Source organism: Phocoena phocoena, chromosome 16 (assembly GCF_963924675.1).
Source record: "Phocoena phocoena chromosome 16, mPhoPho1.1, whole genome shotgun sequence".
NCBI classification, from domain to species: domain Eukaryota; kingdom Metazoa; phylum Chordata; class Mammalia; order Artiodactyla; family Phocoenidae; genus Phocoena; species Phocoena phocoena.
The window spans coordinates 4,293,386-4,354,333 of record NC_089234.1 but is presented as its reverse complement, the minus strand read 5'-3'; the positions used below and the strand labels follow the sequence as shown (position 1 = coordinate 4,354,333).

The 60,948-nt window shown below is 46.1% G+C and overlaps 1 protein-coding gene across 1 annotated transcript; it reads right to left on the bottom strand.

Moving 5' to 3' along the window:
• Positions 1-1,220: 1,220 nt before the first annotated feature.
• On the bottom strand, positions 1,221-27,677 carry MKI67 (marker of proliferation Ki-67). Its single transcript, XM_065894791.1, has 14 exons — positions 27,586-27,677; positions 24,520-24,598; positions 24,314-24,429; positions 21,151-21,217; positions 19,207-19,252; positions 17,693-18,763; positions 16,214-16,389; positions 12,984-13,305; positions 12,773-12,894; positions 12,494-12,665; positions 10,490-10,645; positions 3,863-9,483; positions 2,533-2,976; positions 1,221-1,325 (listed from the first exon to the last, which is right to left on the bottom strand). Exons 1-14 carry the CDS (start codon positions 27,675-27,677, stop codon positions 1,221-1,223), a joined length of 8,589 nt encoding a protein of 2,862 aa, XP_065750863.1.
• Positions 27,678-60,948: the final 33,271 nt, after the last annotated feature.

Below are 60,948 nucleotides of genomic sequence, written 5' to 3'. Positions count from 1 at the left end.
CCACCTGGCAAGGTAGGTGAATGGGGAGGACTCCATACGGGTGACTGGAGGGAAGGTGTGCTCATTTCTGATTTAGGGAACACAAAGGGACAGGAGGACAAAGCAGAACAGCAGTGTGACGGAGGCTCTGAAACTGAGGAAAGACGGAAGTCCAGGCTTGAAACGAGTTGTAGGAGCCATGGGCTCCCACGTTAAGTGACTCAGAAATGGTGGGGGAAGAGCCTCATGCTCTGTGGCTGTCAAATGGCCGCTCTCTTGGGGGAAACTTTCGGGTTTGTGTTGCTCCGTCCAAGGTGACCTGCTGGGGACTAAGACAGGCCAACAGGTGTGGTCAGAGAAAACAGGTGAGAGCAGATTTGCAGAAAGCTCAGAATATGCAGATGACATGAAAGCTCAGAGGGGTGCTACAGTTTGGAATTGAGGGGCACCCTGGCCGATGGCCCTAAGATTGAGTGGGGCGATGACTTCTCAGATGAAAGCAGTCCTAGTTTAGACAAAGATGCTCAACGTGGAAAAGACAAGCTACCCGTCATTCCTCAAAGTCTCGTTACCCTGAAAATGGCATCGCAAACTGTCCTCCACGTCACACATTTACTCCCTTAAGTGGTCAGGACACCAAGGAGAGGACAGTCCTGTGCAGATGACCCACAGCCCTAGTGCCTGGACTCGAGGTCTCCCCAGTGTAAAGGTACACCTTGTAACTTTCATTTTTCTCTTCCTATACCCACTCATTCATATTTCCAGAATGCCTGCCTGGTGTTGGGGGTGCAGGACAGAAGCCCCGCCGTTCACATTTGGATGGAGGAGGTATGTACATGAAGGACACAGACACACACGGAAACATTTACAACACAGCATGGCAAGTGCCTGAGCCCACGGCCAACGGGGGCTGACCGTGGAAGTCACAAACTCCAGGGCTTCATCTTGCCAAGTTGAAGGCCACACCTTGGCAAACCCTCCCCCGCCCCTGCCCCCCACCCACCCAAGCTTTAAATTTTTTTCAGTTTAGGAGACCCAGCAGTCTCCTTCATAACCTCCACATGGAGGTTTTGAATAAACTATTCAGAGTCAGAAAATTCCAAGCTTTCTTCCCTTAAGCCTGCCCTCCCCTCCAGATAGCACTATTTACAGAATTCACTATAAAATGTACGGCAAATATTGTACTACAACTTATCGCTAAACTAAATTCATTACATGTTTTTCCCTTTTAAGCTTCTTGGCTACTTATCTTCACTGTCTCGATGACTTCTGGTTCTTATTTTCTTGACACCCACATTGTCATTTTCCTGTTTGGGAACAAAAGTATAACTCTTAAGTAACCGACTCTGCAAAAACCCCGATCCTTTCTAGGTGTGATGCAGGCCTTTAGTTCTAGAAAATTAATCTTGAGGTTGGAAATAAACTTTAAGATAGAGCCTGTGAAAGTTGCCTTAAACTGTTTTTACTATTTAATTTTTTAAAGTTAAATACTGTGTCCTTTGATAGAAAGGTTTGTAAGCTATTTTTAAGTTCATACATCATAAAAGGAGAAAGAAAATTTCCACACAAATACATACATTTTCACTAATTTTCATAAATACCATTCAGAAAAAGTGAATTCAAAGGTATAATCAGGCTGAAATATTTTTTTTCTTTTATACACAAAGACAATTATTTAAGACCTTTATTAACAGGTGCTTGCAGTTGGTTGACTGTTTTGAAAAAAATCAAGCTGTAAACTTTTATTACAAATAAAAAATGAGGTTCTTAAAAATCTCAACTTGACCAGATGTGAAACAGATTAAAAACCAGAAGACCCAAAAGGTTTCGGCCTGGTTTTTTTCTCAGACCAAAATCTTTTGGGTCTTCTAAACAACTGAGGTGTTTGAAGGGGACCACCCCTCAATGCTACGTGAGTGTCAGCGGACAGCACATTTGGGACGGGACAAAGGACACCAGACTGCCTCCCGGGTGGGAGCTCTGAACAGTGCTACCCACCTAAACACACCTCCACCTGCTCTTCATCCCAGCTTTCCAAAGAGACGCCTTCGAAATCAGGCGTTACCCCTCTGGAAGTTTCATTCAATCTCTAACCAGGGACTGAAGACAGCTGCCTGGAATCTTACTACAGGGTATGCAACGAGCAGTCAGAAAATACTAACTGGATAAATCCCTTTTCCTTCCTTTTTTTAAAAATTTTTGGCCACGGCAAGCAGGATCTTAGTTCCCTGACCAGCGATTGAACCCGAGCCCCCAGCAGTGGAAGCTCGGAGTCTTAACCCCTGGACCGCCAGGGAAGTCCCATCCCTTGTTTTTCCTGAATGATGACTTTATAATGTGAATTTACTATTCAAAGTGGAATTCCCAAGCCAGATACACTTGAATATAGAGACACAAGATGTGGCTTAGATTCATGCCTCTTACATTAGTCTAACCGCGAGCTGGTGGCATGTTATTACATATCATGTGTTGTGTCTGCTCTAGCAATATGGGGCAAAAATCATATTGAAACATTCTATGCACTTAAAAAAAGAGAAACAGGAAATTACTTGCCTTTTGGAGGCTGTTGACACATCTCCTGGCACCCCGGGTTACTCTCTGCTCGGATTCACTCTCCGAAGGGTTTCCTCGAGGGTGGAGAGAAATCTTCCTGGATCTCAAACCCTTGAAGTCTGAATATTCCATTGCTTCTTTCTCTTCCTGCTTCTTCAAGGGGATTTCCACTCTTTCCTGCCTTGCTGTCTCCTCTGTTGCATCAGGCAAAGGCTTCTGATTCTGCTTCCCAGATCTCAAGGGCCTCCTTCTGTCTTGAACTTTGCCCCCAGCGGTAGGATTCTCGGCTGCTTCTTCTGGGCTTTGTAGCTTCATCTCTTGGGAGGTCTCCGTGGACTTCTTTTCACTTCTCTTTATTTTTATCTTTCCTGCTGATATAAGAGACCCAGGTCTTTGCTCCTCTATATTCGTTTTAGTGGGGCGCCTGGTACGCAGGGACATTCCCTAAAAAAATTCAAAAGACATCCACAAAACGTCAAGAATGAGGAATACAAATTTTAAAACTCCACATGGAGAAAATCATTCGAAAGTGAACTCAAAGGGGGATTAATTGGAAAATTTTCCATTGGTTCATTTTCTAAGATGCCAGTAATCTAATCGAGTCAAGGGAGTGCCTGTCACTTTGTTCCAATGGAGGAATCACCATTTCTACTGATAAACCATAAGTAAGGAATTCAGTATAAATTCCAATCACAACGTCTGAATGTCATATACGTCAGTCTGATTACAACAAGCGTTAAAAGGGTATTCCAGGAGAATGCCCCATTATTCAGGTAGTAAATGGATTCCTAATCCTTTAACAATCATTGATAGAGCAGGACAGGAAAATCTCAATTTCTGGAATCGAATTTACGAGCTTCCCTATCTGACAACCCTGACAGTTAAGGTCTCCCAAGACACACGCCCCGTGAAAATTGTTCTAATTGTTTCAATACTGATGCAGATACTACTTCTACCCAGCGCTCCAGGTCTCGGCGTCTGAAACAAGGCAGGACTGAATTGCCCACTTTTTCTCGGCACAAAGTTCCACACCTTTGAAGATGAACACAACTCAGTCACTTCCCGAGAAGTTCTTGGCAAAATGTGTAATAATAATTTTGACCAGTTATTTTCCCAAATTAGCCTATTCTCTCTAGAAATCCCCGAAGGATGCTTTACAAAGGTCTGCAGTTACTCACTGTGTTGAACGCAGACCCCACGGGGAAAGGGTACCCACACATACATTCGGGTTATGTACAACTTACAGCAAACGTTATACCAGAATGGAGAGCATCCACCCAAGATGACATGGTACGATTACGTCACACGATTACATCACACCACCCATCACCTTATTTGGAGCGTGCGCGTCTTCTCCTTGTGGATCCGTAGGTTTAGTTTTCATGTCGTTGTTGGGCAGGTTTCCCACAGGTTTAGTCCTTTGTGCCAAAATCCTCAGACTTCTCTTCTTCACTCCCGAGGGTTTGGGGGGCTCCCGTCTCTCCCTGGGGGCTGTCCTCTGCTTCTTCTGGAGGGGCTTCTCTTCCTCAGGGTCCTGTGCAGCCATCGTGGGGCATAGCCTCTTCCTGCCCACAACCCTTGCATCTTCTCCCAGTTTCCTCTTGGGGGACGGGGAGATGCAGCTTTCACCTGGTGATTTTACAGGGTCTCTGCTGCCCACAAGGTCTCCCATGAACCTTACTTTAGGGGCCCTGAGGACTCTTCGGGATATTTCTACAGGTCTTCTTCTGTCTGCTGTTTGCTTTGGGGCTCTCTTAACTCCAGAAGCATCGTTTCCCAGTTCACTGGCCTGACCTGGCTTTTGGAAGAGCTCTTTGAAACCGGCCGGATCTTCCGGGGGTTGGGATTTTTCCTTAAATGTTCTTCGCCGACTCTTGACACAAATTACATCTTCTGCTGAGTCCAGGTTCTGCCTTGAAGTTTCCTTAAACACTTTGATATTGTTCTCATCACCTACTGGTTCTCTGTGCATGGTTTCCCCTGCTGTTTGGATGGGCTCTCTGAGTACTGAGAGCTCTTCTAGGTCTACCTTTCCCAGTGGTGACTTGAGCCGCCTCCTTCTACTTGCTGGCCTGGTGACTGGTCCGGCTGGTGGAGACTGGCAGGGCACTGCAGTGATTTTAACATCACTCACCGGTTCTTTGGCCTGACCTGGCTTTTGGAAGAGCTCTTTGAAACTGCATGAGTCTTCCACGGGTTGGGTCTTTTCCTTAAATGTTCTTAGCCGACTCTTGATGCCAATTACATTTTCTGCAGGGTTGAGTCTCTGCCTTGAAGTTTCCTTAATCACTTTGCTGTCTTTTTCATCACATACAGGCTCTCTCTGCGTATCCCCTGGTATCTGTGTGGGCTTCTTGGGAGCTGAGGGCTCTTCTACACCCACTTTCTCTGGCGGTGACTTGACTTGCCTCTTTCTACTTGCTGGCCTGGTGACTGGTCCGGCTGGTGGAGATCGGCAGGGCGCTGGAGCGATTTTACCATCGCTCACCGGTTCTTTGGCCTGACCTGGCTTTTGGAAGGGCTCGTTGAAACTGCACAAGGCTTCCACAGGTTGAGCCTTTTCCTTCAATGTTCTTAGCCGAGTCTTGATGCCAATTACATTTTCTGCCAGGACCAATTTCTGCCTTGAATTTTCCTTAATCGCTTTGCTGTCTTTTCCATCACATACAGGCTCTCTCTGCGTATCCCCTGGTGTCTGTGTGGGCTTCCTGGGCGCTGAGGGCTCTTCTGCATCCACTTTCCCTGGTGGTGACTCAAACCGTCTCTTTCTACCTGTTCGCCTGGTGACTGGTTCTACTGCTGGAGATTTACAGGGTATTGTGGTGGTTTCCTCATTAGTCATTTGTTCCTCTGCATGATGTGGGGTTTGGAAGAGCTCTTGGAAGCCAGCCAGGTCTTCCAGGGGTGGGGCCTTTTCCTTGGGTGTCCTTGGCCTCCCCTTGCTTCCAGTTACATTTTCTGCAGGGTCCAGCTTTTCTCCTGGAGCTTCCTGAGACACTGCAATGCCTCTGTCACCACCGTCTGGTTCTCTGTGTGAGTGTGTGGACTTCCTGAGTGCTGAGAGGTCTTCCTGCACAGCCACTTTCTGGGAAGGTGTCTTGAGACGTCTGGTCATGCTGGTTGATGTAACAACTGGTTCTGGTGGTGGAGATCGGCAGAGCATTTTGGGGGTTCTGTCCTCAGTCATTGGTTCCTTGGCATGATGTGGGGTTTGGAAGAGCTCTTTGAGGCCAGCCAGGTCTTCCAGGGGTGGGGCCTTTTCCTTGGGTGTCCTTGGCCTCCCCTTGCTTCCAGTTACATTTTCTGCAGGGTCCAGCTTTTCTCCTGGAGCTTCCTGAGACACTGCAATGCCTCTGTCACCACCATCTGGTTCTCTGTGTGAGTGTGTGGACTTCCTGAGTGCTGAGAGGTCTTCCTGCACAGCCACTTTCTGGGAAGGTGTCTTGAGACGTCTGGTCATGCTGGTTGATGTAACAACTGGTTCTGGTGGTGGAGATCGGCAGAGCATTTTGGGGGTTCTGTCCTCAGTCATTGGTTCCTTGGCATGATGTGGGGTTTGGAAGAGCTCTTTGAGGCCAGCCAGGTCTTCCAGGGGTGGGGCCTTTTCCTTGGGTGTCCTTGGCTGCCTCTTGCTTCCAGCTACATTTTCTGCAGGGTCCAGTTTTTCTTCTGGAGCTTCCCGAGACACTGCAATGCCTCTGGCAGCACCCTCTGGTTCTCTGTGTGAGTGTGTGGTTTCCCCTGGCGTTTGTTCAGGCTTCCTGAGGGCTGAGACATCTTCCTGCACAGCCACTTTCTGGGAAGGTGTTTTGAGACGTCCCTTTCTACTTGGTGTGTTGGCTGGTTCTGGTTGTGGAGATTGACGAGGTATGTTGGTGGGTCTGTCATCAGTTGTTGGTTCCTTGGCACGATCTGGGGTTTGGAAGAGCTCTTTGAGGCCAGCCAGGTCTTCCAGGGGTGGGGCCTTTTTCTTGGGTGTCCTTGGCCGCCTCTTACTTCCAGCTACATTTTCTGATGAGTCCAGTTTCTGATGTGGAGTTTCCTGAAACAATTTGATGCTTTTATCATCACCTACTGGTTCTCCCACTGAGTGCCTAGTTTCCCCTGGTGTCTGTGTCATTCTGCATGCTGAGAGCTCTGTCTCTACATCTGCTTTCCCCAGAGGTGTCTTGAGCCATCTCTTCCTATTGGTTGGTGTGACAATTAGCTGTGGTTGGGAGGACATGTGGAGCGTTTTGGGAGTTTTGACAACAGCCCTTAGTTCCTTGGCACGATCTGGGGTTTGGAAGAGCTCTTTGAAACCTGCCAGGTCTTCTAGACGTTGGACCTTTTCCTTGGGTGTCCTTGGCGGCCTCTTGCTTCCATTTATATTTTCTGCTGAATCTAGTTTCTGCTTTGGAGTTTCCTTAGATAATTTGATGCTTTTATCACCATCCGCTCGTTCTCTGTCTGAATGCCTGGCTCCCCCTGGTGTCTGTGTGGGCTTCCTGGGCGCTGAGGGCTCTTCTGCATCCACTTTCCCTGGTGGTGACTCAAACCGTCTCTTTCTACCTGTTCGCCTGGTGACTGGTTCTACTGCTGGAGATTTACAGGGTGTTGTGGTGGTTTCCTCATTAGTCATTTGTTCCTCTGCATGATGTGGGGTTTGGAAGAGCTCTTGGAAGCCAGCCAGGTCTTCCAGGGGTGGGGCCTTTTCCTTGGGTGTCCTTGGCCTCCCCTTGCTTCCAGTTACATTTTCTGCAGGGTCCAGCTTTTCTCCTGGAGCTTCCTGAGACACTGCAATGCCTCTGTCACCACCATCTGGTTCTCTGTGTGAGTGTGTGGACTTCCTGAGTGCTGAGAGGTCTTCCTGCACAGCCACTTTCTGGGAAGGTGTCTTGAGACGTCTGGTCATGCTGGTTGATGTAACAACTGGTTCTGGTGGTGGAGATCGGCAGAGCATTTTGGGGGTTCTGTCCTCAGTCATTGGTTCCTTGGCATGATGTGGGGTTTGGAGGAGCTCTTTGAGGCCAGCCAGGTCTTCCAGGGGTGGGGCCTTTTCCTTGGGTGTCCTTGGCCTCCCCTTGCTTCCAGTTACATTTTCTGCAGGGTCCAGCTTTTCTCCTGGAGCTTCCTGAGACACTGCAATGCCTCTGTCACCACCATCTGGTTCTCTGTGTGAGTGTGTGGACTTCCTGAGTGCTGAGAGGTCTTCCTGCACAGCCACTTTCTGGGAAGGTGTCTTGAGACGTCTGGTCATGCTGGTTGATGTAACAACTGGTTCTGGTGGTGGAGATCGGCAGAGCATTTTGGGGGTTCTGTCCTCAGTCATTGGTTCCTTGGCTTGATGTGGGGTTTGGAAGAGCTCTTTGAGGCCAGCCAGGTCTTCCAGGGGTGGGGCCTTTTCCTTGGGTGTCCTTGGCCTCCCCTTGCTTCCAGTTACATTTTCTGCAGGGTCCAGCTTTTCTCCTGGAGCTTCCTGAGACACTGCAATGCCTCTGTCACCACCGTCTGGTTCTCTGTGTGAGTGTGTGGACTTCCTGAGTGCTGAGAGGTCTTCCTGCACAGCCACTTTCTGGGAAGGTGTCTTGAGACGTCTGGTCATGCTGGTTGATGTAACAACTGGTTCTGGTGGTGGAGATCGGCAGAGCATTTTGGGGGTTCTGTCCTCAGTCATTGGTTCCTTGGCATGATGTGGGGTTTGGAAGAGCTCTTTGAGGCCAGCCAGGTCTTCCAGGGGTGGGGCCTTTTCCTTGGGTGTCCTTGGCTGCCTCTTGCTTCCAGCTACATTTTCTGCAGGGTCCAGTTTTTCTTCTGGAGCTTCCCGAGACACTGCAATGCCTCTGGCAGCACCCTCTGGTTCTCTGTGTGAGTGTGTGGTTTCCCCTGGCGTTTGTTGAGGCTTCCTGAGAGCTGAGACATCTCCCTGTACATCCACTTTCTGGGAAGGTGTCTTGAGACGTCCCTTTCTACTTGGTGTGTTGACTGGTTCTAGTTGTGGAGATTGGCAGAGCATTTTGGCGGTTTTGTCATCAATCATGGGTTCTTTGGCATGATGTGGGGTTTGGAAGAGCTCTTTGAAGCCAGCCAGGTCTTCCAGGGGTGGGGCCTTTCCCTTGGGTGTCCTTGGCCGCCTCTTACTTCCAGCTACATTTTCTGCAGGGTCCAGTGTCTGCTTTGGGGTTTCCTTAAACAATTTGATGCTTTTATCACCACCTGGTTCTCTGTGCATGGGCATAGTCTTCCCAGGTGTCTGTGTGAGTTTTCCGAGGGCTGAGGCATCTTCTACATCCGCCTTCCAGGAAGGTGTCTTGAGCTGTGTGTTTGTCCTGGTGGGCGTGCCGACTGTTCCTGATCTGGGAGATTTACAGAGCATTTTTGTGGCTTTGTTCTCTGCATCCACTGCTTCCTTGGCATGAGCTGGGGTCTGTAGGGGACTTGGGATGTCCAGCTGGTCTTCCTCAGGCTGTATCTCCTGCAAGCTCTCGAGGGCGGTCAGGTCTGCTGCTAGCTCACACCTCAGCTCTGAGGCTTTCCTTGGTCCCCTCACGGCTATCGTGTGTTTGGAATTCCCTTTTGACCCCATGTGCTCTGTCCGCGCTTCGCTCTCCTTCGCGTCTCCCTCCAGCTTCTGCTCTGGCTGTGGTGCTTTCCTCAGACATCTTCCCAAGACGTTCTCAAGAGCGTCAGGTTTTGGGCCTTCGTTTTTACACTCTACACCTGGTGCCTGTGAGCTTCTGAGCTCCATGGACCTTCTCAACTTCTTTGCACTTGATGTTGTCTTTGGTGTCATTGCCTCAGACACCGGAGTTTCCATCTCAGCACCTGCTGTTTTATACACGTTCCTGGGAGTTTTCGTAATACTTTCATTTATTTTAATTTTCATACTCTGGCGTCTTAAGGCAGGGCTTGCAGAACTTTGATCAGACAGCTCTTTTGGTGCATCTTGAGTCCCGGCGGACACATTCTGTCCTATAAGAAATTAAGACATGCACGATGAGTATATTCTGTGCACCGTGCGCCAACGTGGTGTTTTAGCCTCACGAGGTATTTAAGAGCCAATAAACCAGCCTCCCATCCATCTCAGGATAGGAGGCTGCCTATGTGGCCATAAATCTGCCTGACATGAACCACACACCATTAAGAACAGTGTTTTTGGGTGACACAGAGTGGGGTCATGCATAGGCAGTGGTAAGGGTCTATGGGGATCGGATAAAAGAAAAACATTCCTTAGGCTGCCAGCCAGGTCTCAGTGAGCTGGACACACGCATTTTTTTCATCGAACGTGAGAAACAGCTGTTTCATCTGCTGGACCACCAATGCAATAATATGGATTATACCTAGTGCGCTAAGGGTCCATGTTACACAGGAAACATCACTTCTTTAGCAACAGGAAGCATCTTGAGTGTAGCACACTGTCCCCTCTATGACAGAAACTCGGTGACCAGTGTAAATGAGAGAGAAACAGACTCACATCTCACTCTCACCCTGTGGCAGGTGCCCAACCAGAGATTAACGGGAGTACCTGCGTGGTGCACACCTGCTGCCTTTCTCTTTGGTAATTGACAGCACTCTCACATCTGAGTAATTTACATATAAGTATGATGAGAGATCATTACACTTTCCTGCTTGTCAGCCTCTTTACTTATGCTAGATGAAGGCCACGTATACACCCGTAGTTTACGGTTAGTAAACAGGCATATGCTTTACTTATGCTAGATGAAGGCCACGTGTACACCCGTAGTTTACGGTTAGTAAACAGGCATATGCCTTTCCATGCAAGTCTCTGAAAGCCAGTGCTACTTCAGCTGCTGATAGAAACCTCCCCTAAGAACAATGGGACAGGGAAGCTGGACATGGTACTTTATCAGGAATATCTGTCGTAGCGAAATAATACAGTAGCTGTTGTGAAAAAAGAAGACCATCTACAGTTTCCACTGAAAAGATCAAAGTGCCAGGGGAAAAAAAGGAAACCCACCAGAATTTTCTGAAGCACACAGCAGAGGTTTTCCTCCTGAATGAGGTACTGGAAGCTCTTCTCCAAGCAAATCCTCTGAATTTGAAAAAATGGAGGGACACAGGCTCATCCTTTGTGGTTTCTCTTTCACTGGAGTCTTGAACATTTCAGGCAGCCCTGTTACATGAAAATAGTGGAACAGTTAACAGACTGCTCATACCTGCAAATCAGCATGCCTGTCCTCACGTACAACAGAGGAAATGTCGGAAGGCAAACAACAGATCACTCCCTAGAACTTCTGGGAGACAGGGTCTCACAGGAGAGGTTGATGCATCAGCTGTGAACCCATATTTTGAAGAGGGCAGTGGCGAGTTAGACTCATATATGGCCTCTTCTCTGGCCTTCCTCTTGGAAAGAATGTAATGAAGGAAGTTGATGTCCACCCTCTTCTAGAGTGAACTCCTGCTGTGAGTATTGGCCAGAGGACAGAGGCTGCCCTCCAGGGTCCCTCTCCATGCATCCCCAAATCCAGGGCCCTCAGGCTCCTTCGATAAGTCCTAGGTTATGCACTACAAGAGTTTATGTACAAATAAAATGTTCAAATGTTAAAAGTGAGATAGGACTGCCCATTTTTAGTATTGTCAAGTACTAATATCACCATCTTTTCATTTTAACGCCAAAAGGTAGTACTAACATAATCTCAGAAAACAAACAAGCAAACCCATCCAGTTCTCTAAAGGGAAGATTTAAGTTTCTCAAACTCTCATTCTCCTCCTGTTCTCCTTACTTTTCTCATTCTGACATCAATGGACCAAAACAGACCAGCAGCCGACTCTCTCGGTCTGGCAGCCGTCTGCAAACTGTGTTTGGGAAGCCTGTTCTGAAGGCACCCAAGCCAGGCAACTCACTTAAAAAGCTCATTCCTCCGCCACTGTTCAGGCCTTACTTAAAATATCCAAGATTTAATATTTCATCACATATTAATGTTTTGTCATAAAAGTACTCACACCAAGGGGTGGCCTTTGTTGAGTGTCTAGAAAAATGTTTTGAAGGAAGGCTGAAAAAATTGACCATCCCAGGTACTATTTAAACTTCTACTTATCTTATAAATATCTTTGAGGGTTTGTCTTCAATGCTTCGTGACATATACAGTGTACACTCACACGTGTGCATAATTTACAAGCACACACAGATATCTGTGTATCTGTGTATAAGCTCAAATGGTTTTTTACTCATGGAGCGTGCTATCAGAACTCTGGCTGTCACTGTTCTACATTTTTATAGTTTGCTTTTAAAAAGCTAATAAATATGTTGATCCAAATGGGATTCTGATTGGAGGGTATTTTGCATAGGTTTTATAAGTGGTGCAACAATTCATCTTAAAATCCGCCAGGAAATAAAATCCGCCAGGAAATAAAAACTAGGTTCCACCTTAATGGATTCAAGTGTCACCTCCCTCCATAGGTGCTCAGAATGGAAACCACTGGTCAAACGACGTAGCAGAAAATCCCAAACCCAGGGTCCTGCCGTGGTTCTAATCCAGTACAAGTGTCAGCAGTTCACATCACACTTTTACTGAAAATAGCAATACTGGCTCAACTATGAATGGCTCAGAGAAGCCTTTGTTTCATGAACCGGCTAAGCTACACGGAAGGAAAAGAAATCTCGAAGCAAAACATCACTCAAACCAATTGCTCCGACTCTGGCAATTATAAGAGCAAGGCTGCTTTTTCACCATAAAGCCGCTGCCAACGTCGTATACCCGCGCTGCTCTCCCAGGTAAAGATGTGCATTTCCTGCCATACCTGCTTCCTACAGGCCACGTGACTCCAAATCGTCAGGGACCTGGCCTTGTTCTCCAGTCCAGCACCCTGTTCCTTGAATACCATGACCCCCCGAGTTGACTAGATGGTTTATCCTCCTGTCCCACGCACAGCAGATAAACAAACGTGATACCCACCCATGTGGACCCACACAGGAGGATGAACGCGTTCTGGTTCCTAAGAGCCATGGCTATGCTTTTACCTGAAAGATCTTCACTAAAGTCCATTGGTTTGTTGACCACGAAGTTGTTCAGCATCCTGTGAGGCCGAGCTGGCCCGCTCACCTGCTCGACGTGAGCTTTCCCTATTATTATGGTGCAGGGGGAGTTGGCGTGGCCTGTGCTGAATTGATTGTGAACGATCCCAGTCAGCTTCTGGAAGACAATCAGGAAGTCAATAAAGCGTCAAAGCCTCAATCCACACTCAATGTATCCCTTAATCATATTATGTATCAAAGAGCAATTCACATTGGAACACCTACCTTCGGAGTAGTATTGGTTCTTCTTTGCCTTTTGCTCAGGGGTCTTGGAGGTCCACGTTTAACAGCTTTGGTCTGGGTCTGCTTGGTACCAAGTTTTACCACGTCTGCCCACGATTTTGCCACTGTCACAGGGAAAAGATGTTGAGACTTTTCAAAACCGGCACTAACGAGAAAATCAACCTTGAAACCTATCTGCTGATACAACACTAACCAACTAAATTGGCCTCAGAAGCGCCACTCCTTCTCTTGGAATAAATCATCTGTAAGATGCCATGCTGGCTTCGATCCACGGAAGCTCTCTTGGAGGGCTGGTGGCTACTTTTTCTCCGTCCTCTCTTGGGAATATCTGTCTGATGTGGAGATTTGCTGTCGCTGGAGATGGAAGACGCCTTGGATAAGCTACGGCAGCGGTCGGGCGCATCTGGAGAAGCGGCAGCAGCATTAGGAGCTGGAGGCCTCACAAACGCATCCTGCACAGTCGCCTCCAGACAGGCTTCTGGAGAACCTTCTTCCCCTGATGGCTGAGGCTGCTCCTGACAAGATTTAAATGTGCGTAAGAAACCTTACCACAAACATAACTTCTCTGTAGGTTCAAGATGACGGAGTAGGACGTGTGCTCAATCCCTCTTGCGCGAGCACCGGAATCACAACTAACTGCTGAACAATCATCGACAGGAAGACGCTGGAACTGACCAAAAAAGATGCCCCACGTCCAAAGACAAAGGGGAAGCCACAGTGAGACGGTAGGAGGGGCGCAATCACAATAACATCAAATCCCATAACCGCTGGGTGGGTGACTCACAGACTGGAGAACACTTATACCACAGAAGTCCACCCACTGGAGTGAAGGTTCTGAGCCCCACGTCAGGCTTCCCAACCTGGGGGTCTGGCAACAGGAGGAGGAATTTCTAGAGAGTCAGACTTTGAAGGCTAGCAGGAGTTGATTGCAGGACTTCGACAGGACTGGGGGAAACAGAGACTCCACTCTTAGAGGGCACACACAAAGTACTGTGTGCATCGGGACCCGGGGGAGGAGCAGTGACCCCATAGGAGACTGAACCAGACCTACCTGCTGGTGTTGGAGGGTCTCCTGCAGAGGGGGGTGGGGGGGTGGCTGTGGTTCACCAAGGGACAAGGACACTGGGAGCAGAAGTTCTGCGAAGTACTCCTTGGTGTGAGCCCTCCCAGAGTCCCCTATTAGCCGCACCAAAGAGCCTGGGTAGGCTCCAGTGTTGGGTCGCCTCAGGCCAAACAACCAGCTGGGAGGGAACCCAGCCCCACCCATCAGCAGACAATCGGATTAAAGTTTTACTGAGCTCTGCCCACCAGAGCAACAGTCAGATCTACCCACCACCAGTCCCTTCCATCAGGAAGCTTGCACAAGCCTCTTAGATAGCCTCATCCACCAGAGGGCAGACAGCAGAAGCAAGAAGAACTACCATCCTGCAGCCTGTGGAACTAAAACCACATTCACAGAAAGAGAGACAAGATGAAAAGGCAGAGGGCTACGTACCAGATGAAGGAACAAGGTAGAACCCCAGAAAAACAACTAAATTAAGCAGAGATAGGCAACCTTCCAGAAAAGGAATTCAGAATAATGACAGTGAAGATGATCCAGGACCTCGGAAAAAGAATGGAGGCAAAGATTGAGAAGATGCAAGAAATGTTTAACAAAGACCTAGAAGAATGAAAGAACAAACAGAGATGAACAATACAATAACAGAAGTGAAAACTACACTTGAAGGAAGCAATAGCAGAATAACTGAGGCAGAAGAACGGATAAGTGACCTGGAAGACAGAATGGTGTAATTCACTGCCACGGAACAGAATAAAGAAAAAAGAATGAAAACAAATGAAGACAGCCTAAGAGACCTCTGGGACAACATTAAACACTACAACATTCGCACTATAGGGGTCCCAGAAGGAGAAGAGAGAGAGAAAATATTTGAAGAGATTATAGTCGAAAACTTCCCTAACATGGGAAAGGAAATAGCCACCCAAGTCCAGGAAGCACAGAGAGTCCCGTACAGGATAAACCCAAGGAGAAACACGCAGAGACACATAGTAATCAAACTGGCAAAAATTAAAGACAAAGAAAAATTACTGAAAGCAACAAGGGAAAAATGACAAATAACATACAAGGGAACTCCCTTAAGGTTAACAGCTGATTTCTCAGCAGAAACTCTACAAGCCAGAAGGGAGTGGCTTGATATACTTAAAGTGATGAAAGGGAAGAACCTACAACCAAGATCACTCTACTTGGCAAGGATCTCATCCGGATTCGACAGAGAAATCAAAAGCTTTAAAGACAAGCAAAAGCTAAGAGAATCCAGCACCACCAGGCTTTCTATTTATTTTATATTGGAGTATAGGTGATTAACAATGTTGTATTAGTGTCAGGTGTACAGCAAAGTGATGCAGTTATACATATACATGTATCTATTCTTTTTCAAATTCTTTTCCCATTTAGGTTATTACAGAATATTGAGCAGAGTTCCCTGTGCTATACAGCAGGTCCTTGTTGGTTATCTATTTTAAATATAGCCATGTGTACGTGTCAATCCCAAACTGTTTAAATCTGGAAGCACCAAACGTTTCAACCAGTGTCTGTCAAGTATATGGTAGAGATGGGAGTCTACGTCTCTCACTTAAAAAAAAAAAAAAAAAAGTGGCGGGGGGGAAAGAAAGCACCGAACAAATCTTAAATCTTAATTGGGGTATTTCAGGTGGAAAGATGAAAGGAACTTCCTCATGAGTGAGGCTCTTATCTAAGTCTAAGGAAACACCGTCCGTGGGAATTTAACCACCTTTGATCTGCATGGAAAGACAGCCACTCACTTCCGGGAGCCCATATAAAAGGGAAGGAAAGGAGACATACCTCACACGCCCGTTAGTGTGAAAGGAAAATAAAGACTTCCCAGGCCCTCTGATGAAGGCGAGCTGTGGGCCACCACCTTTCTAGAGATCTAAGGTCACAGCCTAGGGTAGGTGATGAAAAATTGTAAAGAGCTGATGATGAAAATCATGGGTGTGCTGCCACCCAAGATTTTTCTTTTCACCTTGTAATTCTAAAAGGGAAAAACACCAAAACCTTACGGTTCTGTGTCGTGATCCTCCAGATTCTTTCCAAATGTACTTACTATAACCCTAGCATGACCACCTGGCCCTGCAAGTGTGGTCAGCAGGAGGCCTCTGCAGAGAAGGAAAGTCCTGAGGACCCACATGTGCTCAGTCACCCTCGGGCCGTGGTTAGGAACCCAGGTGCTCATTTCCCAATGCCCACATGAATGAGCTCTCACAGAGACTTTTATATTTTTACTTTGTTATTAGAAGGAAAAAGGTGTTCATTGTCATTCTACTAGTGTGAGGGGTTGGGAAGAATATGGACCGAGGATGTATGCTATCATCAGACCCGAAGGGGGGACCAGTGGGTAAACTCACCTTGATGATTTTCTTCAGGACGGTTGGCGTGTGGGTGACCAGAGACCGTCTTTGCTTTGGTGTCTCTCCTCTTTTGAGAGGTGTATTGGGAGGTAAGTTTTCATCGAATAATTCAGGTCTCAGGCGACCACCAAAGGAGACCCGCCTCCTCTTCAGGGACACCTCATCCATCTTATCTAGAGGAATGGGTACAGACGTGGAGAAGGCAAAGGAGAACAGTACCATAGGTGTGACTTGTTTCCATTTACCATTGAAGACAAACTTACTGTAAATTCACTGAAACCTGGCACCTCACACACCTTTACTCTCTCGTGATGTTGACGAAGGTGATGCTGCTTCAAGAGCTCAGGAAAGATCCAGGACAAACCACTAAATGCCAAGTCCCAACCTGACAGGACAAGGACTTTCTTTAAACATTGACAAGTCCTGTGCGGACACAGCTTAATAAAGGGAGTGGCCTGGAGCAGTGGCTCCCACTTCGGAGCAGGGGCATGAAGGGGATGAGGCCTCAGCAGTGGCCTGAGAAAGCTTTTCCAAGAGACTCACCCTTGGGTCTCACTCAGACCTAGCCAGTGAGTAGAATTCGAGCTGGAAACCTCTCCTGGTGGTATTGACAGATGGGCAATTCACGAGTCCCAAGCCCCACTATCCAACTTTGTGAACCACTTGTCAACATAAACCCTTGCCTGAGTGAGGCGCCCCATTCGTAAGACTTGTGGGGACTCCGTGACTGAAGTGCGTGGGTCTGCTTTCAGAGCCGCACACCCCTGCCCTGGGGGCTCCCTGCAGAAGCAGAGCTGACGGCAGGGCACAGCATCAGAACACCTGGGGGCCCCCCGAGGAGCGTGGGAGGCCCTGGGGCTACCACGCCTGCTCCACGGGTCACATCTCTGCCACCCATGGGGTGCCATTAGGTTACTGGTTTCCCCATTTGCAAAAGGAAGATAACAAAACTCCTGTCCCATGGGTCCTCCTGCTGCCAGAACAGAGGATGGGAAATGAGTGTCTGAAAGGCACGTAAAAGAACACCTGGCACGTAAACCCATGGGGATGGGGCAGGTGTGTTCTAAGAGCCACCCCACATGAAAAGATTTCCAAGGGATTTCCACTGACTTATTCTAGAGGATCAAACTCATAGGATAAAAAAGCTTTTAGTTCAGAATTAAACTCCTGTGAAAAGCAATTATGCTTATGCTATTCTCCTTTGTTTTGTGGTAGACGGAAGAATCAAATATGCTTTTGGACCACCTTATCTCCTTAGGCCCCCTGCTTATTCTTCCCGAATAACCAGCACTTCTTCTGGTTGGTTGGTTATCTGGGTCTTCACGCAAATCTATGAGTAGAGGATGGATACGTGCCTTTATGTGCCTCACAGCTAATCATTCGTGAAGGAAGGAAGGTCCCACTAATTCATACCTAGACATAAGGTAGGAGTAAACTTGGGGGGGGGGGAATAAATTTACAGTTAAATAAACTTACTCGTGGAATCGCCGAAGCTGCTGCCATCAGCCGAGCTAAGACCGGGTAACCCAGGGCACACCGGATCAGCTGCCATGCCCAGCTTCTCAGGCTTGTTGAGAAAATCGCTTTGAATCTTCCTTTCAACTTGAGGGACCAATGGAGCTGAAATTGTCTGAAGCAGAATCTCTGTTTCTGTTGTCAGATCGTCAACATTTGTAGGATTCCTCTTCCTCTTTCTGGGGCAAAGTTTTTCTGGTGTACTTCCAAAACTCTCAACTTTAACGGGCGTTTGAATACTAGGTAAGAACTTCCGAGGAGGAAACGTTTTAATATCTGCCCTGGAGCCTTCACTTTGATCTAGGTTCAGGGATGCACCACCACTGACAACACTCGGGTCTTCACTCCGCCCACTCCATGAGGGACTTTGTTGTGAATATCTTTCAGGGGTCGTGGTTTGCAGCGTCTCTATCTCTGTGCAGAGGCTGCTGGGACTTCTGGTCTCCTTGGGCATCTGAAATGGCTCATCACTCCTCTTGCCCTCAGTCTGGCTACTTCCTTGTTCTCCTGAAGCAGGGTCTGCCTTAATTTGGGGGCTTTGGCCCGATTTGGGTCTGGATTTAAGTGAGACCAGAGTCTCGCTCTGTAAACCACCAGTGCTTTCTTTTTCTGGTGTGCAATGACTCTGTGATCCTGATTTTCTGCGATTCTGAAGAACATTGACTTTTCCTGATTTCACATCTAACTCCACCTTCATTGACTCATAAAGCTTCCTAAAGGGAGACTCATTTTGGTCACTCTCCTTAAGACACTTTCTAGAGGAAAAAGCCTTCAGTTCTCCATTACCGATCCCGAACGTTACACTGGAAGCTTCCTGAGAATCCCCAGCAGTGGGAGCTGTTGCATTTCTGCCGTTATCTCCAGGACATTCCGAGGAATGAACGCTGTTAGGTGTCTTCCCAGCAACAGGATCTTCTGAGTCACCTGAGACAATACCAGCTCCCGTGACATTCTTCCCATGCACCACAGGCCTTCCGGAAGCAGCGTCTTCCGTGAATTTTGAACGGGCACTGGAATCTTGAACTTTTCCATCTTGACAATGAGTTATGAAATAGGAAGCAGAAATTCGAGATTTTCTCAATGATTAACATGGGCAATATTCACATTTTAAAATTATTTCAAATTGTCTTAAAAACCTAGCTTTCCACTTAGCCTACAAATTTCTTAATGTCCAAAATGTATTCTAATGGTGTTCTGGTACTAGTTCCATGATGAAAATAAATCACTTTAGCCTCCTATACCTCCTATAACCAACAGGAGACATTCAATGCTTATCAATCTGCTCAGAATTAGGGGGAACAACTGAGCATGACAATTCATCTCTACATGGACCCTCCAACAAGCATATGGCACCCATACATCACTTGTGAGAAAAGTTAACTCAGGTGTCTGCCTATGTCTGTCCCTTCCTTGCCACAAAGCTACACAGAGAACAGATCTTACAGGATCCCAGACAAAACCAAAAATCTACTAACCAAGGTTGGAAGGGAAGCTAGATCTTGAGACCCGACGCGAAGGCTCCTGTGAATTGGCAGATAAGAACAGCAATTTAGATGCCTTTTCAAATACCGACAGTCACATTTACTAAAATGTTCTTCCTTTGATGACCTTCTCTACCCAACTGTTCTTAGAGAACTTTCGGCGACTTTGAGAAACGAGCCCAAGACATTGGGCTGGTACTCATAACACAAGCATTTCTCAGTTGATTTTTTAAAAATATAGTAATAGAATAAGAAACAAACTTGAAGATTAAAATTGCTTAAATTGAACGGCAGTGACTTTTTATAACTTCCTTGAACTTCTATGAAAGAAGAATCAAAGCTAAAAGTAAACATCGTCCACACTCAGTATCTGGGAACCAAGGGCACAGAATTATTGACTTTACACTGTTTTATCAGAAGTTGGCTAAAGGACCCGTGGGTGAAGTGGGGCTCCACTTAGCGTGTATGCTCATTGCTGGCAGGTACTAAGGGTTTATCTGAAAGCCCAGAAGTTAAGGCAAAAGCAAAAGCAATGCACCCAGAGGCCCTGTACCCTCAGAGCACGGGGCTGGGGTGCAGCCCTCCTGCTGGGCCACCTTCACATTCCTTCCCAGGCAGCTTTTTAGAGGGTAAGGAACAACTACAGAATAACACAGGTGTAAGATATAAAAGTGCAATATAATATAAAAGTCCAATAATTCAATAATATTGAATTATTAGGGGTGGAAATCACAAAATATATCCAAAGGCAAATACTTTAACTTCTTTCTTTAATCAATTTCCGATATCTTGGTATTGAATATGCTGCTTCTCAAACTTCCCATGTGAGGGCTCGGTTTCTAACTTCCAATCTGAGGTTGACAAAAGGAATCATATGACTAAACAATAAAAATGAATTAAAATTTAAAACTGTGTGCAAAATACAAGCCCATATTTTTTGTACTATAATATCCAATAGCCATAAAAATCACCGTCAAATAACATGTTCTAAGTATTCAACTTCAGTATTTGCATTATCACAGTCCAGATAATGAACAGGTCATAGACCACGGGGACCTCTTATCTAACCCATAGTCCAGCTTTTTGGTTGGTTGCCTTATACCTACTAACAAGTTGGAAGCGGCGTTGGCTGGTGGGTGGGGTACCTCAAAAGCTAGCTTTCCCCCAAAGCTGATGAGCAGGGTTGACATTAAAGTTAGTCCTCTGGGGAAGCAAGGGCACATGGCAGGAGCAGGGAACTTCAAATGCAGAGCCCACCGCTGATTTCAGGAGTATCTGTGCTAAGACTCTTAAGCCAGGGAATTCCAACCTGGTCAGAAGAGAATAGCTTGAGTAGCTTCATAAAAAGTAAGAAGGATAGGAAGTCTCAGGATTAACCCAGAACCTTCTAAGTCCTACTAAATCTCCCAGGATGGGCCCAGACTGCATTTTCATAAGGTGGGCCATTTGGAGTACGTTTTCTCCACTGATAGACACAGGGCGGTAACTCTCCTCCAGTGTCGTGGGTCATTTGTCTGTCAAAACTGGGAAGCATCATTGGTACCTACAACTCTGATGTGATTATTCTGGATGAATAAAGACCAATGAGTAGAATGGGACAAAAAATGAGCCGCCAGATCATGTGGTTCTGGAATCTGAGTTCTGCGTCAGGGTTGCCCTAACCAAAGGTTTGCAAAATCATATTGTGGGATACTTCAGGAGACTTTGGGCCCAAAGTGTAACACCTAGTACTCTCATTTTGAATAAAAGAGGAAGGATAGTTTAAATTATCTTAATATATCTAAGTTCAACTTGTTTTACTACCTTAGAGACATTTTCCTACTATAACTGGTAAGTCGTTCTCCCTTGTGAGAAATCAGTGTCAAAGTGCATATAAATGATTTCATATCATCATGCAAAAGAATCAGAGCCCCAAGTTCCATAATATCTCCCCATCACCTGTGCCCATCTTTGTCCTGGAAATTCAGGTGACTTGCTTCCATTCTGATGACTTTCATTTTCATACCTGAAGTGCACAGAATGACAGGCACATATTCAGATTAAAGATCTGTAACCAATGATAAAACTTCCACATCTGACTAATGTTCGAGGAGCAAGGAACAAAGATCAGGTTTTACTCCAGATATTCCCTTATTCATGGAAAGAAATCAGGAAAGTGTTTTTATGCTGAAAACTTAGGTAACTTGGTTTCTTCTGGAACACCACGGTCAGAGGCTGGGACCAGATTAAATTTCTGAACCCTGACTAGTCTGCAAGATTCAACAACTTCCCTGAGCACCTCCTGTGTTGGAACCAACTGCACAAGAGAGCGAAACCCGGTGTCTGCTAGTTTTTGTTCGTGGAAATCATCTGATGGCTTGGAAGGTCAACCAAGAAGCTGGGTGGCATCTGACACCTTTATCACTCTGTGACGTCATTCACCACAGGGTAATCACAGAGCTCTACTTTAAGATCACTATGATCTTTTCAGCTTCCCACTTACTCCATCTGTATCTGAACAAAGACAGGCACATTTTAGGAAGACGCAAAGATATTTAGCAAGAGACGCGGCTGTTCTAACAGACCTCAGGTATCCATTCACAGAAACTTTTATAACACATACTGAACTCGGGTACCTCGGTGAGACAGCCTGATTCGAATTTAGATACCATCTACGTAAGCTCTGAAGCAGCCAATCGTCTGGAACTGTTTCTCATGGTACCAGAGTTCTGAATCAAGCCCTTCTTCCTATGACCCATGTCCTAGTCTTTGTTGGAGGTATTTTGTCACCTCAACTAATCTTAATTTGAGCAGCATCTCATTTGGGGGACATACTTCTGCTCTCCATTCCTCATCAAATATTTCCTGCCTAGAAATAATATTTATTTCTCTATCTAATAAAAAAATACCCTTTAAAAATGAAGGCAAATTCACAAAAAGCACAGAAAAAGAAACGACCAGGATATTCAAATTAGAAAATATCTATTTAATACAAATGAAGGCAGTAATGAAGATGGAGTTCCATTTGGCAGAATGGATGACAAAAATGATCCAACTACATCTGCCTACGAGAGACACAATTTAGAGTCAAAGACACAAATAGGATGAAAGGATAATGATGGGAAAAGATATACCATGCAAACAGTAACCAGAAGAGAGGTGGAGAGGCTGTACCAATACCAAACAAAATAGAATGTAAGATAAAAATTATTCACAGAGACACTGCACATTTTATCATGATAAAAAGGTCAATCCATCAAGATCAACCAGTTATAGACAAAAGTGCACCTAACAGCTGGTTCCAAAAGATCATCTAAACCTTAAGGATTATGAAAGTTGAAAGCAATGTGATTAAAAAAAAAAAAAAAAACTATAGTATGAAATCTTTCATCAAAATCATTACTAAGGGCTTCCCTGGTGGCGCCGTGGTTGAGAGTCCGCCTGCCGATGCAGGGGATGCGGGTTCGTGCCCCGGTCCGGGAAGACCCCACATGCCACGGAGCGGCTGGGCCCGTGAGCCATGGCCGCTGAGCCTGCGCGTCCGGAGCCTGTGCTCCGCAACGGGAGAGGCCACAAAAGTGAGAGGCCCGCGCACCGCAAAAAAAAAAAAAGCATTACTAAAGGTACAGGACATTTCAGAATGATACATGATACAGCTTCATCCACACCAAGAGGAGATACTTCTTAATTTAAACCCACAGTATGGCCTCAAAATATCGGACGCAAAAAACTGACAAAGTTAAAAAACAAAAAGAAAAAAATATCTTCAATGCGTGATTTCAGCTTACCTGTCCAGGTAACTAAGAATCAGGGGAAAAATTTACTAGGATCCTAGAGTCAGGAATTTGAATCTGATGGACCTACACAGATAGAGCACTCCGAGCAGCAGCTGTGGAACACACATTTTTTTCCAAACACCCAGGACAGATTAGTAAAAATGTAACCATATCTGATCATAAAAAGCAAGCTCTGACTCATTTCAGAAACTGGAAATTACTCAAATGTCCATCCAGAATGAATAAATTGTGTATAATTGTGTATGTAACTGTGGATCTTATTTCAGTGAAATCCTTAAGCAGCGAGAAGGAACAAACTGGGATGATTCCATCCATCCCAATCCATGCTATGAATCCCACAACCGTAAAAGCAGAACTCAGTTACTACTTTATGGAGTTTAATAAAGACAGACAAAACCATAGCAGTTAGAGATGCATGCTTAGGTAGTAGAACTCTAAAGACTTTCATGCTCTCAGAAAAGCCACATTAGTGGTTTACTTGGTGCAGGGAAGAAGTAATGATTAGAAGATGCATGAAAGAAACTTCCGGAAATGCTCTGTTTATGACTTGGGTGGTGTATTAGTTCTATAACAAAATGTCACACCCTGGGTGGCTTAAACAAGAGAAATTTATTTTCTCACAGTTCCAGAGGCTGGAAGTCCAGGATCAAGGTGTCGGCAGGGTTGGCTTCCCTGGGGCCTCTCTCCTGGGCTCTGGCCGCCCTCTGCTGCCGCTTGGCACGGTCATCACTCTGAACACCTCCTTCCCTGGCTTCTGTGTCCTAATCTCCTCTTCTTGTAAGGACACCACTCGGATTGACTTAGGACCCAGCCTAATGGCCTCATTTTAACTTAATCATCTCTTTCAAGGTCCTATTTCCAAAGATAGCCACATTCTGGGGAGCTGGGGGGTCAGGACTTCAACTTGGGAATTTAGGGAGAGCACAGTTCGGTCCGTGACGGGTGATTATCACAAGGCTGGTCACTTCATGGTAAGCTGGGTCATACATCTCGTTTTGTAACTTTCTCTATGAGTGTATTTTACTTTAAAATAAAAAAAGTAAAATGAATGCAGTTTCACGACACTTGTAACCAAACGAACCTCCTTTAGGACCTGGCCACCTTGGCATAGTTACGTGCTCTCTAATCTTTGAGCTGCAGCACACAAGAAACCTCACCTGCCATTCCTTCTAGACCCGTATGAATTTGGATAAAGACTGTGTTGGGAATGGCAACCTCAAGCATGCTGACGTTCACCCGCATCACAGAAGGATCACTGATGGACTGTGAGGCTGGTTTTTGGTGGATCAGAAGGTCTATTTCTTTTTAGCCCATTTCTTACCTACCTGAAAGACCGATCAACAACAGTTATCACATCTCCATGTTTTAGCTGTACAGGTTTATCAAAAGTAGATCCATTTACTTGTGTTGGATTTGTGGAACTGAAATTAAACAATATTGCCTACAAGTAGAAAAGAGAGGAAAACATGTAAACTAATAAATGGATAAAAAGCGAAAGTTTTAAAAAACAGACTTCCAAAAACCCGCTCACCTCCTGTCCATTGATTTCAATTTTGCAGTGTTGTTTGGACACTACGGGAAGCTGAATACGAATGTCACACTCGATACCCCTTAATTCAAAAGAATAAAGATTTTTTAGATTGCTGCAATTTAAAAAACTTACATCAGTGATTCAAAATAAAACAGCATCTGACACTATGTTTTTTTGTTTTTTTTGCGGTACGCGGGCCTATCACTGTTGTGGCCTCTCCCGTTGCGGAGCACAGTCTCCGGACGCGCAGGCTCAGCAGCCATGGCCCACGGGCCTAGCCACTCCGCGGCATGTGGGATCTTCCCAGAGCAGGTCACGAACCTGTGTCCCCTGCATCGGCAGATGGACTCTGAATCACTGCGCCACCGGGGAAGCCCCTGACACTATGTTTGATCTGTAAATGTAATGACATAAAGGAAAAACAAACTGGGCAATGTAAATGATCTTTTCATTTTGCCCCCAATTTTTATAAGTATTGTATAAGCAACTATTTTAAATCATTAAAACTTAAGAGTACTGAAAAATAATTATAATGGAAAATATTAGAATACAAAATTGAATTGCCTTTCACTAAAATATCTATGCTTATAAGATCCAACTAAAGGAGTACTTTACATCAGTTTGGAGAATACTTGTTTGTACTCTGTGCTTTTTTTTTTTCCTATAAAAAAGGTTTATGTATGTTTATTGGTAATGCTATGTATGTTTCAAGGTTTAATCATCACCTGAAGTGCTGTTATTTCATGCTAGGACCTCTCCGTGTCTCAGTTTCTTCATATACAAAGAGGACTCCATTGGCAAACATATCATGGTGTTCTTCAGAAAATTAAATGTTACTCATGTCTGTCATTCGCTTGGCACACAGTAAATGCTCATAACTTGTGAGCTTTTTATTGTTTTAAAACTATATTACTGGGACTTCCCTGGTGGCGCAGTGGTTAAGAATCCGCCTGCCAATGCAGGGGACATGGGTTTGAGCCCTGGTCCGGGAAGATCCCACATGCCACGGAGCAGCTAAGCCCATGTGCCACAACTACTGAGCCTGCGCTCTAGAGCCCGCGAGCCACAACTACTGAAGCCCGCATGCCTAGAGCCCATGCTGTGCAACAAGAGAAGCCACCGCAATGAGAAGCCTGCGCACCGCAACAAAGAGTAGCCCCCACTCACTGCAATTAGAGAAAGCCCGTGCGCAGCAACAAAGACCCAATGCAGCCAAAAATAAATAAATAAACGACACTATTAACTGACAGAGTCACAAGCCTCCTATCATTACAGACACTAATCTACAAGCAACAACAAATCATCTAGACAAAACCTGTCTTTTTACAGAAAACTAACATCAGCAGGAAGCAGCTGAAGGGAGAATTCCCAAACCTACACAGAAACTATTCAAAGACGCCCTTAGCAAGGCTCTTTGGGTCTCTGGTGTTCCTGTTACCATCCTGTGCTTTTACACGTTTGAACAGACCGTATGCCTCCTCTCTGTACTCAATACGAACCTCTGGAGTCTAAGAATATCCCTTCCTACCTGTACCATGACCAAACACTTACGAGTGGGTTTCTGGATTATAAAATCTCGCATAAAAATACACTTAATCACTACAGTATAATAACAGAATTACTGCTATTTGGTACCAAAATGTTTTTGGTTTTTCCCTTTTGAAGAGAGTGGAAGCTATGGAAAGTGAACAGCTACTTTAAGCCAAAGAAGAGAATTTGATTTTTAGGTATCAGAACATCCCAGCAAGAGACAGAAAAAGACGATCTCATTAGAACTGAGAATCTGTTTGGCAGGAGACGGCCATCAGGAATCACTACAGACCAATGGTTCTTAACCCTGGTGCTGGTGACATCTGGGGCCAGCTAGCTCTCTGTAGCGGGAGCTGTCCTGTGCATTGTAGGGTGTTTGGCAGCAACCCTGACCTCTGCTCCCTGACGCCAGTGGTGTGTGCCTCCCACATTGTGACGTGAAAAAAGTGTCTCCAGACTTTGCCAAATAGCTCCTGGGGGGCAGTACGGCTCTCAGTTGATAACCACTGCCGCACACTGATTCCAAACTCAATTTCCCAGCTGATGTGATGACTGGACAATTGCCAGCGTGCTAAATAGTGATCACCTCTCATATGCCAGGCCCCACACCAGACACCGAGTACAGAATTATTAACTAGCCAGTCCCTGTCCTTGGGGAGCTTCGTCGTGAAACCGGCAAGCCACAGCCTCATCACCATGTGTGGGGTTAGGAAAGACAAGAGCAGGGCTCAGTACAGGCTTCTTCTCAGGTAACATGGACCCTGTCTCTGAAAGTTGTAAAGCCATCAGTCACGTAGGAGGGTAGAGAAATTCCAGAGGTGAAAGTTCGAACTGGCTAAAAGCACCAAGGGGAGAAAGAGCTTGAAGTGCGGTGGAACGTGGCCGGAGTGGGGCTGGTAGGAGGATGGGGTATGGGGAGAAGGGGGTCAGGGTTCCACCACACAGGGTTCCACGGCGGGGGGGTAACTTATCCATCACATGTTAGAAAAGGAGAGGCGGTGGGATTAATGGTGCCTGTTACACAGGGACCAGAGTTACGGCCACCACCAACACCAAGGCAACAAAAGAGAAGATCTCAAAACGCAACCAGAAGGACTTTCCTTCCCGTTTCCATTTTTCCAAAAAGACCGACAAGCCATGCACAGATTCCTTCCTTCACTTGTTCAGTAATATCGCCCAGCAGCCAAGGAATGCCCAGTTTGGAGAGATTTCGACGAACACGACGGCTTTCTAAAGGCAGTCTGCGGTGGAGCAGGATTTGAGAATCCTTCACATTTTTCTCCAGTTATATTTTTATCCAATCAGTTAAAAAATTTTTCTTTGACTGAAAAAACACAACTATGTAAACGTTGTCTTCGAATTCTATTTCACAATAAACAACCGGTAGCACTGACAATACCTAGGAAGTCCTGAGCCGACTCGAGGGCTGACTACTCCTAGAGCTGTGTATCTCGTCTGTTCATCTCTGGTTAGTAATATCGAGGGTTTTTTTTTAAGCTAAATTGTCTAAATTGTCCGCGGGTGGGCAGGGCTCACCTTCCAAACAAGCAGGTATGAAGGCTCAGTGGAAAGTGGGGGCCGTCGACCCCGCTCCTCTTAATGGTAACAAGGCGTCTTGTAGGACCCATTCTCTAAAGAGGAATTTTGACTCTAATCCGTACCGGAAGGTCAGGCATCCAAAGGTTTGCTGAAGCAGACTTACAAGCAATCCTTTGACTACACGCCACTGACAAAACAACAAAAATAAAACACACAGGGGGTGAGGGTTATTCTAAAGCAAAGAGCTAAGAAGTTACTTGTAAGTGACCAACTGGGGTCGCGTGTACTATTCACCGCTGCCCCTGCCGCCCCGACCCACGCCTTACCTGACCCCGGTGGAAGCCCCAGCCAGGCCCGGGGCTGCCTCCACCACCCAGCGCCCTCCAGAGACCTGCGTCCAGGACGCCGCCCGCCAGGCTCCTGGCTCCCGGGAGTTCCCGCCGAGACCCCACGCCAGAGCCCAGGACGAGCCCGGCCAAGGCCGCGCTCCGGCGCTGGTGTCCGCATAGCCCCGAGTGGTCCACGCGGCCTCCGCCCCGCCGGCTGCCCCCGCCCCCGAAGCTCCCCGGCCGCGGCTCACCCAGGACGAGTCTCCCGGGGCGACACCAGTGGTTCCGCCGCTCGTCGGCGAGCAACCCGAGTCCGCACCGGGAGGGGCCGGCGACGCGCCCACCTCCGCTGCAGGGACCGGGCCTCAGTCCTCTGGCCCGCCCCCACCTCCGCCGTGGCCCCAGTCCCCGCTCCTCCCGCCCTCGCCCTCGCCGGTGGCCCGCTGACCCTGCCCAGAGGCGTCCCGGAGGTGCCCGGCGTTAGCGGCTCTGGAGCGGAAAGCCGCCGCCGCGCCCTCCAGATTCAAACGATAACACCGATTCAAATTTGGCGCTAAGCGCTGCGATTGGGCGCAGGGGAGAGGAGGCAGACCAATGGGAAAGGAGAGGGCGGAGCAAGCTGGGACGGGCTCTGCGGGGCGGGGCGGGGCGGACGGGCTCGGCCGGGCTGGCTCCGGTGCATCCGCGGAAGACGGCCACCTGAGGGTCCTCAGCTGCCACGGCACCTACGGGTATGAAATGCAACAGGGTCCCTCCGCCGCGAAACCCTTCTTGCCTTCTTCTCTCTAAGGACCAAACACAATTGTACAGTTAACAGTGGTACATAATATGTTACTCATTGCTGGAAGGTTTACAATTTTTAAAAATTCCTATATCTCCCTAAAAATAACCAGTTGTTGTAAGCAGTTTCTTGTGTCTTTTCCCAGTTACACATGCATTATTCTCTTATAAAAACGCACGAAGACCATCATAATATACACATGGTTCTGTACTTTGTATTCTCTGCTTCACAAACTCCGAGTGTATTAATATTGAGTACGTCTTCCTCCTTTCTTTTTGATGACGGCAAAGTATTCGGCTTTAGAAACCAAAATTTATTTAATCTCTGCTATTGCCATACATATAGGTTTGCAATGGTTTCCTCTTAGAAAAAATTCTTTAATTAATAAACCTGCTGCACTACAAAATGGATGAATTGTAAAATAATTAGCCACAGCATTCCTCCACGTGAGTGATGGGACAGGGGGAGGGGAGAGCTTCTGCAGGTCCTCCTGGTACGAAGTGAACTGGGGATGTCCGCCGCCCTCCAGCTCACTCCACACCTTTGGAGCTTGGCTTTCCTTGATCGGGAGCTGCTGTTCTGGGGACCCGAGGGACTCTTTGATCCTTGCAGGAGATCCATGAGGTCAAAACCACCTTTGTAATAACAGACAGTCCTTGCCCTTTTCACTCATTTCTCGTGTGTGGAGGGTGACATTTCCCCTGTGCAGAGCAGCTGTGAGAATCCAGCTGTCTTTTATTAAATCAGGTATCACAGAGATTTGCTGTGATACTTGATTTAGTAAAATATATATTTTATATAAAATATAAAATAATGCTGCTCGTTTCACTAATTTGTTTTGGATAGTAGAGGTATTTTTCATTAAAAAAAGATGTTTCTATGTGAAACATGAAATGGGTTCGTCATTGCTTTAAAATTAATTGATAAATGAAATTTTAAAAAATATTCAGTTAATAACCTACATAAACAAAAACTCTTAGTGGTCCTCAGTGATTTTTAAGAGCGCAAAGGGACCCTGAGACCAAAAAGTTGGAGCCTTTCTATTCCTGAGATACAACGCAGAGATAGATTGCCTACAGCAATGTGGGAAAGCACCTAGAAAAACAACGTGAATGTGTAGAATTCCCAACTCCTAATCCTCTGTGACAAAGCTGATGTGAGTTGGGTAGTGTAGATGCCTGGATACTATTAACCTTCTGGGGGATTAGTTTCATTTCCTCACTTTTACACTATAGGAAAATAAAACTGAAATAAGATTAGAAAGGACGTGGGGTCCTTGATCCCTGGGTTCCTTGAAAAGACATTGGATTCCATGATCTCTGTCCGGGAATGGTTTCACTTCAAGTTGGAGCACTGGCATATCCACAGGCAGATGACAGCGCAGGGCTCTGCCAGCATATCTAGATCCCCAAAAGATGCTGAGTGAAGTCACTACTTCAAAGGGGAACTGACATAGAAGGAAACAATTTTATTGGAGAAGGTTATGACCTCTAGGTGTATGATATGTGAGTAGTTGAACTAGATAGGTAATTGATAATCTCTTATAAAAGATTATTCCTTCCATTGTCAAAGATTTGAGTAACTAACAATTTGAACCTTTCAATTCTGTGGTCTTCATAATGCTTGGACTCCAAGGGCCAGACGGTGCCCCTGGAGAGAATCTCACAGACTCTCTTTCCTGGAGGTGAGGGGGTGTGTCATTATTGAAACTCCTGGAACCACTTTTCAGTATGTGGTTCTTGCAAAATGAAAGGAAAAGATCTATGAGTTTAGGTTTAGATATTTGAGTTGCTTGAGAACAGAATTTCAATACTTTAATAATTAGCTCAGACAAGTTTCTATCCTATAGTAATTGTGTTATTTTTTACTGTAATAAAATCTTTAGAGATGATCAATGATTATTTATATGTAGTTATTAGAAGATTATAGAATTCTAGGTGTATATCTATCATTGGGAAAGCCCTCATTACAGCCTTAACTAAAATTTTGCCTTTGAAACATTGGAAATTTCTGGGTAGGGAAAGGTAATTTTCCTTGAGATCGACTCTCTTTCTCTTTTGCCAGTTTTAAAAAAGTGTCCTTTACATATGTCCACTCATAAAGGAAGTTTTGCTGTGCAATGTATTGAGGAGTTCGTGATTGGCAAGGCTGAAATATTTACTTTACAAATACAGTACGCTGGCAAGCAGCCAAGTTTCCAGACTCAACCATTCCCGCTGGGTGATAGACTCCAAATTGAGGAAGACAGGGACTCTAGGTACAAAGGTGAGAGAGGAGCCGTATACAAACCAGTGCATCAAGCAACCTGAAGAAAGTACAGGCCAACTTGGAACACTTATTGCCAAGAATAGAATAGGGACCCCTAGAAATTTGAAGCTAAAAAGTTATGAGTCCTAACCTCCTATATTAATACTGTAGGAAAACCCTGTCACCTAAGTAATAAAGAAATGAATTGCAATGGAATGTCCTAGACATTTATCGTAACAAAAGACAGAACAGTGAGGAGAATAATTTCCCTAGAGAACAAGGGAAGCATGACAGGAAGATACAGGTTTACAAAGAGGCCTTCAAGTATAGAGGCTACAGAAAACTTGTCTTAAACCTCCTTACTTGGGGTGATCAAGCTTCAGATAACCCCAAACTGAAGATACCTTTAGTAAGTTTCAGTGTTGAATATTAAATATAAACGTAAGGCCAGAACTAAGGCTACGTGATGGTTTTAAGCAAAAGAATATCTTTTGTAGAGGGTATAAGCTCCGACAATGTAGACGTAACACAACTAATAGCGAATGGGGTGGGGTAGAGGTGAGGGTGTATGGGAAAGAAAATAAGCTCTCTGATTGCCTTCTAGGTATGAACTGGGAGTAAAAGAATATTACTTCAAATTAAATATTGTGTCAGAGAAGGTTTTAGCTAATTATCAAGAAGGCTCATATTAAGACACCAGTGGGCTCAAAAAGAAGGGACAAAGATATTATGTAAAGCTGTCAGTGTAAGTGCAGCCATTAGACCATAACTACAAATACTCTGAAATATCTAAGCATACAGAAAAGAGAGACAGAGAATACAGATAACATAGTGAAAGACTACATAGCTATATCAACATATATTTTAAAATATAACAAGATTGGTATCAAATACATCAATTGATTCAATAGCTTTAAGTGGCCTATTCAAACAAAAAGATTTTAATATTTCTGTAAACTGCTATGGAGTAATTGCCTCCAGATATTATCAAGTGCAAAAGATAAAGTGGGAAAAGTTGCATATAGCATGCTACGTTTATCTAAAAAATGGGCTTATGAATATCTATGCACATTTGCTCTTATTAAAATGAAACAATATACATATAGTTTACATATGTATATATATGTATATAATATATATATTAGGATATACATAATATACATATAATGTGAAATACATATAATGTAAAAATGGAGGAGGGAGCACAGGGAGAAAAGCTAGATTTCCCTGAACTTTCCTTCTTTGATAGATTTGACTCTTGAATCATATTAATATTTATATAAATATAAAACCAATTGAATCAAAGATATAGAAAACCCTAAAGTAGAAATTAAAGTGAAACTAACATTCAGGCAGCAACAGAGCCACACAAAGAGCAATACTTTGAAGTCATTTAAAACACAATAATTGAATGGTGCATCCCTTGATAGCCATTCCCCAAGGATATAAATGAACTGAAAAATAATATCAAGCAGTTTTCAATAATTGCATTGGTGGTAATATTGATATCATTATTCTGAACTTATTATAATGGGAGAAAGCAAATAGGTAATTACGTGAGTGTCACTAGAGAGTTTTTCAGCCTAAGAAAAAAGGCTATAAATATGAAATCAAACAGTGAAGTGTTCTGTGGATACCCTGCAAAGAAGGGACCCTCCCCTCAAGTTTGATTTGTGTGTAGGGCCTGATGGTGCCGCCTCCGTCCTCCAGAGGGTATGAAAGTCTCATGACTCAGATAACTGAGGTCTCCGGGGGAGCAGGGCAGGCCTCTCACCAGGTCTGAAATGGCTTGCGAGTGTGAGTAAAAGAACCTGGCTGGGGTTTTGCTGTGGTCAGGAGGCGGGGACGGCATGAGGGTAAGCTGGTGGCAGGGCTTGCTGGTTAGAAGCAGGGAGCATCTGGCCCTTCTTATCAGCTCACTCAGACGTGGGGTCAGGCAGGGGAGGCGGGGGAGGGAAGGAAGGCAAGGGATGAGGCTTAAAAGCTGTCAGCAGTCAAATGTCAAAAAGCAGAGTTGGATTCCTTGTAAGTAAGTAGATTTTGAATTGGGAATGGCAGTATGAATTCATGGTATATATTTCTTTTAAAATGTGAACGAGAAGACATATTTCCTGATATATTCCCAGAAAGGCCTGGAACTTACCCAATAGTCATGAGTGTCCTTACTTCCTAGATTGTAGTCTCTCAATACTGTTTCCTACTAAAAGAAAACCAAGTTTCCCACTAAAAGAAAACCAAGTTTCCCAATAGAAATGGTAAATCCTGTATCAGGTGCAAGAACTGAGCAGGATAAGCCTGGAATGACTTGTCACACTAAAAAGCAAGGAAGGAGATGGGGCTTCCCTGGTGGCGCAGTGGTTAAGAATCCGCCCGCCAATGCAGGGGACACGGGTTCGAGCCCTGGTCCGGGAAGATCCCACGTGCCCACAGCAACTAAGCCCGTGCGCCACAACTACTGAGCCTGCGCTCTAGAGCCCGCGAGCCACAACTACTGAAGCCCGCGTGCCTAGAGCCCGTGCTCCACAACAAGAGAAGCCACCGCAGTGAGAAGCCCGCGCACCAGGGCAAAGGGCAGCCCGCGCTCGCCGCAACTAGAGAAAGCCCGTGCGCAGCAATGAAGACCCAACACAGCCCAAAATAAATAAATAAAATCAATAAGTAAAAAGCAAGGATGCCTCTCAGAGACTACTGGGGTCAGGCCTAAAGGAGCCAGGAGCCGCTGTGAAGAGGCCTCCCATGTCCCAAGTGGGGAAACTTTGATCTCCAGCTAAAAAAATATTGACTAACTACAGGGACTTGAAATGCACAAAATATATTTCAATTCCTCAAGTTCACAATGATTCCTTCAGAATAAAAAGAAAAAAAAGAAACTCACTGGACACCTTCAAAAGGTATAAGGAAACCAGTCCACTCTGGCAAAGCAAGGGAGAAGGTCAAGCTTTCATCTGCCTTTCTTCCAGGAACTGTGCCTCAGTGCAACCACGCAGCTGATTAGGGAGAGTTTCTCTTTATAGATGCATTCAGTAAGTGACGGGAGAAGGGAAACTGTAAAAGAGTGTCACCATTCTTCAAATCCTTCATGAAAAGATAAATCCAGGCAATGATCATCAAAGGCTACTCACATCACAGAAAGAGACCGAGCATTGAGTGCAAGCAGAGAGCAGTATACACCTGGACCTCCGAGTGGTCTGCGAAGAAATCAGCTGGAATGGGATTTGGCCTCCAGATGGAAATACCAGTGTCCGGGAAACACGAGGGAGAGGGGCAAGTAAGAGGCGGAGGTAGAATCCAGATGTGGGCAAGTCTGCAGGACAAGGAACTGCTTTCTTCAGTATACTGCAAGGAACAACAGAAACAAAACAAAACAACAACAACAAAAAGGGGGCAAAGGAACCTATTTCAAGGAACAGATGAGAAGGTCTTGGACTTCAACCATGATGGAGTAAACTGGTTTTAGACTCACCCTCCCACTTCAAACAATCGTAAAATGCAACGAAATAGGTAAGGCACTCTCTGTGGGAACTGGGCCACAGCCAGCTCAGGCTGGCATCCTTGAGAGAAGAAACCACGCAATTTGAGCCATGTGCCTCCTGGCCCCGATTTCTGTGCGGGTGCAGGGAGGTGAGACCAAGTGGAGAGGAGGCATCTCCCCTTGCCATGGGAGCAGAGACTGGAGATTGGGCCGCTGAGAAAGACGGGTTTGGCAGGCGTGATGCTGCAAGAGGAGGGACTGTGTGCAGAAGGGCAGGCACGCAAACACCTCGGCTGAGGGTCCTTAGCCAGGGGCTGGACTTCCCAAGTCCAGGGCAAGACTCTGCAAGGCCTGGCAGTCAATGGAAAAAAAAATCTGTCCACCTAGATTTCTATATCCAAGGAAAATACCCTGTTTTAAAAAAGGGTGAAATAAAGACATTTTCAGATAAGTAGGAACCTAGAGAACTAGAACTCATTCCCAGAACACCAGGAAGTGCAATTTAAAACTACACGGAGATACCGTTACACACCCACCAGAAGGGTTAAAATTAAAAAGACAGAAAACAGCAAATGCAGGGGAGGCTGCCGAGCGCGTGGGGTTCTCAGACATTGCTGTGGGTATGTAAGTGGTGTGACCAGGTTGGAAAGTCTCAGACAGATACTTATAAAGTCAAATATACATCTTTCCCAGGATCCAGCAATTCCACTCCAAGGCATTTGCCAAGGAGAAATGAAAGCATATTGCCACAAAAGGACTTGTGTGAGCAGCTATATCCCAAACCTGGGAACAATCCAAATACAACAGGGTATGTCCTAAGAGGCTATGTTACAGTATAAGCTGTGTTATATTTACACGGTGAAACATGGCAAAGGAATAAAAAGAATTAAGTCTTGGTACATAGGACATTGTGACTGAACCTCGAAGATCATATTACATTGGGTGAAAGAAGTTAGACACAGATGGGTACATGTTGCCTGCCCACTTATGTGATTTTCTAGAACGGCAAAACTCCTCTATGATAACAGAAGTACAATCAGTGGTTTCTGGTGGGCTGCGTGGTAGCAGGATGGATTGCGAGGGGGCAGGAGGGGACTTTCAGGGGTGATGGAAAGCTTTTACATTTGGATTGATATGTTGATCACACAAGTGTTTATATTTGACCAAACTCTGAGAACTATACACTTGAGATCTGTACGGTTTTTTGGTATGTGAAAAATTTCACCGGAATTCAAAAAGCATTTTAAAATCAAAGGAAAGCAATTTATGGGCCTTTTTGGAATTGATTTGGAAAAATCCACTGTTAAGGACACATCCATGAGGCAGTGGAGAAACTGGGGCTTTGAATGAGTATTTGATGATATTAAGGAGATATTTTTGGTGTGATGATAGTATTATTACTGTGACAAAGATATTGTTAAGTTAGAAGAGTCCTGACCTATTTATGGAGGAAGAAATAGGATATCTGGGATTTACTTCAAAATCAATCAGTGGAGGTGGGAGGTGGAAATGTCCTGGGGGTATATGGATGACACCAGATGTCCACATACAACGATTGTTGAAGCTGGGTGATAGGTACAGGGTGTTCCTTAAGTTACTCTTACTGCCTCTCTGTATGTGAGGCCGGGGCCTGGACTTGCCTCCTGGGGCCTCGCAGCCTCAGTCCTGCTGCGTCCCCAGCGGGCCTCCCGCGTAGCCCCGCCCCGTGCCCATCCCTTAAAGAAGTTTCTGTTAAAATGTTTAAAGTACAGTAATTGCTAGCATTTCAAACAAAAATCCAGCTTTTGGGCTTTTCTTGAAAGCAAAAAAAAAAAAAACCAAACAAAAGCAGTCCACCCGCATCAGGCCCAGTCGCCTTCCGCCATCTGCTGGAGCCGAGTGGCCGGAGCGCCACTGGTCCGAGGCGCTTCTGTTTGTCCCACCCGGAAGCGGAGGGGACCCGCCGGCCCGAGCCCACGCGGCCCCCGGAGCGCGAAGGCTGGGGCCGCAGCGCCATCTGGCGACGCAGCGGGCCCACTGCGCCCTTCGGGTAGAAACGCAGGCTCCGGTGCGGGAGCGCGGCGAGGTCAGCGCAGGTGCAGAACCGCGACGCTGTGACTGGCGCTAACCACCGGTAAGGCCGCTGTTACGAGGCTTTGGAGGGAAAACAGTTCCATGCTTCCGTCTAGGGTTTGTGCTGAGGTAAATGCACTTCTCAGAGTTGTGCTGACCCAGGGGGATGTAGACCCCGCAGCCTGTGGCAACGCGTGCGTTGCGCTGTATTGCCCGGCAGGGTGGGCCCCGGAGACCCAGAGGGTTCAGTCTGCTCGGTTTCCTGGAATCACGGATCCTTCTCAAAACAAACCCAAACTGAGTGCTGCCGGAATAGGACTGATGGGGATATAAACCGTTATCAACTGAAAAGCTCTGAATTCAGTTGAGTGCAAGTTTGTTCCAAAATACGATGGGAGAAACGGCTCTAACTGTCTCATGAAGCCTTTGGATCATTATTGCAACATGGAGCTAATTCTTTCGAATCATTTACTACTGCTGTAATAATAACTTACTGTCTGAAAACTTTAACCTTTTTGTATAAATTTACTAACTTGGAAACTTCAGACATATTGGCCCAACTAGCCATTATATATCTTAGGCATTTATTGTGTCCACTGAATGTCAGGCAGTGTGTTAAAAGGATGAATATGACATTCCATGTTGTCAATAGGCACCCAGCCTGCAGGGGAAAAATACCCGAGAGACCTGCTGATAGGGTGTGATGGGCGTGACACTTGCTCTAGCGGATCCTGAGTATTATTTATAGGGTTAGAATACTGCGCCATCTAGAGGAAGATCTCAGTAGTCAGACTTAGCAGTAACCACCCCAAAGATGTCACCTTGGGGTATGGATAGGAATGAACCCCATGCTGGTTAAGTTCCACTTCTGTGCTGTTGGGAATGTTCTTCAGGTAAACTTTGGAGAGAGACTGAAGTGAGAGAGGTGTGCGGGAGGTTAGAATCTACCTTCCTGAGCTTACTGCGTGGACTGTTGAGTTAGTTAACGTGATTATAATTTTTATCGAGGGTCCGCCCTATGTCAGGTGCTCTGCTAAGCACTGCAGGTTTCTCCTCTGCCCTAGATACTCTGGTTCTTCCCTCCAGCAGCAGGACCGTATGAGGTCCTGGGGTGCAAAATTTAAGGAAGTGCTTGTGTTACCCAACGCAAGTTCCTGTGCCCGATGCCCAGTGAGGCCAAACAAACCGAAACATCGGGGTTTGGAGCAGAGAAAGGTTTATTGCAGGGCCATGCAAGGACACAGGTGGCTCGTGCCCCCAAAGCCCCAAGATCCTTGAAGGGTTTCAGCAAAGCACTTTTAAAGGCAAGGTGAGGGAGGGAGGGGGTGTGGTTGGTTGTTGCAGATTTCTTGGTGTCCGAATCCTTTGTTCTTAACAGCTGTTCAGGGAGGTCAGGTCACGATGTTCCTGTAAACCTGCAACAAGGCAAATGCTATCCTCTGTTCTGCAACTTTTTATCTCTGTATGAATGGACTCTTAAAGGTCAGAGCCCTGAGAATAGGTTATCCTGTATATTTCAGGCAATAGACAGCATTCTTGTACAAAAGGTGCAGAGCCAGCATGGCTAAACACAGGCAACAGAGCACAAAGTTTAAAGTAAAAGGAACAGATCCAACATGGAGTCAGAGTCGTTCGTCCCCATGGCACTTGCTCTCAGAGGCTGACCCTCCACTTGCATGACCCTGAGAGCCTCTCCTTGAATTCAGTGCCCCCCCTGGCCCCCTGCAGCCACATGTGTACCTCTCTCATCTGGCCCTGGTTCCCATTTTCTGAATGAGGAAACAGAGGTTGATAATTCTTCTACGATCACACAGCTTGGAAGTTTCTGAGGTGGAACATGAATCCTATGGCTTTGTGTGACTCTGGCGTCCTTACACTTAACACCTAGGTTATGTAGTTTCTTCCTGTGGCTCTAGGAATCCCTGGCCATTTTTTAAAAAGATATCTCCACTGTTAGCAGCTTTACTTGGTTACAAAGCGGTGGAGAAGGGCTCTGGGGTTCACCTCAGCGGGGAGCCTCGGGGGCCTGAGCTGTGAGTCCCTGCTTGGATGGGAACGGTGGATTGGGACTTAGGTGCCATAGGCAAATGGCCGCATTAAGGCTGAGCGTACAACCTGACAGGTGAAGATGTTGCTGAAATTTGGCCTCTGTACACCAGTGCCGGATTAAATCTCAAGACACAAAGTTTTGGGTGAAGTAGAAGGAAGTAGCTTTGCCGGGCAAAGGGGGCCACGGCGGGCTAATGCCTTTAAGACTGTGTGTCCCACGCTGGAGGGGGGGCAGTGAGGAGTCTTATAGTGTTCAAGGAGCAGGGCGTGATCAGCTCGGGCACATTCTTCTGATTGGCTGGTGGTGAGGTCATCGAGAGTCACCATCATCCACCTTCTGGTTCCAACCAGTCTGAGGTCTGCGTGCATGTGGGCAGCATCCAGTTAACTTCTTCCGCCTGGAGGGGGCTTCAGTATCTGCAAAACAGCTCAAGGGACGTGGCTCAGAATAATATCTATAGTCCTTGAGGAAGAACTACAGGTCCTTGACTTGGTTTAATGGCTAAAGTACTATTATTTTTTCTTGCTTGACTGTTTGCCTTTCTTTCTGCATTTTCTCACTTCTCTGATTACATTTATTCTTTAACTAAAGGTTTTTTTTACAGACAAAAGGCAGGCGGAGGACAGGAGTGGGGGTTTGTTCTGGAAAGGCCTCACAGGGTCCTGCGTGGTTACAAAGCCTTCTGCAGCTGCCATGGACGGGCCTGGTTGTGTACAGCAAGCCCGTCCTGTGGGGAACCGGCCCTCACTCTTCTCTCACCACCCCACCGAGGCCACACGTGCCTCTTGGCACTTGTCACAGACGGCAGCTCTATTTTGCATTGTCACTTAATACAAACACTGATGCTGATCATGTCAGAGGTCATAGCAGTGTCTCCCATCTGTTGTGAGCCGGCCAGGACAGTCCCCCGTTTCCTGTGCTATCTCGTTAGGCTTCGTGACAATCTCGTGGGAGAAGAATCGTCCTCGTTTGGGATAAAGAAGATGTGGTACATGTATACAATGGAATATTAGTCAGCCAGAAAAAAGAATGAAATAATGCCATTTGCAGCAACATGGATGGACCCAGAGATTATTGTACTGAGTGAAATAAGTCAGGCAGAGAAAGACAAATACCATAGGATATCACTTATATGTGGAATATAAAATGACACAAATGAACTTATCTACGAAATGGAAATAGACTCACAGACATAGAGAACGGACTTTTGGTTGTCGGGGGTGAGATGGATTGGGAGCATGGGATTAGCAGGTGATAACTATTATATAGAGAATGGATAAACAACAAGGTCCTACCGTGTAGCACAGCAGCCTATATTCAATATCCTGTGATAAACCACAGTGGAAAAGAACTTAAGAAAAGAATCACCCCTATTTGGCAGATGGGGACCTGAGGCTCAGAGGGTGAAGTGACTCGGTCCATGGCACACAGGTGGTCTGTGTCAGAGCAGGTGACACTCAGGTCTTTGTGTGATTCCACTGCTCCAGACACCCTCTCTGCAGCCTCTCTGTGTGTAAAGGACTCTCTCTTCACACACTGCTACGTGAAGGAGGGGGCCGCTGCCTCATCTCTTTTTGTGGTGTGGATGATGCTTCATTAAGGCCTATTCAAAGAGTGTGGACTCAGTGGTGAACGGTGTGGAAAGACCCAAAGGGAGTGCTGAGATAACCATGCTGCCGGCGAGTGAGATTAGGACCAAGGAGAAGCAGAGCCTCCGGCACCAGGGCTGTGCTCTCTGTCCTGGGGTCCACCTGCCTCCGAGCAGACTCAGGGAAACCTGCTCTTTCATTGACAGGATGTGGGCACCTAGAAACTCAGAACAGCTCACTTGGTACTTGTTTTAAAAATAACCTCACTGGGCTTCCCTGCTGGCGCAGTGGTTGGGAGTCCGCCTGCCGATGCAGGGGACGCGGGTTCGTGCCCCGGTCCGGGAGGATCCCGCATGCCGCGGAGCGGCTGGGCCCGTGGGCCGTGGCCGCTGGGCCTGCGCGTCCAGAGCCTGTGCTCTGCAACGGGAGAGGTCGCAGCGGTGCGAGGCCCGCGTACCGCAAAAAAAAAAAAAAAAAAAAAAAAATAACCTCATTCTTAACATTTTGGAAATATTATTTTTTCATTAGCAATGTCTGCTTGTAATTGGATATTTATTCCAATGAGAAATAATGACCAGGTTCACTTCTAAAATGTTACAAAAGTGATACACATTCAGTTTTTTTCTCACATTCTGCATAATATCCGTTAAGTCTTCTTTTGGCATGAAAATGCATCTTCAAGGAGCAGCAGCTGCTTTGGAGAGATGTGGACCTGGGTTTACCATCTTTCCTCACCCCTCATCACTGTGGTGCCAACTTTCACGGGATAGCAATAATAATACTGACTTTGGGGGTTTATTTTGAGAATGACGTGAGATAAGATGAGTGAAATGGCTGTTATGGGCTGAATTGTGTCCCCCCAGATTCATACGTTGATGGAGTTCTAACTCCCAGTGCCACAGAATGTGATTGTATTTGAAGATCAAGTGTTTAAAGAGATAATTTATGTTAAAGTGAGGTTACTAGGGTGGGTCCTAATCCAATATGACTGGTGTCCTTATAGGAAGAGATTAGGACACAGACACACACAGAGGGAGGACCAGGTGAGGACACAGGGAGAAGATGCCATCTACGAGCCGAGGAGAGAGACTTCAGAGGAAGCCGGCCCTGACAACACCTGGCTCTTGGCCTTCCAGCCTCCAGAACCGTAAGAAAATCCATTTCGGTTGTTTGCGCAATCTGCGGTACTTCATGATGGCAGCCCCAGCAGACTCCCACACCCGCTCTCCCAGGCCTAGCGTATATTAGGCCCCCGGTAAGTCCTGATTTCTTTTTCCTCTTTATTGTTTTCTTTTGGGAGGCACCTGATTATTATTATTACTTTTTAATAACGGTCACCTTAATAGCAATAGTTTTTTTTTGTCAATATATTTTAATTGAAGTATAGTTGATTTACAATGTTGTGTTAATTTCTGCTGTATAGCAAAGTGATTCAGTTATACATATATATACATTCTTTTTAAAAAATATTCTTTTCCTTTATGGTTTATCATAAGATATTGAATATAGTTCTCTGCGCTATACAGTAGGACCTTGCTGTTTATCCATTCTCTATATAAAAGCTTACATCTGCTAATCCCAACTTCCCACTCCATCCCTCCGCCAATCCCCACCCAATCCTTGGCAACCACCAGTCAGTTCTCTATGTTCGTGATTCTGTTTCTCTTTCTGACTTACTTCACTTCGTATGATAATCGGTAGTTGGATCCGTGTTGCTGCAGATGGCGTTATTTCATTCTTTTTTATGGCTGAATAATATTCCAGTGTGTGTGTGTGTGTGTGTGTGTGTGTGTGTGTGTGTGTGTGTATCACATCTTCTTTATCCATTCATCTGTCAATAGACATTTAGGTTGTTTCCATGTCTTGGTTATTGTGAATAGTGCTGCTATGAGCATAGGGGTGCATGTATCTTTTTGAATTATAGTATTGTCTGGACATATGCCCAGGACTGGGATTGCTGGATCATATGGTAGTTCTATTTTTAGTTTTCTGAGGAACCTCCATACTGCTCTCCATAGTGGCTGCACCAATTTACATTCCCACCAACAGTGTAGGTGGGTTCCCTTTTCTCTACATCCTCTCCAGCATTTGTTATTTGTAGACTTTTTAATGATGGCCATTCTGACCCGTGTGATGTGGTACCTTGTTGTAGGTTTGATTTGCATTTCTCTAATAATTCGCGATGTTGAACATCTTTTCATGGGGAGGCACCTGATTTTTTTAATTCACTTTCTTGGGGTCAGGAATGTGCCATGCTCATTTTGGCTTTGGCAATGTCTAACACACTCCAGGTTTACAGCATGAGTGAATCCGGATGCTGTTTCTCAAAGTGTGTTCTGTGGCACGGAGTCCCAAAAGACTGCGTTTGAAAAAGGGTCCCGTGGTCAGATGACTTTGGGAAACACTGTGAACCGGCTTGGGGAGGGGACATGGGATTCATCAGGGAGGGGGCTACGTCTGTGGTCCCCAGGAGCCCACCGACAGGAGAGCAGAGGCCTTTCTTGTGGGTCTGCGACTCCTTGTTGCAGGGGCAAGCCTGTGGTGAGTAACTGGACACTTGGCAATCACATGTGCGACTGAGAGCCACTTGTGAAATAATGATTGCAGTCATCTAAGGAATCCGAAGATTCGCTTCAGTTGATGAAACTTGAAACTTGATGGAGAATTTTCCAAATAGCTTTTTAACCCTGGTTTGCAGGTATTTTCTCAATACCTATTCATGACCTTATTTATAACTTGGGCAATATGTGTTTCTTATAGATGCAAGAACGTATCATTGGCTCCAGGTGTTATGGAGCCATCACATACATTTATTTCATAAAATATCACAAGGTTCACAAACCAAGATGATCTGATTTACATAAAGCAGGGTAACCCATTGTTTGTTTGAGGAGTTTGTTTCCTAGTTGAATTTTGGATCACCATGACCCGATGATGTCTTCCTGTTTATGGTGGGGAAACCCTACAGGCACAGCTTCACAACTCTCCTGCCTTTAGCTTTCTAGGAGTGATTTACTTGCATTGCTCCTATGTGTTATCTACCGTGCTCCAACATTGTCTAAGTTGACTTGGAATTCAGCAAGGCTTGACTGTAGTTTCCCTTCTAAATGGACCGTAGATCTGTTCAGATATCACTGTCAGAAAACTGTGCTCACAGACGTGTGTTGTTTGATGCTAATTACGTTGTATATGTTTTAATTAATCTACACATTTTTTTTTTAAATTAGGGAAAACCAGTAACTACCTCATACTCTCCAGCTTTTCATTCTTTTACTTTAGAGGCAATTCATATTCCTGCTAGCACTCACTGCCCGTATAGCTGTGGCCGCATAGGGAGAAGTCTCTGGGTCTTTGGTTGCTGAAACACTGGAGAACCTATGATTGGTGGCCTTGGCTCAACTTAAGGGGGCCAGGGGGTGTTTTTCATGTGCTGAGGCTCCTTCACCCTTTCCCCAGCAGTCCTTGGACTAGCCCTGGAGCTGGCCTGGCTAGCACCCTGTCCTCCTGGAAGTTAAGAAAAAAGAAAGAAAGAAAGAAAAGATTGGTATTTATTGAGTGCGAAATCTGGGTCAGGCATCTGCTAAGGTCTTTACTGGGATCATCTCATTTTATCTTTACAAAAACTCCATGAGGAAGGTTCTTTTGTAGAGGGTCATAATCATAAGTATACTACATTGCAGTGGTTACACAGCTCATGAAACAACAATTTAAATTAAACAAAAACCAATGTTGTACACGCACCTGATTTAAAAAAACAAAATAGTTTTACAAGGTTTGTTGAAAGGCACACATCCCCAACTCAGAGCTCCCCTGTCTATGTCACCTCCCTCCCATGACACCTCCCCCCGAGGTCATCCCTTTTGCATTGTACCGATGTATTCCGTGCTGGCACGACTCCTCCTGGGCGTCTCAGTTTTAAGCATGGTCTTTTCTCTGTGAAGATGAGAATGCACCCCTGTCCCTACCTCTACGCCTACCCTACACACTCATACCCTTATGTCCACCCGTCCACTTCCTATACTTACCCTGCAATCCCGATTAGAGCCGTGTCCGCCATCACAACTACATAAATGCTATTCGCAGCTCAGCCACGTAGTAAATTATGGTCACTGTTGATTGCACATTTTTTTGTTTTGTTTTTCCAGGAGTCAATTTTCTTTAATTTTCTCTCCCAATCGCTCAGTGTGGTGCATTCATCACGAGGTCATTTGTGTTAACCCTCAAGACCTCTGGGTGCCTTCCCTACTCTCAGGTTTCCTTCTTGAGGAAAACCTCTCCCAGAGCTCCTGTCCTGGGCCATCCAGTCTGCACTGTTTGCTCCTGACACCTGTGTTCCAGAAACGCTTTTTTTCTCTTTCTGACTCTCAAGCACACCTGCTGGTCATCTCCTAAGAAAGGCTCATGGGAAGCCTGGGTCTGAAAAATATGGACATAATTTCCCTTGAGAACTTTGGTGGCTTCTGTCCACCGTCTTTGGCTCCTGGTTTGTTGCCTGGTTTGTTGCTAAGGTTCTGGATCCTTAGACGGGCCTCTTTTTCCTTTTGCCTCTTCCTCTCTGGAAGTTCGAAGGATCCTTTGTTTGTCCTCAGAGCTCTGAATTTTCACCATAATGTATGTTCCTATGGGTCCAGCTTCATCAGTTGTATTGGGCTTCTCGTAAGCCCCTTTCATCCAGAAGTTTGTGATCTGGGACATTTTCTAGAATGATATGTTAGCTAATTTCTTCCCCTAAGCCTTCACAGTTCTTTCTGTCTGGAAACTCCCATTATTTGGATATTTGCCCTCCTGGGATGATTCTTTAATTTTCTTTTTCTTTCTCTCCTGTTAACCAATTATTTTTTGCTCTGTGAGATTTCTTTGATTTTGCGCCCCAATCTTTTCGTTGACTTTTTTCCATCTTTCTTATAATATTCTGAGTTGCCAATAACTCTCTTCTGCTCTCCAAACGTTCCTTTTCAAGATCTCTGTCTATGTTATACGGTTGTGAGCTCTGGTCTCCTCTCTCCGGGCGTATTAAGGAAAGCTTTTCCCTTCTTCACACACAGTCTCAGTCTCCCTCAACAGGCTTCTTTCTGTGCATTTGTTTTGGTCACTCTTTACTGGGTGGTCTGCTTTCCTCTACTGGTTCCTGTCTGCTCACCTTTATACACAAATGACATAATGCCCATGGCATCTCTGAGTTCCTGGGGCTGTGGGCTGGGAGCTGGGCAGTGGGCTGGGTCACCCGGGTGGTGGGTTGTAGCTCCCACCCCATGTCAAGGTCTGTAGGTCTTTCCTCACGGGTGGTCGTGAAACAGAGCAGGACCCTGTGGTCCTTGCCCCCCATGTCCTCCGCCTGCCTTTTGTCCGTGGAGAAACTTCAGCCGAAGAAAAAGTTTAATCAGAGAAGTGAGAAAATGCAGAAGCAAGGAAAATCAGTCAGACAGGACAGAACAATAATAGTTTAGTCATTAAGCAAAGTCGAGGACCTTTACTTCCTCCTCAGGGGCTGTAGATCATATTCTGAGCCACATCGTGTGAGCTGTCTTATAGATACTGAAGCCTCCACCAGGTGGAGAAGTGAACTACATGATGACCAGGCTGTAGCCACCACATAAGCTGCCACAGTTCCGAGAACTGGCCTCAAGGAAATGGGAACAAACCGACCCTGGAACTGAAGATTAATTACATTGATACTTAAAACAATAAAGATGACGCTGATCAGGATGAAACTGATGGCCAATTTCAACATGACTGTCTGAGCTGCCTGTGCTGTTTCTGCATGGAGCCCCCCTTCCTCAGGCTATAAGAGCTCTTGCCCGGATTGTCAGTGGCGTCGACTCAGCCCTCCCCCGTGGTTGCTGGCCTCCAAAATAAAGCAAACTTTCCTTTCCACGAACCTGGCCTCTTTATTGGTTTTTGAGCGGCGAGGAGCTGGACGCCACTTTCGGTTACATTTGGATTCCCCAGAGGATATTCCCTGTGTCCCCTGCCTGGAGGGGACAGGCCTTGCTGCCCAGTGGGAGAAAGGCTGGCATCTCGGCATCCGTGGGCTATGTGCACTTAACCCCTCTGTTCCTACAGGAACTCCTGTCCTCACCTGGGTCCAGTGACCACTGGCCCAGGGACCTCTGTTATGGACCTCTGGCCTTCCCTGGAGGGGGAGGTACAGTGTCCTGGTAAGCAGAGTGGGACAGGGACTCTTGCTGCCTTGTGACCTGCGTTCAGTACCACTCCCACCCTTGAAACCCCTCCCTCTGCTCCCAGAGGCCCTTGTGCCACCAGTGCCCCAACCTCTTGGGTTCTCTGGGTAAACCAGGGTAGCTTTTGGCCTTCTCGGCCCAAGTTCATCTTTCAGGGCCTGCTCAGTCAGTTACCACCTGTCCACCTGCCTCCAGCTTTTCCCGAATGTTCTTGCAGTCGTCTTTCCTTTTCTTTACACTTGTGTGAGAGGCTTTTATCTTTTAACTTTTGCCTTCGTGTAAGACGAACCCCCTCTCTCTCCATCTGCAGCTGTAGATCTTTAATTCTCGTTGCAGAGTGATGTTCCTTTGTGTGATGAGCTCACATTGTCTTTGTTAATCCCCTTGTTGATGACAGTGGGTCATTTCTGATGGTGGCTACGGCGAGCTTGTCGCAGGCTGCGAACATTCTTGTGCATACCTTTTGGGGCACATGTCCTTGTTTCTGTTGGGTATGTATTTAAGAGGGCAGTTTCTAGCAGGCATAAAAGTCTATGCTTCCTTCAGCAGACGCTGGCTGACACAACATTTTCCAAAGCGTTCGTCCAGTTTTCACAGCCACCAGCAGCACCTGGATGACCCCATACCCTATTTGAGCCCTTCTGACGGGTGTCACCATGACCTCACTGTGTTTTCAACATATTTCCCTGTCGAATGACGACATTCAGCACACTGTCATAGTTTTGAAGGCCTTTGGCTGTTCTCGTTTGTGAAGTCCCTGTTCAAGTTTTTAGCCCAATTTTCCGTTGGATTGTCTTTTTCTGATGAATTTGTGTTTAAAAATATATTCAGAATGTCAGTACTTGTGATATAGATACAGACAGACATACATGTATACACATATATGTATATACACACGTGTAATCGTCCACTCTGTGGGTTGGCTTTTCATTCTCTTAATGGCGTTTCTCATTTTAATTCTAATTGTAACACAGTCCTGTTTAATGATTTTTCTTGGTAGTATTTTGGGGGTCTTGTTTAAGAAATCCTTGCCTCCTGTAAGTTGGCAAAACTGTTCTCCTAAGTTTTCCCCTAAAAGTTTTACTTTACCTTTGTCTGCAATCCATCTAGCATTGGTTTTTGTGAACGGTTTGAGATAGGAGTATGTGTGTGTACTATATATATATATAATATTTATATAAAGATATAACATAAATATTATAGAATATAATATGTATTAATATAAATATATAATATAAATAATATATATAAATAATATATATTAATAAATATATTTTCCCATTTTTCCCCAGTGGACATCCAATTGACCTAGCACTGTCCTTTCTCCTCTGCATTGACGCATCACTTTGCCCTATATATATAGATATTTGCTTGTTTTGCTTTTGTTTTGGATCTCTTTATTTCTGGTAATGTATGTCCTCCAGGTTTATTCTTCTTCAAGGCTGTCTTGGTTATTCTGCATATATTGAGTTTATAATAATTTTGAGAAGACTGACATCTTAGCAGTTTTCAGTCTTCAGTCCAGAATCTTGGAATCTCCCTTCATTTTTCATTAGTCTTCTCAATAGTGTTGAGTTAGTTGTAAAGTTTTTTGAAGGTCTGCGCACACACTTCACTCACTGCCCAGTCATTCCTTTTTGAACCCTTCAGCCCCCATGTCAGCCTTTCACTAACAGAAACCCATTCTCAGAGATGGCTCTCCTTCCTTGTTAACAAACCCAGTAAACTTTTCTAATTTTGTGTCCCTGTAGACCCCTCTGAATTTTTAACACCGGTGCCTCCTGGTGGATTTTGACTTTCCTTAGTACCACTTGCCCCTTCCATTATGACAAGCTTAGAGTGAAAAAAAAAATTCAAGTTCACATCTCCATACTTTGAATTCCAATTTTGTTCTCACATCTAGCCTCTTTAAAATATTAATAGGGCTTCCCTGGTGGCGCAGTGGTTGAGAGTCCGCCCGCCGATGCAGGGGACATGGGTTCGTGCCCCGGTCCGGGAAGATCCCACATGCCGCGGAGCGGCTGGGCCCGTGAGCCGTGGCCGCTGAGCCTGCGCGTTCGGAGCCTGTGCTCCGCCACGGGAGAGGCCACAGCAGTGAGAGGCCCGCGTACTGCAAAAAAAAAAAAAAAATAGATTTTATATTTTATGAATATTTTGGGGTCTACAGAAAAAACTGAGTGGAAAGTATAGTTTCCCATATTCCCCCTCAACACCCCTCCCCCCAGCCCAGTATCCCCTATTATTAATGTCTTGCATTTATGCAATACCTTTGATACAACTGATAGCAAATCTTGATACATTATTATTAACTGAAGTTTACAGTTTACCTTAAGGTTCACTCTTCGTGTTGTACATGTTATGTGTTTTGACAAGGTGTAGCCATCAGTATCTTATAGGATAATTTCACTGCCCTAAAATTCCCGTGTGCTCCGTCCATTCATCCTTCCCTCAAACTCCTGAATCACTGGAAACCATTGTCTTTTTACTGTCTTCCTAGTTTTTCCTTTTCCAGAATGTCATGTAGTTGGATTCATACAGATTCTTTTCTCTTAGCAACATGCATTTGAAGTTTCCTCCATGTCTTTTCATGGCTTGATGGCTTGTGTCTTTTTGTCACCAATATTCCATTGCATGGATGTCACAGTTTGTTTATCCATTCACCTATGGAAGGACATCTTGATTGCTTCCACGTACTGGCAATTATAAACAAAGCTGCTATAAACTTTCATGTGCAGGTTTTTGTGTGGACGTAAGTTTTCAACTCATTTGAGGAAATACCAAGGAGCGTGGTTGCTGGATCAGATGATAAGAGTATGTTTAGTTTTTAAGAAGCTGCTAAATTGTCTTCTAAAAGTAGCTCAACGGCTTTGCATTCCCACCAGCAATGAATGAGAGTTTGCTCCTGTAGTTTCATATTCTTGTCAGTACTTGCAGTTGTCAGTGTCTGGGATTTTAGCCATCCATTAGGTATATATGGCATCTCACTGTTGTTTTTTTTTTTTTTAAGATTTTTATTTTATTTATTTATTTTTTGGCTGCGTTGGATCTTCATTGATGCGCGCGGGCTTTCTCTAGTTGCTGCGAGCGGGGGCTACTCTTCATTGCGGTGCGTGGGCTTCTCATTGCTGTGGCTTCTCTTGTTGCGGAGCACGGGCTCTAGGTGGACTGACCTCAGTAGCTGTGGCACGTGTGCTCAGTAGTTGTGGCACACAGGCTTATTTGCTCCCTGGCATGTGGGATCATCCCGGACCGGGGCACGAACCCGTGTCCCCTGCATCGGCAGGCGGACTCTCAACCACTGTGCCACCAGGGAAGCCCAAGGATCTTATTTTAACACCTAGAATTTTGGTTTTGTTTTTGAGCCTTAAAATGTGCAAAAGCTTGACTTTGAACTTCCTCCAGAGCCAGACTTTGTGTCGTTTTCTTTATTCCCCACAAGTCTGTCTCTTGTCTTGCTATCCCATCATGGCCTGTCCCTTTTCTTCAAAACCAGATGAGGGCAAATAACCCTGGGGTGCTGCTGTCAGCTATCTCTCTGCCAGGCCCACTTCCTTGTCCCTGTCCCAGATTCTGGCCCATTCAAGGTCCCACTTTGGCCTGACTCTGGATTTCACAGGTCAGAAGTTCATCCTACAAATCACCCCTGGGGCCAGAGGCAGGCAGAATCATCATTTGTTATGGAAATGACCTTCCATTTCAGAAGCCCTGCGGCCTCCTCCTTGTTCATAAAAGTTTACATTTCTGTGATTGGCTCCGACTTGCTCCTCGTTGCTTGGGTGATGGGTGTAATACCAAAGCGGGAGATGACGAAGGACAAGGCCATTACCTGAATGGTTGCCTGTCTGGGTGAGGGCTGTGTGACCAAGGGAGCAGTGTCTCCCCTACCAGAGTAGAAACCCCTTTGTTTTGCCACAGGAAACCTCAGGTGAGGTGCAGCTGAGGTTGAATGACTTCAGCAGTTATCTCTTCATCATTACGCCACTTCTACCGAGGCCATCTCCTCTGTAAACACAGACAGTGACATTTTAAAATAATTAATTTTATTTTTGGCTGCTGTGCCCAGGCTTTCTCTAGTTGTGGCGAGCGGGGGCTACTCTTCGTTGCGGTGCGCGGGCTTCTCATTGCAGTGGCTTCTCTTGTTGCGGAGCACGGGCTCTAGGCACTCGGGCTTCAGTAGTTGTGGCACGTGGGCTCAGTAGTTGTGGCGCACGGGCTTAGTTGCTCCACGGCATGTGGGATCTTCCTGGACCAGGGCTTGAGCCCGTGTCCCCTGCATCGGCAGGTGGGTTCTTAACCACTGTGCCACCAGGGAAGTCCTAAGACAGTGATTTTATAATTTGCTCTCAGGCAACTGAGCGTTTGGGGGCTCTTTACCTTCTGCATTTTTACAGCAGCTAAATCACAGCCGGGGTTTTTCAGAACTCGGCAAACGTCATTATTAAAAACAAAAGTTATTAGTTTCAACGCCAAGCAGTAAATCAGTGTGAAACCCTTGCTGGCTCCCTGAAGGAAGGTCTCTGTCTCCTGGGTCCAGGAGAAACACAGCTGACCTTACAGTGGGGACCACTGGGGTGGGCCTGCCGGGTGAGCACCCTCCTGCCGTGTGTGCACCTGTTGCATCTCCAGGTAAAGTAGGAGGACCACTGAGTGGGCTTCTTTGATTGGAGCCATCAGGCTTATGGACACTATTCCCCCTTCAGGTCCTGCAAATTCACAGATAGAAAAATAGAAAACAGAAGAAACATAGAAAAGGGAAATGAGGCTAGAACAAGTTAGTTAAAACCATTCTCATTCCCCCCATTCCCCCCCCCCCCTTCTCCTTTATCCTCTTGCAGAACCTACTCCTAATTCACAGGTTTCTTTGCTCCTTCGTGGTCTTCCTCACCTTCTGCAGTCCTTGGTTTGTACTGGTGATTTGCCCTTTCGGGGTTTGCACAGCGTACCGCTTTCCTGTTAGCCCTGAGCACAGATGGGTACCTGGTAGGTCCACAAACCATGATGGTTAAAGAAATGAGCAAGGACATGGGTGTCCGAATCTCTGGACGACCTTGGCCTCTCCTGCGGGGTGTTCTAGAACTCTTCCACACCAGCTGTCTTCGAGGGGACGGCGGTTTTTGTTCTCTCTGGACCCCAGTTTCCCATCTTCAAACCTTGATGTGGTTAAATTTTTTTTTGCTTTATCTATAAAGCCCTTTATTCAAACCAATCAAAGCAGGGGTGTGTTTTGAGGGGGGTGAGGTGAGTGAGGGGACAGGAAGCAGAGCCCAGCCCTGGAGCCCTGTTCCACCGCGGAGACCCCCGGGGGTCCTGGGAGCACGTGCACAAGCCGCTGGTCTAGGTGGCTCCTAAGATCCTTGGCGGGTCTGCACTCACTGGCCTCCTATGGCTTTCCGTCCACAACCTGGCTCACGAGTTCAGCCTCAGGCCAGCTGCTTCCTCGGACTCCCTGTGTTCATTTGAGGGGCCGCACTCACCCGGGTGCCGTCTCTCCAGGCCCAGCCTTCTGTGATTCACAGAGGGGCCCTTGGGAGGGGCCTCTCTGCATTTCCAGTCTCTCCCTCTCATCCCGCTGTCACCCCGCCAGCTGTCACCCGCCCTTACAGCTGAGGGTCTGGACGGTGCCGCAGGCCTCTTTCCAACCCCTCTGTTTTCTCTCCTTCCAACCCCTTGTCTTTCTTCCACTGCATAGGCATGAACAGAACTGCCAGGCTAAGCCTTTTAAAGCGCAACTTTTGCCCGTCACTTTCCTCCACAGAAAGTCTAAATGCCGCACTGCGCCCCGGGTAACCGGGAGATAAAGCCTCTCTTCTCTGCACGGCATCTCGGGCTGAGCCAACTCTGGTTACCAGCGATCTTCCCAGTTTTGTCTCTTAGGGTGCTCGGCCGCCACCCTCACCTGCACCGGGCTGGCTTGCGGGTTCCCTTGCAAACCGTGAGGAGAAAGGAAACAGAGGAAGAAAGAAAGATACACGTGTAAAAACGGAAAGGAGACGAGATGGAATTTCCGCTCCTCCCTTGTCTCTGGCCGGCTCTCCCAGCCCCACCCCCCTGCTGGAGGACAGAGACGTCCCACCCCGCCACTCACTCCTTCTACCAGAGGTAGAGAGAAGGAAGGAAGGAAGGAAGAAAGAAAGAGAGAGAGAGAGAGAGGGAGGGAGGGAGGGAGGGAGAAGGAAGGAAGGAAAGAAAGAAAGGAAGGAAGGAAGGAAAGATAGAAAGAAAGAAAGAAAATCCCTTAGAATAATGGCAGAATTGTGGTGATTAAATGAGCTGATAGGTATTTAATCATAATTCATTAAAAATCTCAAAGTATATCTCAGTGATTCTTGGTCTGCCCTATATAGATTAGAATATGATGTAAGGGATGTGGGTATATACACCTGCTCATTGGAAAGGAACGGGCTTTGGAATGAGCCGGACCAGTTTGCAGTTCTGGCTCTGCCGTGAGCTGTGTGGCCTCTTGTGAATTGCTGAAGCTCTCTGAACCTCGTTTTCCTCACCTGTGAAAGAGTAAATAAAGCCTGCTTCTCAGGGAAGCTGTGAGAGTGAAATTAGTCAACTTAGGTGGACCTTACAGTCCACGATGGTTTCACTTTCTGCCACTTAAAGCAAAGCTCCCTCTGGGTCTCTGCCTGGAATCCCCCCTGTACAGTTCTCTGGGACCCACAAATTCCCAGGCTCTGAGCCTGGATGCGGAGGGCCGGCCTCAGGGAGAGAGAAGGTAGAGCAAGAAAGTCCAAGGGAAAAGCAGGAATTAAAGCTAATGAGGATCTCCCTGTGCAGCTTGGGCTGTAGGGAATCCCATATGCGGGGCGTGGTCATGGGCCACAGCTCCATGACTCAGGGAACTTCTGGCTGCCAACAGTTAAGGCAGGATCTGGGTTTTCTGTGAGGGGAAAACACGAATCTTAGATCACTATTTGCTTATCATTTGTAAGATAACATTATTCACACTCAAAAGGAATGATCACGTGTATTAATTTAAAAGCTGGCACGTGGAATAAGTAAACTAGGGGATTTTTCTTTAAAATGTGTACAACATTTTGAGTCTGACACAGAAACTCTACCCCAAACTCCAGATTATTTTTAGAAACTGATCTAATAAAATGAAGAATTAGAAAGACCACCCATAACAGCTGAAGTGATTTGACAAGCAACGTACATGGTATTTTGTTAAGTGAAGAAAACACACTTTCTAAAACAAGAATGTGTACGATGATCCTATTTTATGGAAAACAGTACAAGAAAAATATAACATATATAGACAGCAAACTATCTGGAAGGACGTATCCTACTGCATTTTTTCTTCTTTTGAATTATTTTTAGTGCTTACGTTGAGTATTCCTTTGGTAATAAGAAACAGACAAAAAAAGTCCTACTTTTATGTAACTCTTGGGAGAAATACATGCTTCACCTATAAAGTAGTCATGCAAAAATAATCAAACTCCATAGATGCTGTAGATTCAACTACCAACTCCCAAGAAATACAGGGGATGGAGGACTGTGTAAAGGGGACCCACAGGAAAGCAATCAGCCCAATACAAACAGAGGGGAACGCTATGGGCTAAGCCACTGGCTTCTGTAATAGATAAAGAAATTGATGAGAGATAAAGATGGAGACAGGAGGAGGGGAGGGGAGAGAATTTAGAAATTAAAAGAGGCTTAAGAAATGCACTGGCCAGTTAACAGCATGTGAAACTTATTTGCATTTTGACTCAAACTGTAAAAAAAAAGTTGTCATCCAGGAGATTTACGGGAAAATCGGAAGGTGGAGCTCTGACAGGCTACGTAATGCTATTAAGGAATTCTTGTTAATGTTATAGGTACATTAAGACCGACTCTTTCAAGATGGATCCCAAATATCTCCAGTTGGATGGCCAGGCTGTCCAGGATCTGCTCCCCAGTAATAAGGGGAGGAGGGGAGCAGGTGGGGGTCCCCCAGGCAACAGGACCGGCCATGAGCTGCTGAATATTGAAGCTGGATGGTGGGACCCGGGGTTCACATCACTGCCATATTTACTTTTGTGCCTGTTGACATTTTCCTTAATAAAGAAGTCTGAAGAAGCTGCTCTTGGTTTTCTCGAATGACTCAGACCAGCTCCCTGGACTAGAGGTTTCTGCCCACCTTTCTCTGGAGGACCCTCCAGTGCCCCTCCTTTGCTGCTTCCTCTCCTTTTCCGCCTTATTATCTGGAGGATTCTGGGGCTGGACTCGCTGGAACCTTGGCAAGTTGCTTCGAGTCTTTCCATTCTGAAAAGATTTCTCTGTTGAGTACCTGAGGACCACAGCTTTCCGAGCTGGGAGGCCTCCTCGTCCCCCATGGCTGTGCCACGCTAGCCACTGCCACCAACGGTGGGCAACAGGGCACCACCTTTGCCATTCAGGTACGTTACCAGCTAAACCAAAATTATTAGCCTTAATACAATTTTAAAACAATTATTGAGCTAACTGGATGCAAATTAAACAAAATGAACCTATAAATATATGTGTTTTTCAAATTAGTAATTGGATTTTTTCATGATCTTTGGCGTGACATTGATAAGCTGCCGCTCATAACGGTCTAATTAGGCAATATGTAAACTTTGGCACTTGGTTCTGTCCTAGTGGCTTTTTCAAATGATGTTTGTAAAATTTGCAATTTCATATTACAGATTAAAAATTAAAAACTGCAGGAGGCTAACATTAAAATGAGAATTCATTTCAGGGAAAGCCCTGTAGACAAAATTCACCCTAATAGAATTGTGCATTAGGGGCCGCAAATCACGATGTATAGTTACACAAGGGAAGCCTTGTCAAAGCCAGTATTGTTGGTCTGTAGTTCTATTCACAGTATTAAACCCATCAGCAAAGCCACTTTGGGGAAAATGTGAACATTATCAAAGAACAGTAAATTAGCAAGAAATTAAAGCATATACCCTTGCATTTCCAAAACAAAAGATCCCTTCATTAAAAACCTTTCATCAGTGGTTTAATATTCATAGCAGTAATTTGCATAACTAAATCAGTTTTCACTGATGAGAGACGACCAAAGTTTTTTCACTAATTTCTTTTTTGAATGAGCTCTCTAGTTTTTTGATTAAAATTTCACACCAGTAGTTGAACAGAATTGAATCCACGGCTTAGCCATATTTGCAAGTATCATCTTTTAAAGCACCAGATTAAATGTTACTTCTTAGGAAGGCAGGTATTGTTCAAATAGCTTTGTTTACTTTAACTGCATATAGTTTTCTCTCCTTGAAATTTGGGCCTTGAGTAGAAAAGGTTGACAGGGACAGAATCAGGTTGATGGCGTTCGGACTTGTTTCTGTTTTTTTTTCTGAACCTGAGGGTGGGCACTGCGTGAAGGAGCCGCTGCGGCCCGCTAGTTCCGGCAAAGTCATTTGCCTGCACACGTTAGGGATTCCAGCATCTTTGTGAAAGTGCCGTGATTTTCTAGCGCCGCTTCTCCTTAGAAAGGGTGGTGACCTGGTGAGGAGGCCAGCTGGTTAGACCCTGGGGATGAAACAGAGGGACTGCGATTTGCAGGGTTTGGTCCTTTGGCTGTGACACATCCATCCATTTGTCTAGCAGTTTAGTCCAAGTTAAAACTAAAGTCACAGCCTATGTTCGGAGCGAGATAGTGCATGATTATTTTCTTCCCTCTTTCAACCCGAGGGGCTCAAAGATAAATTGGTGCACACTTTTTGGAAGAAGGTAGTCACATGACTTTCATCAGTTGTACGTGATTTTCAGACTTTTTGAAAAATTGTGAATGAAAATACCAGTGGCTCTCCCGGGTGTGGAGGTCTGCTGCTTACTTGAAAAGCCGTACCGTGAGAGGCGCATTGCCCCTTCTGCTGCGAGCAGCATCTCCCCACTTTCTCGGTCCCAGGCAACCCCAAGTCACTGCCTGAAATGGGGCTCAGTAATTCTAACTCTGGGGAGTTGTGGGTCAAAACCACTATTGTCCCAGAGACATTCAGCTCTTACTGGTGAATCGGTTTCTGGAGAGTGCTATATTTTGGGGACCAGTTTTATTTCTTGATACCCAAACCAGGAAACTCAACCATTGACATAAAAATGAGGACCTTAGTTAGGAGAACATTTTTTTAAAAATTAGTTAATTAATTAATTAATTTTGGCTGCGTTGGGTCTTTGTTGCTGTGCACAGGCTTTCTCTAGTTGAGGCGAGCAGGGGCTACTCTTCGTTGCGGTGCACGGGCCTCTCACTGCGGTGGCTTCTCTTGTTGAGGAGTACAGGCTCTAGGCACGCAGCTTCAGTAGTTGTGGCATGCAGGCTCAGTAGTTGTGGCTCGCGGGCTCTAGAGCGCAGGCTCAGTTGTTGTGGCTTGTGGGCTGTAGAGCGCAGGCTCAGTACTTGTGGCTCACGGGCTTAGTTGCTCTGTGGCATGTGGGATCTTCCCAGACCAGGGCTCAAAGCTGTGTCCCCTGCATTGGCAGGCAGATTCTTAACCACTGTGCCACTAAGGAAGTCCCAGGAGAACATTTTTATAAAGTATTTATGATGGATCGTCTTATATTCCTTTCATCCAGTCAGTGTATTTCTGTAGAACCTATTGGACACCCTGCGCTGTGCTTTTATTTCACGGAGATCCTGAAACTCTCTGTGCTGTGGATTCAATAAGTGGCTACACAACGAAATTCTTGTCTGGTAGTTGTATGAAGCCCGGGATGGCAAGTTCCACTCTTCAGCAGATGAGATTATTTAGGGCAGGACAAAGTCAAGTTAATTTTTTTTCTCTTCAGATTATCAAGTCAGCTTACCTACCCGTTAGCTTTATATAACAGGCCTGCTATATCACTAGCAGATCAATCTGAATATCTTCGAAACTAGGGGGAAACATCCCGTTTCAAGAGAACTTAAGAAAAAGCTTTTTTCCCTTTGACAGGCCTGTACGTCTCGTTTCATTGTCCACTGCTCTTACACAGGCCTTTTTTTTTTTTTTTTTTGTGCGGTACGCGGGCCTCACACTGCTGTGGCCCCTCCCACCGCGGAGCACAGGCTCCGGACACGCAGGCTCAGCGGCCATGGCTCACGGGTCCAGCCGCTCTGCGGCATGCGGGATCTTCCCGGACCGGGGCACGAACCCGCGTCCCCTGCATCGGCAGGCGGACTCTCAACCACTGCGCCATCAGGGAAGCCCTTAAACAGGCATTTTTATGGACTGGTCCCTATGGCTGCCCTTAGCAGTCTTCTCATCCCTGGAAAGTGAGGGCAGAGAGAATGCACATCTCCACCGCTCCTGGAGGGATCAACGGAACAGTGGAAGCAAAGGAGAAAATTGGAAGGCATGTATGTGTCTTGGACAGAGTAATTTGGCTGGTGGCAGAAAAGGCTGACGGAGGAAACGCTGACTGAAGGCTTCCTGTGGGGGGGATGGAGTATGTCTCTTGGGAGGGAGAGAAGGCAGCAGTGTGTGTGGGGTGACCCTGGCCCCGCCTCCATAGGATCTGGTCTTGGACAAACCTGTGTGGCCTCAGAGCATCCCCCTCTTCCCTTCTCTGCAGAGTGGTTATGTCCAGCCTACGGATGTAGAGGAAATCGCTTAGAAAACCACACTGGCCTAAGCCAAGGCGGCCTGAGATAAAGTGAAGTCCAGGCGCGTTGTCCTGGAAACGCGGGGGTCCGGGAGACAGGGCTGTGTGTGCAGACTGCCGTCCTGCTTTTCTTTCCACTGGGCTCCTAATTTCCTGGCCGTCTTTGACGTTTCAACGTGTGCCCGCGTCTTCTGTAGAAGTATATGAACTAGAGACCAACCAGAACTTCTTGATAACATGCAAGGGTTATTATTAAATAGAAGTTTTAAATAAAATGCAGAACAAAGAGGGCTGTGATGGGAAGAAAAAGCAGAACTAAGGGAGGAGCACATTTCAAGTGTGACTTCAACGGCAGATTCGGGGTCTGGATGGTAACCTTGACCAGGCAGCCGGAAGGGAGCCTGCCCATGTCCGGCCCTGCTGGAGGGGAGCTGGAAGGCGCTGGTTCGCTCAGTCGCCTCGAAGTCCCAACGCCGGTGCACGCTGACAGAGGCCACGTTTGGTTTTGCATGAACGTTTTAGAGCAAGCTGGTCACCAAGCACTAGGTCCTCTACTGAGCTCTCTCCACTTTCAGGGCTGACGTCCAGTCCCGTTTTAGAGCGACGTATTGGCACAGTCCACGGCCCAAATTCAGGCCCACGTTGGTTTTCCAGGTTTGAAGGAACCCTCAGATCCCAGCACTACCGATGCCTGACGCGTCTAATCTCTGACACCCCGCCAGCTCAGGAAAGATTTCATAATTAAAAATGTAAAAATGTTAATTACCTGAAGATACTTCCTGATGGGTAGCACTAATCAGGAGGGAAATTGATGGTATTGAGACAGGGAAAATTATTAGATTAAGCAATATTCATGGGAAATGTATCTCATAAGAACTCTGTGTGCAGTCCTGCCTGTTTGGTGGTATTTCTACATTATGTTTTTTGGTAGGAGGAAATGCACTAAACTAAAAGAGAATTTGGTGAACTGCATTGGTCAGAAAGCAAGGTATGTCTTCCTGGTCAGAGAAGTATTCAGAGACTCAGCAATGATGCAGGGAGGAGTCGGAGGGAAGGACTGTACAGCTCTGATACTCTTGTGGCCTCATGAGAGAGGGGTCTCGTGCTGGAATTTGGCGGGGGGTCCTGCTGAAGGTCTTGGCTGGGCTAGTTGGTGAGTGGGTTGGATTGTGCCCAAGAAGGGTCTGTGGGCGCCTGTGCTCACGTTAGGGGGGTGTTTCTCCAGCTGGTGTGTACCCGGCACCTCAGAGGTGCATCATCCGTCCTATCGGGTGCCCTGACTGCCTGGAAAACTTCTGTAAAGGTCCAGAGAGCAAATAGTTTCAGTTTTTCCAGGACTATAACTTCTGTCCCAACTGCTCAGCTCTGCTGAGGTAGCTCCAAAGCAGCCATACACAGTTCACACACAAACCGCATGGCTGTGTTCCAATCAAACTGCGTTCACAGGCACTAAAGTTTGAATTGTGTACAATTTTTACGTGTGATGAAATAGCTTCTTCTTCTTCTTTTTCCATCATTTTAAAATGTAACATCTATCCTTAGCTCGTGGTCCGGATCAGGCCTGCAGACTGTAGCTTGCCAGCACTGGCTGTGTGAGACTATCTTAGAATCTTCATTGGCAAATCTCCTCCTTGATCAGTTTCATGTATTTTAAACTCTAGAAATGGAACTTTCTGTGTTAGTTGAACAAAACCACAGCATTAATGAGAAGGCAAGAACCGAGAAGTCTTGGTGGGTCCCAGGTGATAATTTAAGTTGAATAATAATTCAAGTCTCTTGAATTCTGGCATTTAAAATTTTTTTTATTGAAATATAGTTGATTTACAATGTTGTGTTAGTCTCAGGTGTACAGCAAAGTGATTCAGTTACATCTATAGATATATATACAGATACATATATTCTTCTTTAGATTTTTTCCATTATAGATTATTACAAGATATCGAGCATAGTTTCCTGTGCTATGCGGGGGTCCTTGCTGGCTGTCTAGTTTATATGTAGTCGTGAATTCTGGCATTCTGTCTGCTTGGTACGATGCACTGTTTAGACAAGAGCTTATGTGGATATTCATTCATTCAGTGATTTACGTACTCGTTCATTGACAAAAGAGTCGAATGTCTCCTTGTGTATCAGACACAATGTGAGGCCCTTGGAGATGCAGCTGTAAGAAGGTTAGGCAAAGCCCCTCTGTCCTGGAGTTTACAGCCTAGGGAGGCCGACTGACATTTAGCAATACCTGCACAGATACCCACGTCATGATGAGTGTGTCACTGTTATTGTAACAGTGCCTCACCTGTACCCCTTGCACCTTCCAGCTACCAGTGTCAGCCTGTCTGTCTGCTGGCTCTTCCCTGCATGCCTCCTCCCCCACCTGTGGGAAGCCCTGTGGGCTGCAGCAGGTGTGCACACCTGAAGTGCTGTGGAATCGATACCTCATTCGATCTCACCCAAGGACTTTAGGAGCAGGTGTATAGACACCCCAGCTCCCTTGCCCACTGAGTGGGGAAATGCTTCTGTTTTACGCCATTTCTTAGAGCTTCCTCCATGGAATTAATCTCTCATCCCCTACACTGGTCACTGGCTTGAAAACAGACAGACATGTGACAGCTCGTGATTAGCCTGTTGGATCGGGGAAGCAGCATTTAAACTGAGTGCTGGCAGAAGAAGTGGGATCTAGCCCAGGAGGGCGCCAGGGTTGTGCATGTGAGTGTGGGAGGACCCTGAGTAGGTGGAAAGAAGCCGGGGGGTCTGACCACCCACCTGGCTTGACACTGTGCCAGGTGAGGGGGTACTGAGACCCCTGCTCTCATGAAGCCAGAGGTCAACTGTGGTCAGATTCCTAGAGGAAGAATCTCTGGGATGTGTCTTGATCTTTTAATTTTCATATTATCTTCTGATTCTCTCATTTTGCCCAATGACAAGCCCATGAGTGTTGAGAGGGAAAATATTCTATGTGTGTAGAGAATGAGCTGCAGAAAAGTTGAAGGAGCACAAAGCCAGTGGGGCTCTGGGCTCTTAGACCCCTGGCGTGTCTCCCTCTGTGATACTACCGATGGTGCCCAAGGAGGGAAAACCATCTTCTGCCAAACTGGGGATACCTGCGTACTGCGCAAAACCATTCAG

Bases quoted from the DNA above. Each gene is read 5' to 3' on its own strand.
- MKI67 (XM_065894791.1), bottom strand. From the start codon at position 27,677: ATGGGTCCTACAAGACGCCTTGTTACCATTAAGAGGAGCGGGGTCGAC. The intron at 18,764-19,206 runs GTTAGTAGATTT...CTCATTGTCAAG, and splicing joins TAGCTTCCCTTCCAACCTTG to ATGGAAAAGTTCAAGATTCC. The intron at 12,666-12,772 runs GTAGGTGTTCCA...ATTGTCTTCCAG, and splicing joins GAACCAATACTACTCCGAAG to AAGCTGACTGGGATCGTTCA.